This window comes from Rhinopithecus bieti, unplaced genomic scaffold (genome assembly GCF_001698545.2).
Source record: "Rhinopithecus bieti isolate Rb0 unplaced genomic scaffold, ASM169854v2 scaffold_76214, whole genome shotgun sequence".
Taxonomy (NCBI): domain Eukaryota; kingdom Metazoa; phylum Chordata; class Mammalia; order Primates; family Cercopithecidae; genus Rhinopithecus; species Rhinopithecus bieti.
Genome location: NW_016828275.1, coordinates 212,559 through 280,553, shown reverse-complemented (window position 1 = coordinate 280,553; position 67,995 = coordinate 212,559). Strand labels below are relative to the sequence as shown.

The 67,995-nt window shown below is 39.0% G+C and overlaps 1 long non-coding RNA gene across 1 annotated transcript; it reads left to right on the top strand.

Annotated features, from left to right (window-relative positions):
- Nucleotides 1-8,271: 8,271 nt before the first annotated feature.
- LOC108523700 (uncharacterized) lies at nucleotides 8,272-38,396 on the top strand. Its single transcript, XR_001883869.1, has 4 exons — nucleotides 8,272-8,326; nucleotides 20,861-21,396; nucleotides 35,498-35,567; nucleotides 38,287-38,396. It is a non-coding gene; the product is annotated as an uncharacterized LOC108523700 (long non-coding RNA).
- Nucleotides 38,397-67,995: the final 29,599 nt, after the last annotated feature.

Sequence of the window (67,995 nt, the reverse complement as noted above, 5' to 3'; positions counted from 1 at the left end):
TTTTTTTTTTGAGATGGAATTTTGCTCTTCTTGCCCAGGTTGGAGTGCAATGGCACAACCTTTGCTCACTGCAACCTCTGCGCCCCAGGTTCAAGCAATTCTCCTGTCTCAGCCTCCCAAGTAGCTGGGATTACAGGTGCATGCCAACATGTCCGGCTATTTTTTGTATTTTTAGTAGAGACGGGGTTTTGCCACGTCGGCCAGGCTGGTCTTGAACTCCTGACCTCAGGTGATCCACCCGCCTTGGCCTCCCAAAGTGCTAGGATTACAGATGTGAGCCACCATGCCCAGCCAAGAGTTTGATCTTAAGAAATAAGGAAATATACAAACTATAGAAAAGGTAGTTCTAGAACTCATTGTATAGGCTGCCAGTAAGGTACCTAACATGCAATATACATGAAGTAAATATTTGTAAATGAATGGATGAATAAATGAAGGTAGAATTAGGAATTTGATAAAGACATTCTTCCCTTTGAAACAATATAATTTTTGTAACTAAGACACATACATGAAATCTATAAGAATCTAAAGGCAACGTAGACTTATTTGTAAAGTTTACGCATCCATACATAGAAGTATTTTTGGCTGACAAGTCTCACATTTATTCCTGTCTATGGCACACATGCAGAGATTCCTGATTATTTTTTTAAATAATAGAAAATGTTCTTCTTTTAACATCATAAAAAGCATGAGAAAATTAATCACAAAGTTAACTCTCCCCTACCCACAGTAAAAGTTAGTTAATGGTTAAACCTCCTGAGCACTTTTGAGAAGTGGTTTCTTCAAAAGTCCTTAAAGATATGGGCATTGTCAGAAAACTGCTTCCTTTTCAACTACACAAGTGACTTTTCTCCTGTTCTCTGCTTTCCAGGTCTCAGCGTAAAGTGGTTCCAAGTGGTAGAGACCTCTCGAGCTGTGATTCACCTGAGCCCTGCAGACTAAGTGTAATTGATGGGCAGAGAGTAAACAAAACAGCAGGCCCAGGCCCAGCTGACGAAAACCCAGTTCTCCCTGCCCAGCAATCAAATGCCAGCTAAATCCACTTGCATTATTCATAGGCAGGATTACAGTTGCTATAATTAGTGATGTCTAGATATGAAACATAAAAGAAACCCTTCTGATCGCTGCAAATATTTTGGGTAAAAGAAAAAACTCTTCCCATCAGAATGTTCATTTAGTGGAGCTGATTACTTGTAGAAGATGAAGAAAAATGTCTGAAAAAAATCTTGACTTTCTTCCCTGTGGAGGAAGCTAAGATCTCCCATGGTCATGAAGGAAATGGGTTGCATGGCTCTCTACCTTCTTAGGTCTTTCCTGAAATGTCACCTTTTCTGTGACATCTTTTCCGGCTTTTCTACTTAAAATTTTACTCATCCTTTCCCACCCTTCCTCTCCAACATAAAATATAAATGTATTCCCTATCTCCTTTCTCCGCCTTATTTTTCTTCAAAGCACTTATCACCATCTTGCACACTATACGTTTCCCTCATTTGTGCTGTTTGTTGTCCGTTTCACTCCACTGCAACGCGAGCTCCAGGAAGGCAGAGAGTTCTGTCTTCTTTGTTTGCTGCTATAACCTTAACAGGGCCTGGCACATGGTAGTTGCTCGATCAATAGTCATAGAATAATGGTTGAATAAATTCTCAAGGAAAAAGACAATTGCCACGAATAATGCAGCCTTGGAGATGATGACTACCTTCAATTACCCAGTTCCTTTAATCACAAAGAAAACTAAGGCAGAGGGGAGAATGCACCAATCTGGGAAAAAGGCAAGTTTGGGGCTGTTCCTATCTGGAGGTGTCATCTGAGCAGGTTGCTTGGCCTCTCTGGATTTCAGTTTCTCATCTTTACCATGGGGACTAGAGTGTAAGATCTCCCCAACTCCAGTATCCGGCAATGCATTTGTTTATTACTTCATGATCTGTGAGGGACTCAAAGCCCAGAGTCTTGGTGCAGATACAGACAGTTTTATTTATTATGGCACTTTGTTCCTATCATACATTTTATGGTATTGGTGACACAAGTTAGATTACAAAAGACAGACCAATAAAAAGTTTAAGATAGAGTAATAGTTTAAACAGAGTAAATAGTTTAAAATAGAGCAAAACATAAAATATAGAAAAATAATATAATGAAATTGAACAAGCAAAGAAAAATAAATAAATGTGGGGTGTGGACTATTAGACTGTATAAAGAAACTGCATGGAAAGGACTATATAGTCAAGATAGATGAATTTCTAACACTGTGTGCCGATCACAATTGCATAATGAATCATGATTTACCACACAATTTTTCCAAATAGACTTGGTGCATTGAATTGTTCTAACAGGTCATGTTTTTAAATGACTTCTGAATCTTCAATAATAATACAAAAAACTTAACATGTGGACCTTGAGATTACTGCCTAGCCATAAAACAAGGTGATTTCACTTCCTAAAAATGAGTTATTTTTTTGTGAGCCACTGCAAGGCACATGAAACACTATTCTCATTGCTTCTCTTTCTTTATACACTTTTTTGCTCTTCTCCAATCATAAGTCATTGCACCGATGGAATTTCCACTTGCATATAAAATAACTGGGCCATAGACATATTTACTGTCACTTTTTATAAAAAAACTATATATTCCAGCCATGACAAGAGACCAGCTGGCTAATTTAGAGTGCCTGCTGAACATTTGAGGAAAAGTAATCATTTTATTTTTCACTGGCATACTTAGAAGGCACATACTGAATATGAATGATTATAAATACGAGAATTGTACAGATGTGTGTGTGGGGGGGTATCCAAACATTTTCATAAGAAATGCACGGCAATTCTTTTCACAACTCTGTGGCAGTTTGGAGTAAAGCAGTGTAGAAATGCTTATTTTTTAAGCAACAAATAAAGATTGGCCAAAATTGAGTATGTGATGTTTGAAATTTTTAAAGGACAGTTTTACTGTTAATCCATTGTATTGTTACAAAATAAATTTTTATTTATTATGACATATGGTTTCTAAATATAATAATCTAATTATTAATAAACCCAGTTCCTCTATTATTCTGAAATCCAATGCATGAAATTTCATTATTGTAACACTCACACATGAGTGCTTAATTCCAGAATCTAATTTAAAATTTAAGAATCCTGGATTGTATCTCTGAGTATGAAATCATAGAATGATTCATTAATTAAAAAAGGAAAATATTAAAAGTTTAATTTAGATTTATTTCGTTCTTTTCAATTTATATTTTTAAAAATTATAAATAAATGCAATTTCAATGATATGTGTGTATAATATGCAAATAAAGACATACACACACATTGGAGAATCCATGATCAAGAACATACAACAACAGGCCGGGTGTGGTGGCTCATGCCTGTAATCCTAGCACTTTGGGAGGCTGAGGTAGGTGGCCTTGACTCCTGAGTCACTTGAGGTCAGGAGTTCAAGACCAGCCTGATCACCCTGATGAAACTCCATCTCTACTAAAAGAAAAAAGAAAAATTAGCCGGGCATGGTGGCAGGTGCCTGTAATCCAAGCTGCTCAGGAGGCTCAGGCAGGGGAATCCCTGGAACCCAGGAGGTGGAGGTTGTAGTGAGCTGAGATTGTGCCACTGCTCTCCAGCCTGGGCAGCAGAGCAAGACTCCTTCTAAAAAAAATTTGAACAAAAATTTATTTTCAAATAAAAGATATACACATAGCCAATAAGCACATGAAAATATGCTTAATATCATTAATCATCAAGGAAGTACAAATTAAAATCATGATGATATACTAATGTACATCCTTAAAATAGCTAGAATTTTTTAAAAGGTCAATCATACTAAGTGTTGGTGTAGATACGTATGTACGTCCACAAAAAGACATGTACACAAATATTCACAGCAATTTCATTCACAATAGCCCCCAAACTGAAAATAACCCAAATATCCAACAGGTAAATTGATAAATAAATTGTGATACACACATACAATTCTATTCAACAACAAAACATTACATTGATATTACTGACACACGCCACAGCATGGGTGAATCTCAAAAGCATGATGTGAGAGAAAGAAGCCAGGTACAAAAAGCACAAAAGAGATTCATTCTTTCTGTTCCTGCCTGTCTTTGTCTTTGTCCCCCTCTGTCTCTGTCTCTCTGTTTCTCCCTCTCTGTGTCTCTTTCTCTCCCTCAGTGGTTGCTAAAATCTTAGAGAGATGAGGAACGAACTGAGAAGGCACATGAAGAAACTTCTGGGGATGCTGGTAAGTTTGATATCTTGTCTGCATGGTGATATCATGAATGTATACAACAGTCAAAATGATCAAACTGTACACTCTAAAGGGATACAATGGATGGTGTTAAATTGTAGCTCAAGAAGGGTGAATAAAAACATAAAAGAGGAAACAACAAAACTTTAAAAAACATATACAAACTTTAATTAGGAAGTATGAATGAATCCTAGGGCCTTTATAATGGTCATAAAATAGCTCATATGGTAATGGACATGTGCTCAAGTTTGGCTGCCTGCAGTATGACTTTGGTTGGGCAATGTTCTCCTTTTCTCTGTATCTCAGTTGGTATCTATTAAAAAGGAGTATGCTACCAGTACTTACTTCATAAAGTTGTTGTGAGAATTAATGAGAAAATGCATGTGAAGTATTTCTCAACAATTAAATACTATTATCTTAAGTAACTGCTGAGAGAATCAAAACACATATTTAATGCTAAGGAAAACTTACAGTTATAAAGATATTGAATAAAATTCAGCTTACAGTGGTTAAGAAAATATGGTATAATCAAAGATACTTGATTTAGATTTAAAATGGTTAAAATGTCCCAGTAAAAATCATTTCATCCCTGTCGTTCTTATAACATCCTTACTCTTTCATCAATTTCTAATTTGGTCATTGCAAAACTTACTTAATTTCTTTCTCTCCAACTCAGAAGTTTCACGAAACAAAATATACCAGAAGTAGCCATTGGATCACACAGTACCAGACACCTAGAAGATGCTCAGTAAATAGGCATTAATCAGATGAACGAAGGATGGCTAATTAATGGGGCACCTAGAAGATGCTTAGTAAATAGGCACTAATTGAATGGATGGGGTATGGTTAATTCATGGGCTGCGGTATGACTGAGCATGGAAGTGTGTGGTATATTGCAATGACTTACATTTTTATTTTCATTTCTAAGCTGTGAACCCCATTCATCACTAGAAACCTTACCAAAAATCTTGATAGGTAAAACAGGCAGACCAAGCTCTGCACTGCATGCCACTGTTAGGCAATCAGGAGCCTAGGGGAACCAGAGTGCTGCCATTTTAAAAATCAACTCCATTTTCAAATTGGCAAGGTACATTTCTTACCAGTCACGATCCATAGACCTAAGATGCTTATAGTTGAAGAAGCAGCCTAAAGATACTTACAAGTACACGCTCTTATATTAATGGAGAATCCAGATGTCCCAATACGCATAAAGATATAAGCTTTCAAGATAATAACAGTTATGTTTTGATATACTACCACAGTAAAATGTCAAGGATAGACTGGCACCAGGTACGGTGGCTGACGCCTGTAATCCCAGCACTTTGGGAGTCTGAGGTGGGTGGATCACCTGATGTCAGGAGTTCAGGACCAGCCCGGTCAACATGGTGAAACCCCGTCTCTACTGAAAATACAAAAAAATCAGCCAGGCGTGGTGGTGCACCTCTCTAGTCCCAGCTACTCGGGAGGCTGAGGCATAAGAATTGCTTGAACCCAGGAGGCGGAGGTTGCAGTGAGCCCATATCGCACCACTGCACTCCAGCCTGGACAACAGAGCTAGACACTGTCTCAAATAAATGAATAAATAATAAATGAAATGAAATAAAATGTCAACAATAGTTTTCTTTAAATCAGTAGAATAATATAGTTTGTCATGTCATCTTCTCACTCTTACATAGTCACAGCTTAGTTTAGTCTTTACATAGAGAAGACCTCTATATAAGAAAAACTTAAAGATGGTGCATTCCTCTGCTTGTTTTCTCAGGATGCCCTACTCTGTAATGCAGTAGTTTTCAATAAACTGTCTCTTCCCACTACCAGGCATTCCTCCTCTTCCTTTCTGAGGGCATTCTACTTCATAGAGCAGTTTTTAATAAACTTGCTTCTTTCACTGCCCTTTGTGACTCACCTTGAATGCCCTCCTGCGTGAGATCCAAGAACACTCTCTGGGGGTCTGGATTGAGAGTTAACACTGCCTCCCTCCTCCACCCCAGTGACAGCCATGAAAAAATCTTCTCAATACTTGGTGGACAGGACCTGCAAGGAGTCATGGAGTGACGGGAATTTCACAAGGGAAAGTGGAAAGACTGATTGGAGTGGGAAATACACATACAGGATGCTGGGCAAAGCCTGGGCGGAAGTGGAGGGGCTTCGTTTAAAGTGCTTTTCAAACATACTCCTTGACTTCCTGTTTCTCTCTGCAGTCTGTTTTCTACCTTCCAAAGCCTGGAGCTTCCCAGAACCATTTCTCCTCTGGGTCCTTTCGTGACCATCCCAGGAAAAGGAAATTTCTCCTGACCTCGCACCTTCATGGCACCTACTGCACTTCATCAAAGCTAGAAATACCATAAATTGTAAGACACACCATTATTTTATGCACCATTAAGAGAAAATGTTGCCAGTTAAAATATGACGGTATTTTTTTTTAATCACTTGGAATTCCTATTCTAACTTACTGAGTGAGCTGCTCTAGGATTATTTAGACATGGAAGATGTGTAACTGGTGATCATGAATTTGACTTCTTTAATACCTTTAGCATTGACAACGTATTTCAAGAGCACCAAGGTTTAATTAACATAACCTGGTAATTTCATTTGTTTTTCCCTGACTGAATCACACGTGGCTGGAAGTTAGATGGCTTTATTCAGTCAGCAGGAAGTTCAGTGGAATTTCAGTGCTTTAATGTTACATCCTGCACAATGAATGAACTGGTAACACCAGTTTCCTGGCACTTTGATATTTCCTTTATCTAGTGGCAGATTGTATTTTACAAATACAGCTGCAACAACATCTCCTAGACCATATGTTCTAGAAACTTGCTACTTTCCAATCAAGAGGTGAAGTTAATTCCCCTCCTCCAGAATCTGGACGGCTTCTGAATCTCTTGGAAACCAACAGAATGCAGAAGAAGTGACTATGCGACACTGGAAGCTGGGTCATAAAAGATTTGGCTTCCACGTTGCTCATGGGTCACCAGCTCTAGCTCTTGAAGTCTTTGGCTTCCATGTAAACAGTTCAGCTAATCTGGGTCTGCCAAGTTATTTCAAAGCCCAAAGTTGCCCATGCAGAGAGATCACAGGAAGAGGCTTTGTGGCTACAGAAAGATGCCTGACCTGCTTCCAGCTGCTTCAGCTCCCCACTGTCCCATCTCCAGACACATCAGACTGCAACTGGATGACAGACATTAAGCCGGAACTTTGCAGGCAAGCCCTTTCTTAGTTCCTGACCCATGGAGAATGTGAGAGATGATAAAATTATTAGGATTGTTTTCGAGTGATTTGTTGTGTAGCAAGAGATGACTGGAATACACCTATTTCCAGGAATTTGGCAATTTCTCCTCCCTTTAGGTGCACTGTTTGATCTGTGCTAGTCAATCCTTTCCAATTGTCTCAGGAACAGTCATAACTGGCTGCATCTACTTGTTGGCACAGGTTATGCAAAGCACTTGGGTTGCTGCTTCACAAAAACATATGGACTTGTGATCACATTTACTTCATTGATATAAATATTTCCTCTATTAACAAATCATACATGCCTCGCAGCACTATTTCCATTCCTTTATGTATGTAATAACTTTTTTCAATGAGAAACCATGGAGTACTTTTCTTAGAAGATATTTTAAATGGCACTATAACTCATGGTATCCACAGTGAGCATAACTCATATGCAGAGAGGATGATTGGGTCAAGGCCAAATTCTAGAATATGCAGTCACAACTACATTATGATGACTACCTCGCCATCAGTGGAAAAAGATGCCACCCATTTAAAGACACATCCCAAATCTGAGGCATTAACATATGAGATTTTAGAATTAGAGTGAAGGAAGTATGACCCTCTCTGTTCCTCTCTCATGGCAGGTATCATAGAGGATTTTTGCCTCCTACTCTAGGTATTTGTGTATACCAATGTCAAAAGTGTGACTTGAAACATTCTGTTTATCTCCCAGTTTCAACTTCATGCTTCTAGCACTGCCTTCTATGGGGAATCCTTCCATCATCCAGAGAGGTTCCACTTTGTGACCTCAAATCCTAAGATCTGGTGTTTAGACTTTTGGAGGCAATTTTCGTTCACTTCTAACTGGCTGTGAGTTTCATTCCCTACAGTGACTGTTCCAAACCTTCCCTGCTCTTCTTAATTTCCCAAGATCATTCCTACCAACTAGAGAATTGAATAGTAAGATGCCAGAGGGGTAAGAACCAAGATTTGATGGAAAACAATGTTGAATTTGTAGACTTTTACTAAGCAACTTAATATCTTTCTGGAAGGGCTGTAGTAAGGAGTAGGTAAAAGTTATATGCAAAATGTTTGACATCAGAGTGCCTAAGGATAGTAACGTTAGTCTTAGTTTTAGTTATAAACCTACTATTTTGCAGAAAGGATAAAGATAATTTCTTTCAATTGCTCTACATTTCATCTAAAAAATTTATCTGTATCTAAATTTACCCCACCTATCTTCATTGCCTCTTGTCTTATAAAGAATATCCCTGTTCTCCTGAGAGTGTGATCTTAACACCACAGTGGCTTAGTTTTTTCATAGACAGATTAGAGATAATGGAACTACCCATTTCCAGGGTTGTTCATTAGAATTTAATGAGTAGATACATCTTAAAACTTTAGGTCATTTCCTGACACAGGTTAAGTACTAAATGTTAACAAGTAGTCTTAGCATCTTGAATTTCTCATACTGTCTTACAGTAGTCAACAGGCCCTACTTAGATAAATATAAGTTGTTTGAGGTGGAGCGTGAGAGTGGATATGGTGCGCTCAGGTTTGAGTGTGTGCAGTATTAGAAAGAAGAACAAGAAAGAGTTGGAAATGAAACCAAAATGAGTTCTGTCATTAAACTGGGACAGATCATTTCTTCAGGTTATTGGTTTCATCATTGTTTTTCCTTAGTCTTCATTTTTGGAAAACCTCATGGAAACTGTACCTTGAATAAACAAGTTAACAAACATTTATCAATTAACTGAATATAATTTGCTTTCACATGAGAGTCGACGGAAAAGCAGAGTTCATACATAGAATTTCACTTTAAACAACTTTCAAGGGGATATTTTTTTCAATTTGCAGAACAAATTCCATGAATAATAGGATTTGGTCCAGGCTCCTAACCATCTTTCATCCTTGGGTGTATCCATCGGCCTAGGAACACCTAACACCACGTGGTGGTTAATCCTATAGCAAACCATCGACACTTTCAGCTTGGAATGTTCATGTATCACTTAGTTTTCAAGGTACCATATTCACTTCTAAGGATAAAACAAAATCCAAATGTTAGATTTAATTTTTTCCAAATATTGATAAACTTTACAAAAAGGTTTAAAAAATCTTTATTAATTCATTAAGCTTACTTCATTCATTTTTCCTGTTCCTTTGGACTTGACTAATGTGGGTTTAAACCCATTGTTGCTCTCTTATGGGAGTTATTTTACCTTACTGGGCAACTGTTTTCTTCACATATCAGATACTATTTAAGAGGCAGTTTTGAAGATTAAATGAGATAAGGTTGAAAGCAGATAAAAGGATACCTGGAACATAATAAGTGATTTAACAAAGCTTAATTTAATGGCAAACTCCCCTGATTCCTCTTGACATTTTTTTCTTTTCATATAGGGGCTGGCCTATAAGGAGAATTTAATTTTGTCAGCTGGGCATTTTATCTTCTTAGTATCCCAGCTTTAAGAGATTAAAAGGGTTTTTAAACGTTGACATTGCTGGAATTTTATTTACAGTTCATATCTGTTTAATCTTTAATACTCCAAGGATGTGTGGAAATATTTTTTTCCTCTCTTTCTTTTTAGAACAGAATTTCCCTCAGGTTATCCTCCATTAAAAGATACACTTTAGATAATCTTTTCTGGAGACAGGACAGAAACCATATCCATGCAGATATTAACTAGATGGACAAACTCATTGAGATTGCTGTAAAGTACATTCTAAATTTATATACTAAACTCCTGGAGTATCTAAGTCATTGTTAGTCATTGTTCATATTTATTTTAAATAAAATATCCTTTTGGATTTGTGTATGAAAGATCAGTAACTGTATTAACAAAATACAATTGAAGGCCTCCGAGATGACAGTGGAGAGATCATCTCCATGTAGTGAAGACCAAGCGTATTGTGGACCATGGTCCCAATTGTTATCTCCACAATTCACCAGTGCCCTGACCATCTCTCCTTAATCACACTTGACATCTTTCTGCTGACTTCCATGGCGTGAGGCTCTATAATCAAAATGCTAGCTCAGAACAGGTGGCAGTCCTTTCCTTAATAACTTGTGACCTAGCTCAGACATTTACATGAGACCTTGTTAGAGGCCTTGTTAGGGTGATAGAAAAACATAAGGCGATAAAATTACACACACATACACACACACACCCACACCCACCCCAGGGTAAGTGCTCAGCTCTTTCATCTCTTTCACACAAGGCCCATTTTCTCTGTTTCAGTTTAATTCATGTGCATCTACCTCTTCTCTACTGTTGACACCAGAAAACTGCCTTCCATATGCCCTTGTGGAACTCAGTATATTTTGTTCAACAAACGTTCAGTGACTACCTACTATGTGTCCAGAATAAATGAAGAATACAATTTATGCCCTTTATCTTCTTGAGTCACATTTTCTCCTGTCTTACGCTATTCTTTGGTTCAGAAATTTGCTAATCCCGTGGTTCATATGTTTCAGAACATTAATTTACATTTATTACATTCATATAGACAATATTTAGCATTAACAATTCAGCTATTAGTACATGCTTCTGTATACAACAAAGGCAAATAACTTGTCTCTAAATAGAGAAAGTGTGATTTAACTAAGGTGTTTTGAATCCACACTTGGGCACAGCACTAGGTAGGTGGCCTAAGGCACACAAAAAGCACTGATTTCAAACCCTGGCCTTGCCATTAAGCAGCCAAGGAGATTGGAGTAAGTTATGTAGTTTCACTAGACTTCAGTTTCTTTACATGTAACATGACTGGTTTGCCAGATGATCTTTCTGGACTTTAGCTCTAAAAAATTAGATTCTACTATTCATCTTACGTTTTGGTATTGCACCGAAAATATAAGATAAGAGACTGATATGGTTTGGCTCTGTCCCCACCAAAATCTCATCTTGAATTGTAGCTCCTGTAATTTCCATGTGTCATGGGAGGGACCTGGTGGGAGGTAATTGAATCATGGGGCCACATCTTTCCCATGCTGTTCTCATGATAGCGAATAAGTCTTATGAGAGCTGATGGTTTTATAAAGGGGAGTTCCCTTACACAAGCTCTTTCTGCCTGTCACCATGTAAGATGTGATCTTGCTCTTCCTTTGCCTTCTGCCATGATTGTGAGGCTTCCCCAACCTTGTGGAACTGCGAGTCAATTAAACCTCTTTCCTTTATAAATTACCCAGTCTTGGGTATGTCTTTATTAGCAGCGTGAGAACAGGCTAATACAGAGATACTTCACGAGTCAAAGTTTTCAGAAAGGTGATTGGCTGCTGAGCTAGTCAGTTACATTCGTTAGTCCCATCCCATGTGCTTTAAATAGGACTCAGCACCCAGTGGGGATTAGCATGTGTCTTAGTTTGAGGATTTGAACTCAAGGCATTTGTTAAGAAAGTGCTCTCAGGAAAAACTGGGAAGCAAGTCTGACATTGAATAAAGAATGGAAGACGCCAACCCAAGGTGCAGATCTCACAGGTGAGCTCTATGGTGTAAAATGTGGCTCAGGATTTGTCTTGCTTGCTAGGGAAGCAAGGCTTCATACTCATGTACCAGAAGGTGGTTAGCTAAGGCCTGCCCTGGGGAGAATGTAAATCCAAGGCACTTCTGGCTCTTTGAGCAAACAAGCAGGTCCCTGAGGAGTGTCATGGGTAGAGCCATTGGAAGCAAAATGGGTATAAGGAATGAGGAACAAAAATAGAAAAATGAATCTAGGTATCTGAGCAGAGATTTGACCATGTCCACTGCAGGCCCTATGAGTTAGAATGCTTTCAGATACATATAACAGAAAACCTACTTCAAACTGTTCTAATCAAGAAAAGGAATCGGCTGGCTCCATTCAGAGATAGTGTAGGTTTCAGACATGGTATATTCATGGGTTTAGCACTCTTTTTCTGCTGTCCTCCAGGGTCTGGTCTCCTCTCAATATTGGGTCTAGTGACAATCAGCATTATATATCTTTTTTCATATTTTCTTTTCCAACTGCTAAAAAAATTCAAAGTTTTACTTTAATTGGAATATATTAGGTCAAATACCCTCTCCTGAATCAATACCTGTGGCAAGATATGTGTATTCCTATGACTGACAGAAGCTAGGATGGAGCCAATGAAGAGTGTACCCAAAGGGAGAGAGGTGAAATGATTTGAGGAACAAGAAAAAAGATGACTGCAATCTTTTGCTAATCAATTTCCATCCATATCCTCCTCCCTATATCAAGCTCCCCATATCCCAACCTCTAAATAAAAGCTGTAGTTCACCACTAGGCTGCATGCTGGGATCATCTGCTGCCTGAGCTCAGCTCCCAGGGATTCTTATTTAATTAACCTGGGATGCAGCCTGGCCATAGAAATTTTTTAAATTTCCCAGGTGGTTCAATTGTGCAATCCAAGTTGAGAAACACTGTCTAACGGGAGACAACCAAATCATTTTCCAGTTATCTCAAGTGCAGGATTTCTGAGTGAAATTCTTCCTTAAAAATCAAATTCTGATATAACTCCTTATGGCCAATAACAAGTCAATAATTGGTACATTACCCATCATTTACACTCTCCAACATACATACAATGGTGGAGAGAGAATGACAAGCTACAATACAAATTTCCATTTTAAAAAACAATAAGAAACAACACAGAGTGGCCATTGGGCCATAGCACATTTCATATCCTGCTGGACAGGAACATGGAGTGATCCTTGTTTAGCAGGAGGAGTGAATGATTTAGCTGGCCGGACTTGTAGACCTTAGTTCTACTCTCTGGGAGGATCTTCTTTATCCTTTGTAGTGTAGGGTTACCTCAAGGATGGACATTGGGTAGAACTCTTTTTCTGGGTCTTCATCACCCTCGGGGTCAATATATGTGATTTTAAGAGCTTGGAGATTGCCCTAGGGATGAACAATAGCCAAACTTTTGGCTTGGGGAGTCTTTAGGAATTTTAGTTGCTGGGAGAGAACGAAGGATTAGGTTCTTCTCAGATATCAGCTTTATCTCCTGTGATGGATCCTACCTCCCTTAGGCTCCAATTTACCTCACCTTGGGGCAGAAAATATGATATTTTTCCAACCTGTCTGTCTACAGATAACCCAGCTTTTACCCATTTAGGAAGAAAAACCATTTGTTGAGAGCATCTGTCTCAGAAAAGTTATATTGTCTTTCTTCTTTTCTTTGTTTGGTTTGTTTCAGGCCAAATTTGTCTTTCTGTTGAAGGACTTCAGTGAAAGCTATATTTATTTTCCTATGAAATCACCAAATGCTACAATCTTGTCGGCACTTGAACTTCCTTATAAGGTACAACAGGAAATCACAATTAGCCAGTTATTTTGTGACTTCATAAAAAAATTTACCAAATTCTGATCATAGAGAATTTTTCCCTATTGCTCTGCTGACCTAGATGCAGTTTATTTATTTCAACATTTTAGGATCTGTTATGTGCAGAACATTCCTCTTAGTACCAAATTCTGTATCTGATAGGGTGCTTTTGTTTGTAAGTAATACAACACCACTACTATCAGGCTAAGTCATGAAGGACCTTAAATGGCTCATGTAACTGAAACTAAAAAGTTGAGGAGGTGGGTGCACTTCAGCTAGAGGCCTGGTTCTTCCATGCCCCTACATTTCTCTCTTCTCCTTCATCCTTTATGGATCAGCCTCATCTTCAAGCTGGCCTTCTCTTGGAATCATCAAATTGCTGCAGCTAGAACCCAAAATACACACCTCTCTCCAGAACACACGTGGTGTGATTAGAGGGGTCGCATTTCTGTCTTTAACATTGAACAAGAATTCAGGGTTTCATTCTAATTAAATAAAATTACATCACACAATCACCTCTGGGCAGTCACTACGGCAAGAAGTAGGAGACTATCATGATCATTGACTCAGGCTCGCTACCCAGTAGCCTAAGTTGGGTCACCCCAAGAAACACTTATCAATACCTGGGATGGCCACCAAGGATATATTAGAGAAACATAAAAAAAAAAGCCATTTGCTCATGTTTTAGGTGTGGATGTAAAGACACGGAACATCAATGAAGAACTTTTCCATTTTCAAGTGAAAAATGTATGAATGTGATGAGGTAATCATTTGGTGAATTTAGTGAATTTTTTATTTGTTTGCTTTAAACAAGTATTGGTATTAAAATCTGTAAATCTGTTTTTTTTTTTCTTTGAGTTCTTCTGATCCCAGCAGGTAAACAAATAATACTTTAAACTTAAAAGCAATGAATGCACATAATTTCTGAGCTCCTAAGTGCTTAATCAGCTCATTGTTATTTCATTATTGCATCCACGTTAACGTTATAAAAATATCACATGGCAAAATTCTGGAAATGAAATGGTTAACTCTGGGGAACACAAGTGTGTTAGCAACTCTGGTTCACAGGAGCAATTCTGTGTTACTGTTTCCAGCATTCCTCCTCTTTGTGTTTTTTCTTGTTGCTAAATGCTAATAGCCTCAACATGATAATCTACATAAAGCACTCCCATAATCATATTAAAATTAAGGAAAACATATATAAAACATCTTATTTCTGCTTAGTGACAGTGAGCAGGGGAAAATAGGCAGAAGAACTTTTGTGACAGTTTATATTCCAACAAATAATCACATTTTATCTTCTTAATAGGTTTAAAGTGTACTCCCAAAGCCGATTATACATTTTATGCATTTAATGATAATCACACTTTCCTCTTATCTGATGTGAATATCTTCAATTTAAATATAAGTTTAATTGATGCCTATCATTTAATAATCATACTATGATTCAGGCCAATTATAACAATTCTTTCATATAAAACTATAGTTGTTAGAGGAATGTCGAGTAGGAAAATGTTTAAATCCTGACATAAAAATGTCTGTGATAAAAAAGGGAGCTTTGAATTTCATGGCCCTTTAATATTGCCTCTGAAGTAATGAAAAAGTCATTTTCCACCACTTGCTTCAAGGACTTCACTAATAACATCTTCCACAAAGGACTGATCTTTTTTTAAGCAGGATATTGTGACGTTATTCTAAACCATTTAAAATTATATAAAAAACTTTTACTAGAATCTCTCAGTCTTCCTTTTTTATTCACTCTAATGAAATACTTGTTAAACAGGTTACTTCATCTTAACCTTATGGAAATGCCTATGACAGAGAATCTGTTATTTAAGTCAGTTTCAGAATTAAAGGATAAGAATTTGGGGGTGGTGATGAGGAAGGAGGTCATAAATAATCTAAAGAATTAGGAAAAAGGCTTTTCTTTTGGTCTTGATTTAACTCATCTAGGTTGCAAAAAATACTGTGCTTTGATAGCCTGATACTAATCCCTGGGGGACAGTGCTTCCCATGCAAACCTCCTCTTGGGTACGAGTGACTGTCTACTTAGAAAGAACCTGGCTGGCAAGGAAATCACTAGGTCTGGCAAGGAAATCACTAGGTCTTGAATGGGTCAATGGAGTCAGCAGGGAATCTTTGCTGAAGTCTATGTGTCAAGCTCTGCAGTCTACTCTGAGGGCCCTGAATAATGTCAGTCACACCAAAAAGGAGAATTTTGGAAACTCCTAGAATAAGGTTGTCTAATTTAAAAATGGCTCAAGGTGAAGTTCCCCTGGAGCACAGAAATCCAAGGAGAAAATGAGTTTCTACTTTCACTTCATATGGGACCTCTGGCTAGGAAACTGCAAACGGTAATTATGCAAAATGCACATCAGAATGTTACAGACAATCTGCACAGAGGGAAAGGTGATGCAGTAAGAACCCCAGGCACTGGCTTTGTGCAGCTCAGTTTTCCTGGGATGACTAGTATGGGGGTGGTGAGTTAGGAAGTGACCAGTGAGGAATCAGAGGGCAGCTCCACCAGTTAGTGCTATAAATAAAACGAATGAATGAACTAAGCAAAAATCTATCTCTAAAGAAAGATCTTCCTATCACAATGTCAGAGGGTGCAGATGCTTTTACCTGCATCACACTTTTCCACTTTCCTTTCCTTTCCATGGGAATGACATGAGTACTGAGGTAAGAACCATTATCAGAATTTCAGAGTAGTGCCTGGCACATTTTTAGGTTAGCTATTTGTATTAGTCAATTTTCACACTGCTATGAAGAATGACCTGAGACTGGATAATTTACAAAGGAAAAGGTTTACCTGATCCACAGTTCCACATGGCTAGGGAGGCCTCAGAAAACTTATAATCGTGGTGGAAGGTGAATCGGAAGGCAAGGCATATCTTACATGGTGGCAGGAGAGAGAGAGATAGTACAGGGGAAATTGCCACTTTTAAACCATCAGATCTCATGAGACTTCCCTCACTATCACAAGAACAGCAGTGGGGCAACCGCCCCGTGATCCAATCACTTCCTACCAGGTGCCTCCCTCAACACATGGGGATTACAATTTCAGATGAGATTTGGTTGGGGACACAGAGCCATACCATGCCATTCCACCCCGGCCCCTCTCAAATCTCATGTCTTTTTTATATTTAAAAACCAATTATTCCTTCCAAACAGTCTCCCAAAGTCTCAACTCATTCCAGCATTAACTCAAAAGTGCAAGTCCAAAGTCTCATCTAAGACAAGGCAAATCCCTTCTGCCTATGAGCCTGGTAAAATCATAAACAAGTGGCCGGGCATGGTGGCTCACGCCTGTAATCCCAGCACTTTGGGAGGCCGAGGCAGGTGGGGCATGAGGTCAGGAGATCGAGACCATCCTGGCTAACACGGTGAAACCCTATCTCTACTAAAAATACAAAAAATTAGCCGGCCATGGCAGCGGGCACCTGTAGTCCCAGCTACTCGTCAGGCTGAGGCAGGAGAATGGCATGAACCTGGGAAGTGGAGCTTGCAGTGAGCCGACATCAGCCACTGCACTCCAGCCTGGGGGACAGAGCGAGACTCCGTCTCAAAAAACAAAAAACAACAACAAAAAAATCAAAAACAAGTTAGTTACATCCAAGATACAATGGGGCTATAGGCATTGGGTAAATATTCCCATTCCAAATGTGAGAAATTGGCCAAAACAAAGGGGCCACAAGCCCTGTGCAAGTTCAAAACTTGGCAGGGCACTCATTAAATATTAAAGCTTCTTTAAATCCCACTTCTGACTTAAAAGAAAAATTAATACAAATTTAAAAAAAAAACCCTTAAAGCTCCAAAATAATCTCCTTTGATTCCATGTCTCACATCCAGGGCATGCTGATGTAAAGGGTGGGCTCCCAAGGCCTTGGGAAGCTCTGCCCCTGTGGCTCTGCAGGGTACAGACACTGTGGCTACTTTCATAGGGTGGTATTGAGTGCCTGCAGCTTTTCCAGGCACATAGTGCAAGCTGTTGGTGGATCTACCATTCTGGGTTCTGGAGGATGGTGGCCCTCCTCTCACAGCTCCACTAGACAGTTTCCCAGTGGGAACTCTGTGTGGGGGCTCCAACCCCACATTTCCCCTCTGCATTGTCCTAGTAAAGGTTCTTCACGAGGGCTCCACCCCTGCAGCAGACTTCTGCCTGGACAGTCAGGCATTTTCATACATCTACTGACATCTAGGTGGAGGTTTCCAAAGCTCAACTCTTATCTTCTGCACACCCACAGACCCAATACCAAGTGGAAGCCACCAAGGCTTGAGGCTTGCACCCTCTGAAGCAATAGGCCAAGTTGTACCTTGGCCCCTTTTAGCCACAGCCAGAGCTGCAGTGGCTTGGACACAGGGCACCAAGTACCAAAACTGGACAGAGTTTAGTTCCCAGTAAGTTCCTCATTTCCATCTGAGACAACCTCAGCCTGGACTTCATTGTCCATATTACTATCAGCATTTTGATCAAAACCATTCAAAAAGGCTCTAGGAAGTTCCAAACTTTCCCACATCTTCTTGTCTTCTTCGGAGCCCACCAAACAGTTCCAACCTCTGCCCATTACCCAATTCCAAAGTTGCATCCACATTTTCAGGTTATCTTTATAGCAGTGCCCTCCTCCCAGTACCAATTTTTATGTACTTGTCCATTTTCACACTGCTCTAAAGAATGACCTGAGGCTGGGAAATTTTAAAAGGAAAGAGGTTTAATTGACTCACAGTTTTTCATTGCTGAGGAGGTCTCAGGAAACTTATAATCATGACAGAGGGCGAAAGGGAAGCAAGGTACGTTATACATGGCAGCAGGAGAGAGAGAGAGCAGGGGAAACTGCCATGTTTAAATCATCAGATCTCATGAGAACTCCCTTAATATCATAAGAACAGCATGAGAGAAACCACCCCCATGATCCTATTACCTCCTGCCAGTTCCCTCCCTTGACATGTGGGGATTCCAATTTGAGATGAGATTTGGGTGGGGACACAGAGCCAAACTATATCACTATATCTTCAACATCACTATATAAACTATATCTTCTATATCACCATAGAAGAAGAACTATGTATTCTATTTCTTATAACTTGATTCTATCCCCTTAGAAATGCTCATGGTGTCTTAGAAAGAATGCCCAAATGGAGGAGAATAATATTTATATCAATGAAAGTGTTAAAGAACAGCTGCCTTACATATTTCATGGCATCATTTCATTGGAATCATTATATTCCACATGACTGCTTGGGTCAGACCATGAGATATAATATAATATGGACACTTGTGTTCTAGAAATAACCACAACTACACCATTCTAGGAGCAAAATATCAGAGATGATTCAAATTCCTTCTAAGTTAGAAGTTTATTTTAAATGTTATTCTCTTCTGCTTAAATTTCAGTTGATTCCTTCTTATCTTCATTTCACTAGATTTAAAAAAAAACTATCCCATCTATAAAATAACTTTGATGTTTTCTATTGGAAACGAGGGAGAGGACTACATATGAGTTAGCAGGTGGGATCATACAAAAGACAAGATGGCTTATCTCACAGAACACAAGATCATAAAATTTTAGGGTTGAAATGGATATCAGAGAGCATCTAACCTAAGTACTTCATTTAAAAATGTGAAAAAAGAAGCCATATAGGTTATTTGCTTAGTGAATTAGAAATGTGGTACTAATATAACACAATTGCTAAAATGATGGACACTGTTTCAGAAACTATTATGCATAAAAGACATTAAATTGGTAATATTGGATGATGACTTCCTGTTGAATTATAACTAGAATTAGAATCATAATGTTTCTATAATTGTAGGTACTCTACTCACAAAAATATGAAGGATCTAATCTTAGTAGTAATTACCACATTTAATTTAAAAGGGAGATTCTTAATATATTTTCCAAATTGGAGAATTTATTTGATGTAAGTTGTATTCAAGATATAGTTTTTTAAAATCAAGACTAGGTGTAGCCCTAAGGCTAATATTGTTATCCCCAAACTTTTCACATATTGGAACTAAAAAAAATACATTTAGCTGTCTTGCTTTATCTAAGAACAAGGAGAATATAAATGGTATAGGAAACCTAAATTTACTTCTGTAATATATGAGGCTCTCTAATTAAAAATGCTCTGTATGTTGTTATTGGCTAAATTTTCATTACTGGGCACTGAGGTGGTAGGTGGGGAACTTACAAAGAACTCTGTATGTATTTTAATTAAGACACATGATGCACAATTTAAGAAGCACAGTTTACTTTATTTATACTATAATGGTACCTTCCATATTCTGAAAGAGAAAAAAAATGGACATTCTGCTTCCTTTCAAACTTGTTTGGACACAGAGTTTTGAATGAAGGAGATAACTGATTAAAGCTGTTTGGCAATCAATGTAGCTGAGGACAAAAAGGAAATAAAAGACTAGACAAAATAACATCATAAAGTATGTAGAAAAAGAATCATAGCCTTGACTGGCATTCTATATAATCAATGTAGTATTTCACACTATCTAGCTCTGACTTCTCCACAGTGGTGAATTGGAAGTTATGTTTGTTAAAGCAAATAGGAATTGTCTGGCAAAATCCTGAAACAACAATGAAATATTTAGAGGTAATGTTTTGATGTGACATCCTGGAAGCTGGCTGTGTATTTGTAGGTGATATATAACTCTTGCTTTCATAAATTTTCAACTTTCTTTTCTGGCACATTCTGCGGAATTTTTTTTTTTTTTTCTTTTTTCTTTTTTTTTTTTTGAGATGGAGTCTCACTCTGTTACCAGGCTGGAGTGCAGTGGCACGATCTTGGCTCACTGGGACTACAGGCATGCACCACCACTCCTGGCTTATTTTGTGTATTTTAGTAGAGATGGAGTTTCACCATGTTGGCCAGGATGGTCTCAGTCTCCTGACCTTGTGATCCACCCACCTCAGCCTCTCAAAGTGCTGGGATTACAGGCATGAGCCACTGTGCCTGGTCGAAAATATTCTAATAAATAGATTACTAGGGGAAAAATTTATCCCTTGACTAAATAATAATACAGTCTTTTTAAGTGTGTGTATATAACCCCAAACCTAAAATCCTCATTGCATTGGAATAACCCTCTACAGGTCAAGCAGGAAGTGGCATGTTGCTGAGATCGGCAGACATTCCAGTCCATGTAATCTTCAGCTCTCCTGCCGTCCCTGACAAGGGCTTCCACTGTGTCAGGAAGAGCACATAAATTAGAAGCTACTTTTCTATATCCTGCAACAGGGAATTGCAATCTGAGTATCTTTTTAAATCCATGGGAACATCAAGGAGGTTTAAATCAAGATACATTCTTCAAAGGCTACACCGAGAACTCCACACGCATAGCCTCCAATAAAGTCCCCAGGGTTCTCCACTGAAAGAGATGGAACAGTGATAAAGAAAAACATCTCACCAGACTACTAATGCAGGCAATTAAGGCTATGAAATTTGAATCTGTAAATGAAAATGAATGCTGAATAAAGGAACATCCAAAGAAACAGCCATCAAATATTTCAGGAGAAACTAGGAGAGTGAGTGTGGTCCCAAAACCATGAGGAGCCTGGGAAACTTGGATTCAATGCACCATATTTTATTAGCCCCTCAGGCAAAGAGTACACCAGGCACCACAAACAAGGTAAGTTTAATTTTTAACTGTGCATCTGGGGTATCTACTCCTGCTGTTATTTCGACTGTAATATTTTCCCTCCTTCCTCCCTCCCTGCCCTCGCCTCCTCCTCCTTCTTTCCTTCCCTCCTCCTCCTTCCTCCTTCCCTCCTCCCTTCTTCCTTACATCTTCTTCCTTCCTTCCTCTTCCCTTCCTTCCTTCCTTACCTTCTTCACTATCCTCCTCCCTCACGAATCCTATCCTTCCTTCCTTCTTCCTTCCTTCCTTCCTTACCTTCACTTCCTCTCCTTCCTTCCTTCCTTCCTTCCTTCCTTCCTTCTTTTCCCTCCCTCCCTCCCTCCCTCTTTGTCTCTTTCTCTCTTTCTTTCCTTTTTCTTTTTTGAGATGGAGTCTCACTCTGTCACCAGGCTGGAGTGCAGTGGCACAATCTCAGCTCACTGCAACCTCCACCTCCCAGGTTCAAATGATTCTCCTGCCTCAGCCTCCCAAGTACCTGGGACTACAGGCACGCGCCACCACGCCCAGCTGATTTTTATTATTTTTATTAGAGATGCGGTTTCACCATATTAGCCAGGATGGTCTTGATCTCTTGACATCGTGATCCATCTGCCTTGGCCTCCCAAAGTGTTGGAGTTACAGGCATGAGCCATCATGCCAGGCCTTCTTTCCTTCTTTGTATTCCTCCCCTCTCTATTTCTCATTCTATTCCTTCCCAACAGGTGTTACCAACCCCCCAGCTATGGACTGGTACCAGTCCATGGTCTGTCAGGATCCAGGCCACACAGCAGGAGGTGAGTGGTGGACAAGTGAATGAAACTTCATATGCATTTACAGCTGTTCCCCATCGCTTGCATTACTACCTGAGCTCTGCCTCCTGTCAGATCAGCTGCGGGATTAGATTCTCCTAGGAGTGTGAACCCTATTGTGAACTGTCCATGTGAGGGATCTAGGGTGCATGCTCCTTATGAGAATCTAATGCCTGATGATATGTCACTGTCTCGCATCAACCCCAGATGGGACTGTCTAGTTGCAGGAAAACAAGCTCAGGGTTCCTACATTATGGTTAGTTGTATAATTATTTCATTATATGTTACAATGTAATAATAACAGAAATAAAGTACACAATAAATGTAATATGCTTGAGTCATCTGGAAACCATCCCCCTCACTCCTGGTCCATGGAAAAACTGTCTTCCACAAAACTGGTCCCTGGTGCCAAAAAGGTTGGGGATCACTGCTTTCCATTTTACTCTCCCTCCCTCCCACTGTCCTTTGCTCTCTTCCTTCCTTCCACTCCTCCTCTTGCCTCTCCTTGACAAAAGTTCATCATCAGAAGAGAATATCTGATGTTAGAAAAAACAAAAAGGGTGAGGAACCAATGACGATTATTTAAAAAAAAAAAAAAAAAAGAGTCCTTCATTGCCACAGAATTACTCTGGGTTAAGCCCATCCGATTTCTACAGTAAATAATTTCAGGAGCATGTAAAGAACAAAATCAGCAGCATCTAGCTCAAGTTCCTTATTTGATGGACACTAAGGACCAGGGAGATGAAATTGGTCTGCCACAGTTACACTGTAAAACTAATGAGGAAATTTCCTGACAAATTTTTAGTAGGCTTTAAAAAGGTGTGCAAGAACATTTACTTGACAATCGAAACAGAGTTTAGAGAAATATTTCACAAGTAACAGCCACTGTCACCATCAAATTACATCTTAATGCCTAGAATGAAAAAAGCAAGGAACAAAATACATAAACATGGCATATTTCTTGAGGCCTTATGTGAGAAGGCCAGGGGAACTGGCTTTATATTTGGCATTAAAACAACAACAAGAACAAGAGAAAGTTTAACACTTTTCAGTCTATGCAAGGATAGTGTGAGTTGTGGTGAGCAGGTTTTGTCTTTCTCTCAAGCATAGGCTATAGAATGTGGCTTAGACAGCTTGGATTAGGAACGCTGAATTCTGCTGCACGATTTCAAGCCCTAAAGCACACAACTGCTAAGTGAAGCTGTGACACTTCTTTTTCTAACAGGCTTTAAGATGATATCTTTCAGGGTTACTTTACATGTAACGTGACTGTGAGCTAGCATTACCCTTCAAGACTTCTAAGAGGCTACAGTTATCTAGTTTAGGGTCTGACTTTAAAGCTTGCACACTTGTGATTATGGTGTATTAAATTTGACGATTTGGAGAGAAGTAAGCATTCTCCGAGTGTTGAATCTAATGACACCAATTTAGATTTACAAAGCAACTTCATGATTGTTTTGCCTTATATTCAGTGTCTCCAGATGGTAGAAAGGCTTTGCTATTTTTGATTTTCCCATTTAGAGGGGAAGGCAAAGAGTTATAAGGCAGGATGATGACAGTCAAGTGACCACTGAGTCCCAGGCAGGAGTGGTCTTTAAAGAAACTCTGGCCCTGGAACATACATACTTTTCACAGTATTATCTGCTTTGCTGCTTAAGGAATCAGCACTCTGACAACATCCCTTAATTATAAAAATAAATTATATAGTAAAACAAGACTTTTCATTTATATATTCCACAAAATGGCTTCTCTTTTCCTTAATTTTATAATTGTATTTTACAGTGTTTTCTGTTACAGGGACCACCCAACTCAGAATTTTGGGGGGTGCTTGCTGGAAAGGTAGATTCTTTGGCTCCACTCATGGTATATCAGATTAGAATTATGAGAGATGGCACCCCAAAATCTGCAATTTAAACAAATCTCACAGGTGATTCTTCTGCATCCTTCTAATTTTTGAGTATTACCTAAATCAATTCTATAAGCTTACTCTGAAAATTACAACTATTTAATTTCTTCCAAAGAACAACAAAAGTATAGACTTCAATTCTACAATAAAAACATATAATTGCACAAATACTATGGCAAGATAACAATCCTGCACACATACTCCTTGAATCTAAACTAAAAGTTGAAATTATTAAAAAAATGCAGAAGCATTTTATCTAAACTCTTGTTATCAGTGGGTAGACTCTCTCTTTGCTTCTTCTTTTAAAAAATTTCAACAGCTTTGGGGAACAGTTGGTGTTTGTTTGCACTGACAAGCTCTTTAGTGGTGAGCTCTGACATTTTGGTTCACCTGTCACCCAGTGTACACTGTACCCAATGTGTAGTCTTTCATCCCTCACCCCCTTCCCACTCTTCCTCCCAAGCCCCAAAGTTTATTATATCGTTCTTATGCCTTTGTGTCCTTATAGCTTGGCTCCACTTATAAGTGAGAACATATGATTTTTGGGTTTCCATTCCTGAGTTACTTCGCTTAGAACAATGGTCTCTGGCCTGGTGCGGTGGTTCACGCCTGTAATCCCAGCACTTTGGGAGGCCGAGGCAGGTGGATCATGAGGTCAGGAGTTCGAGACCAGCCTGGCCAATATGGTGAAACCCTGTCTTTACTAAAAATACAAAAATTAGCCAGCTGTGGCGGTGCTTGCCTGTAGTCCCAGCTACTTGGGAGGCTGAGGCAGAAGAATCGCTTGAATCCAGGAGGCAGAGGTTGCAATGAGCCAAGATCATGCCACTACACTGCAGCCTGGGCGACAAAGCGAGACTCCATCTCAGGAGGAAAAAAAAAAAGAACAATGGTCTCCAACTCCAGGTTGCTGCAAATGCCATTATTTTGTTGCTTTTTATGCTGCTTTTTTATAGGTCACATAGATATTTATGAGTCTGGTTACAATTTCATACCAAATTAAGAGTAATCATTGGCCTCCTTCTTCTGACTCAGTTTTTATGAGATTGATACCCTCTAAATTTAATATTTTTGATATTGTTAGGCTGAAATCCACAAGGAAAGTCAACATAAAATCTTTTTGAAAGGTCCTCATTGTAACCAAATAAATAACATAAACCACCGGAAAAATCCATACAATGTTTAAGAAAAGATAAGCTTTGATAAGATCAGGAATGATTCAAGGGGCTGCACATCCAAGTTTCCCAACTTCTACTCGGAAAATTAGCTTTCATGCAATTGCCACCCCCATGCAATTTTCAACTATTAACTTCAAAATTTGAGGCTCTCTTCAGCATACTAGCCCTTTCTTCTTTTGCAGTAGAATATACAACCTCAATAGCCTCAAAGACAGAAGTTTGCAAATAGGAGTATTATGAATGGGTTTTAATTCCCAGCTGATGAAGTTGTACATGGTGCAATTGACAGATGTTAGCTTGTGAAGGAGTTACATATGCTTAAAATGTCTTTCCATTCATGGTGAGAAAGAAATAGCCATTTCAAATCTATACTAGCTGGTATGTTCCCCCCGGCCAAAAGCTCTTTATGTAGAAATGTCATTTTACACAGCATAATCACAACAGCAGGAAGAGCTAGGCAGTGGGGTCTAACCCTAGGACAGCAAGATATCTAATGAACAAAAATCCTGTCTCCTATTAAGGGGAAACAAATTTAAAACCATGCTGTGTGGCCAACCTCCAGTTTACTTTATAAGATCAATATTTCAATGTTATCTGCTAGAAATCATATCCCTGGACTCTCATGTGACCAGATCCAAGCAGAATTAGTGTCAGAAAAGCTATAGTCTTGCTAGAGCACATTAGTGACAGAGGTCTCACTGTGAATTACCACCAGTGGATCTGTGGACAAACGATCAGTCGAGGAGATAACAATAGGAAAATAGTCTGTTTATTTACTGTGACATGGCTATTTAGTTCAAATTAATGATGAAACTACCAAAGACTGCTAGTCAGCGTGTGATGGTTAGGGTTTTGTCAAAGCAAAGATGTGTCTGTAATTTGAGAAACTGCAGTAACTCTCAGATACTAAATTTTTGTAAAGTGAAAGGAACAGGGAAGCCTGGATATTTTGTAAGATCTTTAAGCAGGCATAATACTGAGAGTGCTATAGCATACCTTTCATCAATTTAAACCAGGGAAAGAGCCAGACAAAAAAAAACTCATGAAAAACGTTTCATTAGAAATTAATCAAAGGATCAGCTCTGAGTATGTCACCTTTAAAAAGCCAGCCTCCATCACTACATTTCTGTGGGCCACCGTCAAAGGTAAACTCACACAACTCCTCAGGGAGCCATGTGGGCAGGAACTATCAAGCCTCAAAAACACGCATGCCCTATGAACTCACAATTTAAATTCTGAGAATTTATTCTGAGCAAATAATTAAAGATATTAAGTAAAGATGAAGTATAGAGGCATTCACAGAGGCGCAGTTTGTAAGAGAAAAGAGTTGGAAGCAACATGAATGTACTGAAAACAAAATGCTGGTCAAACTCTGATACAACCATTCAATGGGTAATACACGTTTGTTAAAGACAATGGTGCACACAGAATCATCAGAAAATATTATTTAATTATGATTTACATTGTCTCATGCTAGAGATATATATATTTAACAAAAAAGTGAGTCTAACCAAATATTATCATTGGTGGAAATCAAGTGTATGTCTGTATGTGAAACTGAGTTTTGGTGAATTTCCCAGACTGAGGGTTTGTCTTAAGAAAACACCTAAAATGAAAATTGGCTCTGAGAGTTTCAACGCAGTAGAAGTTGCACAGGGACAGAAGGTATGCCACATGCCCAGGAGCATTATGTTCACAAACTCCACTTACAATGGCATTAAATCGCAGGCCCTGGATTAACACCTCCCTCCTAACCCCTTCTTATTGCCAATTCCTTGGTTGTAGAAAGACACTAAAGCAGGGGTTGGGAGAAGTGAGACCTGGCCCTGGTATTGCTACTATTTTTTCAATGTGACATGACCATGTTAGGTAAGGTGGCATTTTAGCTGTACATTTTAAGTTCTTTTTAAATGAAATAATACATAAACCATAAGTATATAAGATTGACTAAAATATATACAGGCAACTTGTAAAAGTTTCTTTCTAACAGTATGGTGGGCCAGATATCTTGACTAACCCTCCTGTTGAAAATAACTAAAAATTCAAAATAAAATGCTAAAAATAGTTTATGACTGAAAGGTCAAAACCAAGTTAAAGCAAGAATTTAAAAGGTAAGCCAAGCACTGAAGATGACCTTGGTTTCAATGGCATATACCATCAGAATGAAACTTAGCATCCATTTTCACAAACTAATGAAATGTACAGAGCAGAACATAAAGAAAGCCAGAGTTCATCCAAGACCTCCCATATGAGATCTTGCAATAGGAGGCATTTGAATTGTCTCCCTGCATAGTGTAGGATGAACCAGAAATTACACTCCCCTTGTGAGACTGAATGAAAAAACAATCACAAAACAGCAGCAAGAGCACAAGTATTAGGAAAGAAACGAGGGTAAAATAAGTTCTGCAAGTTTTCAGATATTAGAATTGTCAAGCACAGAATATTAAATAATTATGTTTAATAGGTTAAAAAACTCCCAGCAAGTTTGATGACATGAATAAAAAGAACAAGAGACTTTTTTTTTTAAAAAAAGAGCAAATATTTGAAAAGGAAACAAACAAATAGAACTTCGAGACACTGTATAAAGTGTCTTTGGGATTAAAATTCAGTTAATAAGAGTTTTATACATAACTTGGAGATGATTAATTAATTTGAAACTAGAACTGTAGAAATTCTCCAGAATAAAATGGAGACAAAGAGATGAGAAATCTAAAAAACAAGTAACATAGATAACACAGTGAGAAGGTAAAAAGCATATCATACTGGCAATCCAGAAAGAGAAGAAAAAATGGGGCAGAAGCAACATTTGAAGAATTAATGACTAATTTCCTTATTTTTATACTGAATATGTATTTGTAATATTTATATACCATTTTGTGCCATGTATACTAGGTAGTATAAATAAAGTTAAACGTAAATACACGATAGAAAATTACACAATACCAAAGACAAACAACGTTCTAAAGACAATGGAGTCGGGGAGTGACGAATCAAATAACCTGCAAATAAAAACATGATTGAGAGTGGTTAAATAAGCAGGAGGCCATTGGCCCAAGACTGTCTCTGTACTTGACGTTTCTGTATAAGAAACTGCAACCTAAGGCATTACTGAAACAAACTGGAATCTAACTTAGGAGTCTAATTTATGTAACAAAAAACCAGATCTCAGCCAATCATAAACAGCTGTGCTTCAGCCAATCACAGACAGCCAACTCATCAGACCATGTCCAAGTAAGGCAAACGTCTTGTTTAACCAGTCAGATGGCTTCTCTGCTTGGCTTCCATGTTCAGCCTATGGAAGCTCACTGCTTATGCTCCTGGGTGGAGGTCTTTGAACCTCTTCTGGTTCTGAGTGCTACCTGATTCATGAATCATTTTTTTTGGTCAAATAAATTCTGTTAAGTTTAATTCATCAAGTTTTTCTTTTCCCAGAGTTTACTTCTTAAAGTAATGTCGTGAGCCCTTGTTCAACAGAGCCATAGTTTCTTTTAGTGAGGCATGGCATTAGAATCTAAGATCAGAGTGCTAGGTGTGTTCATAGTTACTAGGATGTCTTTGTTTCTAGGCCTTTTTATTGAATAGAGCTAGAAAATATCTGCATATATATACACACACAGGCAAATATATACCTATGTGGACACATACATGTATGCATATGCTCATATTACATGCATTACCTACACAAGTATGCTTATGGTAGAAATTATGAATTTACACTGATTGCTACAACTCCAATCCATACCACAGGGTTCTTTCTTTTTTTGAGACAGGGTCCCACTCTGTCATGCAGGCTGGAGTGCAGTGGTGTGATCTTAGCTCACTGCAGCCTTGACCTCCTGGGTTCAAGCAATCCTCCTGTCTCAGCCCCACAAATTACTGGCACTACAGGTGCACATCACCATGCCTGGCTAGTTTTTGTATTTTTAGTAGAGACAGGTTTTCACTGTGTTGCTGGGGCTACTCTCGAACACCTGAGCTCAAGAAATCTGCCCACTTTGGCCTCCCCAAATGCTAGGATTACAGGCGTGAGCCACTGCGTCTGGCCTCACAGGGTTCTTTGTTGTTCACCCTCATTACATATTTGTATGTCCCTTCTTTCATAATGACAAACCTGGCTGCCCACAAAATTGACACACTTACTTGCCGGTTGGATCCCATAATATAAATTGTTTCAGAATTGCTTTATCTATGCCACCATAGAAAACAAAATAAACTAAAAAGAATGACAGATTTGTTTGAAGCTCTTGTGCCACAACTTTTCCTATGCGGAGAATACACAATCATGTACTGTTTTAACGAGTTACTTAGTTCTTTTAAATTTTCTCTCAGTGTGGTTATGGTATTCATTTGAAATAAGTTAGGTTCATTTTTTGTTTCTATTTTTTTTTTTTTTTTTAAGACGGAGTCTTGCTCTGTCACCCAAGCTGGAGTGCAGTGCTGCAATCTCAACTCACTGTAAGCTCCACCTCCCAGGTTCATACCATTCTCCTGCCTCAGCCTCCTGAGTAGCTGGGACTACAGGCGCCTGCCACCATGCTGGCTAATTTTTTGTATTTTTTAAGTAGAGACGGAGTTTCACCGTGTTAGCCAGGATGATCTTGATCTCCTGACCTCGTGATCCACCCACCTCGACCTCCCAAAGTGCTGAGATTACAGGCATGAGCCACCACGCCCAGCCTCTATTTGCTTTTCACTTTAGTTTTTCCTCCCTTCCCAACCTAGTTGATTTTGTTCTTTTGAGTATATAAAGCATTAACATGCCACCAAAAGTAAAAACTGTACAAAAAAGGTATATTAAGAGAAATGTCCCTTCTCTCCAAGTTTTTTCCAGTCCAATTCTCACTATCACTTGTAGGTGAGAAACTTTTTTGAAATAAAACATTGATGATTTATCTTTCCTGTGTTGTTTTTGAAATTAAAAGCAGATACCTGTTTTTCGTTTTTTTTTTTTTTTCTAATTTCCTCTTCTTATATAAGAGGTAGCATACGATAGATGGTATTTTGAATTTTGCATTTATGGAAATGTTCCTCTTCTAAAAAGAACTTCACGGGTTATAGAAGAAATTGTGATAAAATTTAGAGAATGTTTAGAACAAAATTATAATGATGATGTTGAATATCAAAACATATCCAATATCCCCCAAAACTGACTCGAGAATAAATAGAAAGGCCATATCTAGTGAGCATTCAGGATCATTAAATAAAGAAAATGCCAGGTAGTACTTATTACCCCTAAGTCCTACCAAGTTTGTTTTAAAGTTACAAAGTCACCCACCTTATACTAAAGAGTAGGAAGAGATGGAATATTTATCAAACTAATTTTTTTTCTGGTGGGGGGTGGGGAAGAAGCTAACATGATCTTCATGTCAAAACCCAAATTGAGGATAGTACAACAAACAAATCACAGTGCAGTCTTTCTCATGATCGTATGTGTTGGAAACCGTTAACTGTCTCCCGCCTGTAAGTTTCCCTTTGTTTCTGTTAGTGATGGGCATTCACACAGAACTTCATACAACCTGGGTTCATGGACACCTGGCCGCAGAAAATATTTTTCTGTTTGACTTTCAGGTATCTGCAGCCATGAAGTTAGCTTTGGGTGAATGAGATATGAATGGGTGTGGGGAGGGCAATTTCCTGGTCGTCTTTTTATAAAGACTGTTCAGGACTCTCTGCCATTCTCTGAACTGGCCGAGAAATAATGATGACTTGGAAGCCAAATACTGAATACAGAAAGCAGCTCTGCCAGCCACAAACCACTCCCCTACTCCAGACTCTTACCTGTACCAGAGAGAAAAGTAAATGTCTTATGTGTGCTATATATGTTGGTTCTCTTTGTTATAGTAGCTTAGTTTCTAGCCTAATTAATACATAATAGATGTAAAAATCTTAAATATATTAGCAAACTAAATCCAGCAAAGAATATAAATGATGACCATGTTAGGTTTATCACAGACGTGCAAAGGTAGTTTAACATAGGACGATCTATTAATATATTTTATCATATTAGCAGATCACAACAGAAAAATAACATGATGATCCCAATAATTTCATTAAAAAGTGTTGGGTAACATTCAAATTTTAGCAAAATGAGGTTAGAGAAGATGGGAAAAAGTATGACTATCAGAATAAATTAAATATTATACTCAATGTGATATATTAGAAATAGTCCCTTTAAGATGAAGAACATCAAAAAGTACCCACATTAACTTCCATTTAGTGTGGAACTGGAAGTGGATACAACACAGGAAGATAAGAAAGAAGTAAAAGAATTAGCAGGGAAGAAATAAAATTATAATTATTAGCTGATTATAAGATCATCTATATCAAAATATCCCAGAATTTACAGAAAAAGTATTACAATTATTAAGAAAGTGAATGGCCTGGATAATTTGGGTTCCTTAGAGTTGTTTGGATGTAAATATAAATTGCATTTCTTCTACACATTGTGAAATTTAGTTTTAAAAGATACTATTATAATAGTATCAAAATAAAAATTTCCTAAGAATAAATCCAGCTACTTTTGTACTTTATGGAAAATCTTAAAACTTTATTTGAAAACGTTAAAGACTCCCCTCTCCCCCAAAATTGATATGTTCAGAAATAGTGTAACACAAAATTATAATAAGGCTAATTTTTAACAAATGGATCTATCTATCAATTCCAATCCAAATCCTGGCAGATTTTGTCTGTTTGATTGTTTGTTTGTGGAACAAAATAAACTGATTCTAAAATGTATATGGAGAAACAAAAGGACAAGAAAAAACATATATCTTAAAAAGAGAAAACAAAGAGTGGGGAACTCAGTTTACCAGAAATCGGGGATTATGATGAAACATATAGATTAAGATTGTGTGGTTTGGGAGCATAAACCGGGGAGACATGACTTATTGCTGCTGACCAATGGGCACAGCACAACTTTTGTCTTTTTTCATTTTTAGAAAAATTTAATTTATAGTTTAGATTAAGGGGGTATATGTGCAGGTTGGTTACATGCATATATTGCTTGTTGTTGAGGTTTGGGGTACAATTGATCTGGTCATCCAGGTACTAAGCATAGCACCCAATGGACACTTTTCAAACCTGGCCTTTCTCCCTCCTTCCTTGCTGTAGTAGTCCTGAGGGTCTACTGTCCCCATCTTTATGTCCAGTACCCAATATTTAGCTCCCACTTATAAGTGAGAACATGCATTATTTGGTTTTCTGTTCCTGCATTAATTTGCTTAGGATTATGGCCTCCAGCTGCATCCATGTTGCTGGGAAGGACAAGATTTCATTCTTTTTATGGCTGCATAGTATTCCATGGTGCATGGGTACCACATTTTCTTTAGCCAGTTCACTATTGATGAGCACCTAGGCTGATTCCATGTCTTTGCTGTTGTGAATAGCGCTGCAGTGAACATATGAGCATATGTGTCTTTTTGGCAGAATGATTTATTTTCCTCTGGGTATATACTCAGTAATGGGATTGCTGTGTCAAATGGTAGCACTATTTTTAGTACTTCAAGAGATGTTCAAACTGCTTTCCACGCTGGCTGAACCAATTTACATTCCCACTAACAGTGTATGTGTTTCCTTTTCTTTATAGCCTCACCAACATCTGTTATTCTTTGACTTTTTAATAATAGCCATTCCTACTGGTGTGAGGTGGTATCCCATTGTGGTTTTGATTTGCATTTCACTCATGATTTGTGATGGTGAGCATTTGCTCATAAGTTTCTTGGATGCTTGTGTGTCTTTTGAGAAATGTCTGTTCATGGCTTTGCCCACTTTTTAATGGGGTTATTTGGTTTTTGCTTGTTAATTTGTTTAAGTTCTTTGCAGATCCTAGATAGTAGACCATTGTTGGATGCATAATCTGCAAATACTTCTCCAATTCTGTAGATTATCTGTTTACTCTGTTGATAGTTTCTTTTTCTGTGCAGAAGCTCTTTAGTTTAATTAGGCCCCACTTGTCAATTTTCCCTTTTTTTTTTTTTTTTTTTTTTTTTTTGAGGTGGAGTCTCACTCTGTCACCCATGCTGGAGTGTAATGGCACAATCTCAGCTCACTGCAACCTCAGCCTCCCAGGTTCAAGTGATTCTCCCACCTCAGCCTCCCGAGTAGCTGGGATTACAGGCATGCACCACCACACCCAGGTGATTTTTATATTTTTAGTAGAGATAGTGTTTCACTGTGTTGGCCAGGCCGGTCTTGAACTCCTGATCTCAGGTGATCTGCCCACCTTGGCCTTCCAAAATGCTGGGATTACAGGCGTGAGCCACCGGACTCAATGTTCATTTTTGTTGCAATTGCTTTTGGAGACTTAGTCATACATTCTTTATTAAGACCAATGTCCTGAAGGGGCATTTCCTAGGTTTTCTTCTAGGATTTTTATAATGTTCGGTCTTAAGTTTAAGTCTTTAATCCGTCTTGAGTTAATTTTTGTGTATGGTGATACGTAGTCATCTAGTTTCATTCTTCTGCATATGGCTAGCCAGTAATCCCAGCACCCACTTACCGAATAGGGAGTCCTTTCCTCATTGCTTATTTTTGTTAAATTCATCAAAGATCAGATACTGGTGGATGTGTGGCTTTATTTCTGGGTTTGCAACGTTTCAATAAATAATCTGGGACTAACTTTTAAATGAGTCATTTGAAAAATTGAATTAGATATTTACCTTACACCATAAATCAATCAATTTCAGGTATATTAAAGACTTAGAGTAAAATACAAAATTATAAAACTCTTAGGAGATGACATAAGAAATGATCCTTTTGATCTGGACTGAAAACTTTTTGTTCAATACATAAATACCTCTGAAGAAACACTGGAAGACATTGAAAGTGTAACAGTTTAGAATTCCATTCCAGCAAGTAACCAGAAAAAAAGGAGATACTTCACATGGGGCAAAAAATATGTTCAAAATCTAATTTGGGTGAATTATAGTGTTTGGAGAAAGCATTAAAGATAAATCAGCTAACATGGGCTTCTCATGCGGAGGCCTCCTTCTCACACCCCAGTACAATTGGCTACCCTTTGTGACAACAGCCAGATAGGAAGGCAAAGCAAGAAAAAGTGCAATCCACACTCATCAAAAAAAATATGGGTCATTGAATTATCTTGCATAAGTAATAAAATAAATATTAAAGGTTAATATTGAGTCACAGAGGGCTTACCTTCCTATCAATATTAACGAATGTAGTACATTAGCACCTGAAAGCTACACTTAACATTTTCATCTGTAAGACAGATAAAAAGAAGTGATTCCTAGAGCATATAAAAATGATTTATAGCCAGGGACATCTGCCATGAACTACCCCCAAAATTATTTGGTTATAGGACAATGAATCATGGAAGCACCATTAAAAGCTGAGGCTAGAGAATGTAAGAATTTTCCCTCCAGGCCAGTGCTCACTAGCTGGTGACTCCACAGTCATTGCCATAAATATTTTTAACCCCTGTGCTTCCTCATATGAACCACCTGCTCATAGGAGAACTATAAAATCCAGATAACTATAAATAATTTCTTCTCCTTTTTCTTTTTCCTTCTTTATCTCTTTATCTCCTTGTATCTTTCCCTCCTCCCTTTCTTTACTCCCTCTCCCTTCTCTTTACTCCCCTCTTCTCCCTCTTCCTCCTTTTCCTCCTCCTTCACTTTACCCTGTCTTTCTTTTCCTTATTTTGTAGAAACAAAATGACTTGTAACTGAAGGTATAACTTTTTTTTCTTAATGAGGGAAGTAGTAAAATCTTTCAATATGAGGCATATATGAAACTGATCTTGATAAATACAAAATGTAACTCCAATGTGTTTCTAATATCAGATGTTTATAATATTCTCAGGAGTCTAGGACAATTTTTCCCTGCATGCTGGAAAGAGAAGAAAGTCTTATTTCCCCTATCTAAATAATTTCAGGTACATAGTAGATCAATAAAGCAGAGCTGGCATAAAACAATGATTATTTTATAAGGACAAGTCCTTGTGAAAGAAACATAAAAGTCTAGACTTGTAGCTGTGACTTCTTTTATAATGACAGCAGATATGAAACATGAATTGCTTTCTTTCCTACAAAAACAGCTTTGCAATACTGGGTGGGAGAAGACTGAGAATATAATTTTAATAACTGCCTGAGAGCACACTGACCTCTACTTTTAAGCTTCTAGTTTACATACTCAATTCAAGTTAAAGAATGTGGATATTGCTCCAAGATTTCTGTCTATCATCCCCTCTTCTCTTTCAGCTCCATTGTCTCCTACCACTTTGCCCCAGCAACTTCATGGCATTATAGTGAGGATACCCTGTCTGACTAGGTGAGCGATTTCTGAAGATTCAGGCCAAGGTCACCAGCTGGTATTAAGGTTAAAGTGGCTTCTCAGTGCTAGAGAGTCACTAAGGTTAATTGGGATGTTATATATGCTCATATTCACTCTCACTCTGTGCATTTAAATTTATACATCACCAAAAAAAAAAAAAAAAAAAAAAAAAAAAAAAAAAAAAAAAAAAAGTCTTTTTTCTTTCTTTCTTTTAAGTTCTAGGATACATGTGGAGAACATGTAGGTTTGTTACATAGGCATACATGTGCCATGGTGGTTTGCTGCACCTATCAACCCATCATCTAGGTTTTAAGCCCTGAATGCATTAGGTATTTATCCTAATGCTCTCCCTCCCCTTGTCTCCAACCTCCCGACAGGCCCCAGTGTGTGATGTTCCCCTCTCTGTGTCCCTGTGTTCTCATTGTTCAACTCCCACTTATGAGTGAGAACATGCGATGTTTGGTTTTCTGTTCCTGTGTTAGTTTGCTGAGAATGATGGTTTCCAGCTTCATCCATGTCCCTGCAAAGGACATGAACTAATTCTTCTTTATGGCTGCATAGTATTCCATGGTGTATATGTGCCACATTTTCTTTATCCAGTCTATCACTGATGGACATTTGGGTTGGTTCCAAGTCTTTGCTATTGTAAATAGTGCCGCAATAAACATAGGATTTATAATCCTTTGGGTATATATCCAGTAATGGGATTGCTGGGTCAAGTGGTATGTCTGGTTCTAGATCCTGGAAGAATTGCCACACTGTCTTCCACGATGGTTGAACTAATTTACACTCCCAACAACAGTGTAAAAGTGTTCCTATTTCTCCACAACCTCACCAGCATCTGTTGTTTCCTGACTTTTTAATAATCGCCATTCTCACTGGTGTGAGGTGGTATTTCATTGTGGTTTTGATTTGCATTTCTCTCATGACCAGTGATGGTGAGCCTTTTTTCATATGTTCGCTGGGGGTATAAATGTCTTATTTTGAGAAGTGTCTGTTCATATCCTTCACCCACTTTTTGATGGGGTTGTTTTTTCTTGTAAATTTGTTTAAGTTCTTTGTAGATTCTAGATATTAGACCTTTGTCAGACTGATAGATTGTAAAAATTTTCTCGTATTCTTTAGGTTGCCCTTTCACTCTGATGATAGTTTCTTTTGCTATGCAGACGCTCTTCAGTTTAAGTAGATCCTATTTGTCAATTTTGGCTTTTGTTGCAATTGCTTTTGGTGTTTTAGTCATGAAGTCTTTACCCATGTCCTATTTCTAAGGCAGTTAGGCAGGAGGAATTCTTTCTTACTTAGGAGAGGGTGAGTCTTCTGTTCTCTTTAGTCCTTCCACTGATTGGATGAGGCCCACCCTCATTAGGGAGGGCCATCTGTTTTACTAAGTCTGCTGATTCAAATGCTAAGCTCATCCAATACCATTCTCATAGAAACACCTGGAACGATGTCTAGCCATATATTTGGGTGCCCTGTTGCTCAGTCAAGAAGATACATAAAATTAACCATTACAGGGGCTATGAGCTGGGGAACCAGCAACCTTTAAAGGCAGATAATGACATCCAGCTGACAGCCAGGATGGAAAGAGGTACCTATGGCCACATGGAACTGATTTGTACCAATAGCCTGAATGAACCTAGAAGCAGATCCTCCCCTGCCACACACACAAGCTTCCATGTAAGAGCCTAGGGTGGCCAACACCTTGATTCTGGACTCATGAGACCCAGAGCAGAGGACCCATCCGCACCCACCCAGACTTCTGACCTGCAAAACTGTAAAATAACAAATTTGTGTTGTTTTAAGTCACTTTGTTTCTGGTAGTTTGTTATGGGAAATCAATGTACTATTTTTCTCCTTATAATTTTCCATCTCTCTTTCTTCCATTTAAACAGGAAGTTGGTTCTGTGTTTTATGGAGCTATGAGGGTAGGTGAAGAGTATGTCCAGAATTTGTCTGCTGATTTTAAATAAATTTATATTTCAATATAAATATTAATAAAATATAAGATATATTTAAATATACAATAAAATAAAACCATAAAATATTACAATTTGATATGTATATTTTGATGAAATATAAGGCCATAGGGAAAAGGAATTTTTGAGTTTAGACAGAGTGTCTAGATGAGAAGAAATCAGAGGCAGGAAAGGGAAACTGTTTTCTGTAACCCCGAGATCTCACTGGAGTTGTGGGCAGGAGACTGGTAGAGAGAAGCAAAGGGACCACCAGAGGGTCCTGAGGAATTGACCGACAGAAAGGACACATTGCCTAGAACGAGCTTGGCGACTGGGCCTGATGAAAGATCTCCACTGGGAGCATCGCTTGAAAGTCCAAGAGTGCTGTGAAGCCTGTGCCGCTGTTCCTATGCTCTTCCTACACTGCACACACCTCCATGTTCACCTGGAGGGCATGAAGGGATGAGCTTGACAGTACTCTGGGCTGGGAAAGATGTGGTCAACAACCCCACCACTTTCCAATAGCAAAGCCATGGTTCTCTGCCTCCACCCAGTTTCCCCTTACATTCGAGGGTTTGTGGGGTGTCTTATACATGTTCTCCCATGCACAGGCCTTTCAGTCATCCCTTGCATGGCCAATCTCCTGGGCTCCACTCTGTGGGTTGTGATGATGCTTCTGGTGCTACCAACCGACAGTTCTGCTCTGCATCCCCAGTTGTAACAGTCCGAGTTCTCCACTCAGCACTCTGCATCTGTTTCAGGCACCTCAGCAGAGAAGAGTTCCTCAGTTCTACCCTGGGAGCTACACGGTGACACATTCTACAAAGTGACACCACCTCCTGGCCTTCTTCAACTCACAGAAATATCTCCAAAAAGCAGGTGGCCACATACTTTAACACCTAAATCCGAGCACTTTTGATAATGAAGGGAAGGAGCTATTGATAATGATGCCAGGACAACAGGCATCTAAGTCAAGGTTATCCCAGGCAAATCAGGTGATATGGTTTGGTCTGTGTCCCCACCCAAATCTCATCTCAAACTGTAATCCCCATGTCAGGGGAGGGATCTGATGTGAGGTGACTATATCATGGGGGCCATTTCCCATGCTGTTCTTGTGTGAGTGAGTAAGCTGTCACTAGATCTGATGATTTAAAAGCGTGTGGCAGTTCCCCGCTCGCTCACACTCTCTCCTGCAACCATGAGAAGGCGGCCCTGGCTTTCTCTTTGCCTTCTGCCATGATTGTAAGTTTCCTGATGTCTCCTAGTCATGCTTTCTGTTAAGTCTGCAGAACTGTGATTCAATTAAGCCTCTTTTCCTTATAAAGTACCCAGTCTCAGGTAGCTCTTGATAGCAGTGTGAATATGGACTAATACCTCATGGGTGTTGTCACTCAGGAAAAAGGCTCTTTTCTTGGTTTAACATTGTTGGCCACAGCCTCTGCTGTCTGGTGCACTGTGGTAGGGGTCCTATGATGCCTTGGATGGGTGTCGGGAAGCGGGGAGGAAGATGCACTCACTGATTTGCTGGATTCAAGATCTCCCCTCCGCTTTCTGCTCACTCTTGCTGACAACCCATGCTGGGCTGCCTTGTTTTCCCTTGTTTCAGGTTGGGGTCTTCCCTGAAGGTTTCTTGTCCCTCAAGCAGATATGTTTATGCCAGACTCTCTTTATGTCCTCCAGGCAGACCGGGCAGGTGTGGATTCAAAGGTACACAGAGCTCATACTGCCAAACCGTGCATTTGCACAATGCTGAGTTACGGTCACACAACCAGAAAGGAATTGAGTCAGAACTAGAATCCAAGTCTTTTGAATTCCATTCCTTTGCTTTTACATCAATACCGTGAAGTTTCAGGTAGCTACAGGATAGACTTCTGGGCGTAATACCTACCACGCTCCGCTGAGCAGAACTAGGTTCTTCAAGTTTCCTCACCAGACACTTTACTACTCTCACATCCCAGGGGATCTCATGACTGGGCCCACGTATCTTTCCAAAAGTCATGCTTCCTCTATTTAGAAGAACAAAATGCAGCCACTATAGAAATTACTGTGAAGAAGTAAAGAAGAAAACCCACCTAAGCTAAAATGTTTTTAATGAGAAACTAATTTAGTAGCCCTCTAGTTTGAATATTCATGCCTTTGGTCACAGGGGAGGCAGAATTTTCTCAATGGCAGGTGGAAGGCAAAGGTTTGGAACCTGGGCCTTAAGTCCCTTTTGTGTCTGCCATTGTACCTCCATGGAGCCTTGCTTGATTCTCACTACACAGCCTGAAGACACTGTCTGTGCACTCTCCAGAAGTGTCATACATTTAGATTTTATTGTTATAAAATGATCAGGTGTAATTTTGTAAGGTGAGGTCAGAAAATATTGCAGCCTGTCCCACTCCTCCCACCCCCTTTTAAAGCTAGTTTATTAAGTTGAAAAAAGGAAGAAATGTGCCTTCAAACAAACAGACTAAATTAGACTTTTCACAACCCTTGTCATTTAAAAGATGGTTTGTTGAAACTTCAGAGAGGTTAAACGTATGCCACAATTTGAGGGTGGAAAAAAAAAACACCACGGGCTTTCCAGGGTTGCAATTACAACCCTACTTAGTTGCCATGGTGACCACACAGCATATGGATTTTGTCAGATAAAGACATCAGGGGTGGTGAGAAGGGACAGTGTATTTTTTGAATCACTGCATGCCAAGTGTCAACTCTTTGGCAGTTCTCTTTCAAAAAAATTTTGCAAGAATTTTTTTTTAAGAAAAATATGTATCTGGATTGGGAGAGTGGGCTGGGGAGAAGAGCCAGGGCTTGGAAGAATAAAAAGGGGAATCGAGGGGACGATTCCTAGAAGTGTTTAAAGAAAAGCTGAATTTGCCGGGCACGGTGGCTCAAGCCTGTAATCCCAGCACTTTGGGAGGCCGAGACGGGCGGATCACGAGGTCAGGAGATCAAGACCATCCTGGCTAACACGGTGAAACCCCGTCTCTACTAAAAATACAAAAAACTAGCCGGGCGAGGTGGCGGCGCCTGTAGTCCCAGCTAACCGGGAGGCTGAGGCAGGAGAATGGCGTGAACCCGGGAGGCGGAGCTTGCAGTGAGCTGAGATCTGGCCACTGCACTCCAGCCTGGGTGACAGAGCGAGACTCCGTCTCAAAAAAAAAAAAAAAAAGAAAAGAAAATCTGAATTTAAAATAAATTGAACATCAATGCCAAACTGTGTAATAAAGAGTCCTTAGGGTTTTAGTGTTAGAGGTACCTACTATCTAACAAATATGTTCCAATAAATGGTGGCCAATCTGTTCCAGTTTCTCCTCTCTTATTTTTATATGCTGTGTCATTTTAATGCTCCTCCCCCTGTTTTAACTGTATGTTATTTTTGTTAATGAATTGTCAATCTCCTGGGCCAGTGATAAAAACTACACTGTAGAATAAGAATGTCTCTGTGCTGAAGACACAGGCCACTAAGATGGAAAATGATCCTATATATTTCTACCTGTAACAAAAAGCAAAAAACAACAACAACAACAAAACCACTTAATATCGTATCGACTCTAATAAAACTTAGAATCTTCAATTTACAGTTATCATTCAGAATGTATCTAGTCATAATGATTCCATCTGCTCCGCCAGCGGACAAGTGAAATGAAAGGATTGTGCTCCATCTCTGTCCTCCACCTTGGGGGGTATGTGAGCCTTGGAGTTGCTTAGCCTGGGTTCATACTAGCTGTGTGAGACTGAGAGATGACAGAAACTCTTCACAGCAACCGTGAGCTTCTGACATTATGGATGTTACATTTTAGTGCAGGAAGAGGAACAATCAACACTGAACAAATAATATAGAAGATATTTTCAGAGTGTTTTGAGGACTTGGAAATAAAGAAACATGATCCTGTAATGGAGGGTCACTTGTGGGGGAGGACGGAAGTGGAATGGCGGGTCAGGTACCTATACCGAGATGGAGCATCCGAGGAGACCACTCGAGGAGGCGATATGTAAGTTAGAATCCGAGAGATGGAACACAGAGAGCCAAGCCATGATCTGGGGAAAGACCAGAGGCAAAAACAACACGAATACCCTAAGCAGACAGGAGTTTGGCTGAAGCAGAATGAGGATCAGCAGAGGGTACGAGAAGAGGTTGCAGAAAGGAGTAGGTCATGAAGGGCCTGGTGGTCCAGGACATTGAGTTTTGGTTTCACTCTATTTCCTCAGGAAAAATTACAGAATTATATCAAAATGCTCCAGAATTTGTGAAAATCTGAAGGATGAGATGCCCTGGGAGGACTGCCTGTGGAAAAGAACAGATGGGGTTGGATACACGCAGGATATCATGCAGAAGTCCCAGCCAGCGCCTGGGGCTGACTTCACTGGTGATCCCCATTCCTGGCCCTCCACATCCCTCCAGGTAAAGTGAGTGGGCAACGATTCGGCAACGGTTTGCAAGCCTTGATGATCGTCATGATACCTTGGCGAGTTTATTAAAAAGGCAGGTTCCCAAACTCCATCCAAGGCTTCCTGAATCAGTATCACAATTATGAGGGCCAGAGAACCTCTCTTTCTGTTCTATCTTCCTGGATGAGTCAGATCATCGGTCATGTTGGGACTCCTGGTGCAGGCTCTAGGAGCAGGCAAAGTCGATTGATGCCACTGAGGCTCGGGACACAAGATTAACAATTGCTTTCTATCTTCACAAATAGGGAGTCAGGAGGGTCTACAGGTACTCCTGAACAATGCATTCAACAATGGAGGCAAGACTGGGGCTCTAAATTCCACTCTGTTCTTTCTCCTCCCTTTGTGTGTACAATAGCACCCCCCTGGTGAGGGCTTTATGAGGCTTGGTTCTCCTTAGAATCCCAAATTGCCAATCTTAACTTGCTTAGTGCTTCTCACTCCTAAAATGAAGATGATTTGTAGGAATTGCAAACTTGTCTTGTATGAAAATAGTGTGTCTGTCTCTTTAAATAGAAAGGCATTAGGGAATATTAGCCAAGGCTAATTATGCAGATCACTTATAGCTAATAATAAAAATTTGCCTTAGGCTTTGTGGGAGTATCACTTTTCGGGACTAAGGGTTGGTTTTCCTTCCCTTGTTGTTTTACATATTTCCAAATTAGTTTAAATGTGATAATCTGCAACACTGGTAACTATAAATGCTTAACTAAATAGAAATGTGTCAATCTTGAGACAGGCTCCTTATAAGACAAGTACGACAAAATCACTGACCCAAGCAATCTCCTTACACTGTACCCGTTAGCTGTGGAGCGCTTATTTACAGAAGGGAAAAAACAAAAACGAAACAAAAAATCCTCCCAATCTCATTCAGCCTTCTGCCTCTTTCTTGAAGCCAGTGTGGGCATCAGAAAATGTCCATTGTATAGACATCTATTTGAAGCTAGACCCTGATCAACATCCAATTTAATACAGGTCAGTGAACGAGCGTTAAAAAGCAAGGTCTCTCGTCTGCTTCAAATCTATACTGTATTAAAAACAATAATTTAAAGGGGAAAGGCTCTGTGCCCGGGCCACAAGCTCAGTGCCACACAGCGCTCTGGCCATTCTTCAGAGCTGAAATCCTTGGCACCAAGTTTTCCTGAGGTCATCTTCATCAGACAGGCCGTTGCTCGGTCTCATCCTGCCAGACAATTTATTATATCGATTTGGGGAATAAGGTTAATTGAAATGAACTTTTGGTTTGAAAGGTAGCTTTCGTGCAAGCCTCAACAATTAAAATGGAATTCTTCTCCTTTAAATGACTTGGGCTCATTTGACTGCCTGGACAGCGGCTGTTTAGAACAGAGGCAGGCATAATTTTACAATGTGAAATGCTCATTTACTTTTCTCCTGTTGCTATAACAACTCACTTTTGAACCAGACGTGGTGATAGAAAGCCTTGGCTTTGCAATGAATTTCACATTGGTTTTGTTTAGATTTTTCAATCCCTTCGCTTGGAACTGCAGCTGGAAGTGCAGGAATAGATTTTATTCTTTCCTTTTTTAGAAACCTTGCTTAGGACCGAAGCTTTGTGTTTCCAGCTTGTCTCAAGGGTTGAAAAAAAATGTTACACCCCATGTGCAGTTTATGATTTTTCTGACATAAATCATGTTTCAAACTCAGATTGTGCTCTTCTTTCCCTTAAAGGTAACACCAGGGTTTTTGGCGCTTCTGGCGGAGAAATATGACTGTCAATTCATTCTGCTTTTGAATCTTCTTCTGTCCAAATGTTACCAGCAAGACCTGTGTCTCTGCAGGATTTGGGGATCTGTAAACCTCAAAATCCTGTTAAGCCTCACACTGCATAGCAACATGCTTTGTTTCTTAATGACTCCAAGGGAAAGGCAAGTAGATATGGCAAACATAAAACAGACAAATATTTTCAGAAAAACACAAAAGATGAATCACACCCAAGAAGACTCCAGTTCTGCTTCCTTCCCCTTCTTAAAATCCTCCACCAATAACAGGAGCTCATGCGGGCCTAACATTTACTCCCATGCTTTTGGGAGCACTAGGTGATTTGAACACAGGCAGAATTAAGAATTGAACTGAAAAACAGGCTCAAATGTTTGAGATGAAACCAATGCTTTCCAGTCAATATCTATATTTTCCTTTTTGGGAAGATAAACCAAAGAATCATTTTCACGGCTTGATAAAATTGTTTAAAATCATGGAATTCTGGAGGCTAAGAAATAAGATGTGAAAAACAATGCCAAGAAATATAAGCCTCTCTTTCCCACACCCCATCTCTAGTAAGATAGGAAGTGGCCATCTGCCAGTTCTGGCCCTGTGGACCTGGTCACCTCCTTTCATCCACAGGTCTTATGAGGAGGAAGAGCCAAATTGTTCATCAGTAGCTTCTATTCTTTAAATATTAAGATGAAATTCACAGACATTGACAAGGTAAATACATTTAAGATCCTAAGGCGTCCTATGAGTGTCAACAAGATGGTGCAACACGTACAAGCATCAGCATTTTCATCCTCTTTGGATACGTTGTTTTTCTCTTGAATTACCCACGTGATTCTGTGAGGCATACATACAAACGTGGTTAGAAGGTATGCTCTGTGGCAGAAACATACACAACACATTTGTTTCTGGTGGCAATACAAAAAATATGACCTATTTTGGAACATAATTACGATGACCTTTACGTAGAGATATTCATTTTCAATGCTGGTGAATCCATTAAAATTAATCTCCAAGCACAGAATCAAAAGAAAAAAATGTAGTAATGAGCCTGATTCTTCTCCCTCTTTCTCTCTCTCTCTTTCGCAATAGAGAGAGAAGAATATCAAACATTATCCAAGAAGCTCAGGCAACTGTGAAAATTCACATTTCTGCTAGAGCAGAGGAGAGCCTGGTACAACTCAGCCTCTTCGCCAGGCAGCCTGTTTGGAGTCTTTGCTGGATAATCAGCCATTCGTAAGTGTAAATTTGGAGTCCTCCAAACTCACAATTTCTATTAGGTTGGTGCAAAAGTAATTTCAGTCTTTGCCATTAAAAGTTAACTTTGTAAATGAAGTATGGAAGAAGGAGAATCAATACTCGAGGACCTCTAGGTGCTAGGGTGCTGATTTCATTTAAAATAAAACAATCCAAGCAGTTTTATAACCATAAGTGTGAAAAACAGATCAAATAAACTCAGGGAGGCCTTACAAACTTGTTATTTGGCAAACTTTTGGGCTCATATCAGGGTTTTTTCCACAACATATTCATAGTTCCTAATTTTCATATCTGCTTGATAAGTAATTTAAAACTATTTTTAATATTTTAGAGTTATGGAGGGGAAGATAAGATATTCTTTACTAACATCAGCAAAAATTTTCACTTTTTTCATCAATAACCTCGTTGTAATTTATGACTTATATCTTAACTGCTTCCAAAAAGGACTAAAGAAGCCATTTTTTTTTCCTTCTTCATGACACACATGTTGCTTTCTCATTAAAGTCATCTGGACACATTCAAAGTTAAGAGTGACACAGTTTGTGGGAGAATACTATTCAATAATCTTATTAATATTTAAATAGCAACCAAAGAGAACACAGTAGGAGCTGGCACTGAGCTCTCGAGGCCTTCTTTAATGACTGGGATGAATGAGGCGAGCATGGCCTCCTCTGCATGACTTGGGCAAACTTTCATATCCCATTGACAACTGGAGAAGTGGTCACAAGCAACTTGTCTGTATCACAGAGCCATGAGTGGTGGGCCTAGATCACGACCCTAGACACATGGATCTAACCACTAGGAAACACTGCCTCATAAATATCTTTGTTCAGAGAGAAGCCAGTAAAAACAGAACATTTTGAGAGGGAAAATAGCAAGAACAAATAACAGATGTAAAAGAAGTACACCTATCAAAGTGCAGAAATTCTGAAAATGACCTTGAGTTAATCACATAACGTTACAAATATTCCAAAAGATTATACACAGCTAACAGCAAGGAAAGTGCTGGACTGAAGTGAGACCATAACAGAACTTCATCCATTCACTCAATGATAAAGAAAAACAAAAATAAAGCAATATTTTGAGTGGTCATTACATTCCGGGAACCATGCTAATTATTTTGGGAACAAAGACTAGTAAACTGCAGTCTTTGCTCTCAGGTAGAAGTCTCATTAGCAGGGGTATATATTAATAGAAACAAAGCCATCCTGCTTTACTAAGGGCTAAAATAAAGCACATTGGCAGAGGAGTTAGGGAGGGCACCTCAAGAGGTGATATGTGAACCAGGTCTTGTATGAAAGAGAGGAGTGTTCCAGATATAGATATGAAGAGGGACTGGAGACAGAAAATAATCCGAGTTGGAAGTATGTCTATTATATGTGTGGTTATTTGGTCGTGAAATATTAATATCTCAATAGTGACCAAAGGGAACAGTAAGAGCTAGCACCGAGCTCTTTGAGGCCTTCTTTAATGACCTATAATGTCATGCTCAAGATAGGAGGCTATGTTACCTCATTGCAGGATTTTTTTAGCAGGAGGGTAGTGACGTGATAGGGTTTGTGTTTTAGCAAGTGTTCCTGTGCTAGTGTGGAAAATGGAGTAGGGATGGGGAGAGAAAGAGGCTTGTCAGGAGATAATGGCATCAACCCCAGGAGCAGCTTTTGAGTCCTCAGTTTAGGCAGGTGACCGTTCTGAAAGCCTGTTCAAGCATACTAGTTTGCATTACAATTTGCCAACTGAGTAGACGTCTACATGACTGTATGGCAGAAAGATAAAGTTGCCAAAGCAACAGATTTAAGCTGCAATGCTTGTGAGTTTCCCGATCGATCGTATGCACGGTGTAGGTGCAGAGAGGAGAACCATGCATTCCTTCCTTCCTTTCTACTGTATTCTCTGAGCCTGCTCCTTCATCTGTAAAATGATGGTAACCATAGCACCTCTCTCATGGTGTGGTTATGAGAAAAGAACAGGATAATTCCTGTGACATGCTTAGCCAGGGGAAGACAAACCTTAGTCACTCAATAAATGCTAGTTCTGATTATGTTATCTGCACATTTATCTCACTTGGTTTGTGCGTGTGTTGGCTAGGAGGGTGTCTATGGGTCTGTGTGAATGTCTTGCGTGGTGGGTGTGCATGTGTGTTCATCTGTCTGTGAGTGTGTTTAATGGGTATATGTGTGTGTGCACACTGTGTGTGTGCTGGACCTCCACAATGCCCCTTTCTAAGCTCTGCTGCATTTTTTTTGTTTTCAAAAATTCCCTAGAGGACCCTTTATTGGCTTATTTCAGAGAGTGAAAAGAGCATGAGATCTTTACTGTAAGACCAAGTTTATTTATTTATTTATTGACGTGAAAATTATATTTCAGTGCTCATAAATGAAGTTTTATTAGAAAGGAGCCAGAGACACTCATTTACATATGGCTACTTCAGAGCTTCAACAACATAGTTGAGTAGTTGTGACAGAGACCATATGGCCTGGATAGCCTAAAATATTTACTATTTGATATGAACTCTTGGCCATTTTCAGGAAAAGTTTGCCAATTCCTGATATAAGCAACCAGGAGTGGTGACACAAATTTGCAAATTGATGCAAAACTGGTCAAAATCCACCTTGCCATAAAATGTAATGTTGAAATCATACCTTCCACAGAAGGAAAATCAATGGCATCTCCATCAGAAAAAAATCACGCAAGACTAAAGCTTTAAAAAATAAAATAAAGAACTGGAAAAAGTTAAGAATACCATATGTATTAGTCTGTTTTCATGCTGCTGATAAAGACATACCCAAGACTGGGAAGAAAAGGGGGTTTAATTGGACTTACAGTTCCACATGACTGGGGAGGCCTCAGAATCATGGGGAGAGGCAAAAGGCAATTCTTACATGGTGGCAGCAAGAGAAAATGAGGAAGATGCAAAAGCGGAAACCCCTGATACAACCATCCGATCTCATGAGACTTACTCACTACCATGAGAACAGCATGGGGGAAACCACCGCCATGATTGAAATTATCTCCCATCAGGTCCCTCCCACAACACATGGGAATTATGGGAGTACAATTCAAGATGAGATTTGGGTGGGGGCACAGAGCCAAACCATATCACCAGACCCTTGGGGTGCTGAAGAACCATTTTGTCTTTCACTTGGATCCTCTTTTGTTCTCCATAGTCCTGATTACAAAAGTTTGATGCACATTCTTGCCATCATCCTTGAAAATGACTGCTACAGGCATACTTTCTATATTTAAGAAAATAATCTCAGTCAACCACCCACAAAGAAAAGAATGTAACACTCAAAGGATGCTGTGAAAGAAAATAAAACTTTAAGTCCTTTATAGGGAAGTTTCATGACAATGCTAAACTTCCTAGAACTTTTAAAAGGTATTTCTAGAAGTAGTAGTGAAATTACTCTGTTATTCAATTCATTGATCACAATATCTCTCCCTCCTGTTTGAAATGTAGGAGAGTGAAATCCCCTGAGCATCTTATTCCTTAATGGAATAAGGTATACAATAGCAACCTCGGATGTACCTCTTGAATACTGCAGGGTGTTATGCAGAAATGAGAAATAGAGACACACACAGGAATGTATTCAGCAGAAGACTTAATAGAAGAATCGGAAAACAATAGCCATCTTCAAAGTTCTAACAACATAAAAATAAGCAACAGGACTCAGTGCTACCAGCACACAACTAAGGCAGCACCAGGGGGAAGCACTCTAGCCAATGCAGTTGGACATTTACGAAGAAGCCCAAAGCCCTTGATCAGAGTGCTGACATTTCTTTAGTGAAAGGCACTTGGCTTTGGAAATGATTCTCCCAGGCAGAAAGGACAATCCGTGTTTGATTGGAACCAGCATGCAGAAAGGCCAGTGTTTCACCACAAGCCAGTCTCTCTGTGTTGGTTTATGCTAGGATCTAACAGCTGCTGAAGTTCAAGGACGCCTTCTGAGCAGTACCTGAGGTGGTATTCGGTATAGTCAGCATGCCTCCTACAAATCACTGCTGAACAAAACTAGAGATCACAGACAAAAAAGAAATCCCCAAAACAAAACACACAGAGACCAAAGAATAAACACAATCATCAGTCGAGTTCAAGGTAGAGTACAGGAGAGAGAAAAAGAGAAATTTTAACGAAGCCCGTTAGTTCAGGGCAAGGCATCAGGTTTCCCCTTTACCTGCCCAGTGGCTGCAGGAGGCTGAGGGCCCTGGATGTTCTGAATGCTTGCTCCAAACGCACAAGAGAGGTCTAATCTTCCCCGTGGAGCCAGCATGCTCAGCAAGCGACCAAAGCAAACTCAGATGAAGACATTCTGCCAGCTACCTCTCCAGCCATCATTTCCAAATCAAACACTTCTTTCTTGTGCGTGCTTCTCCAGAGAGCAGTGCAGCCAGCAGACAGAGACCAGGATTCCTTTCACAGCCACTGCTGGATACTGGGAGAAGTCGGCCTCACAGAGAATCTAAGTTATCCTATGCTGACTGTGTCAATGTGCTTTTCTTAGTCCGTATCACTTAAATAACCTCTACTGACATCAAGACGTCTAATTTGTAGTCAATCAGCCACTTCCCTGGTTGTAGATGAAATGGGTATACACATTCCCACTTGCTACAGGTTGGATCACATAGAAATAAGCATCCTCCTCTCATCTATGGGTCAGGGACAGGGCAAAAAGTTCTCATCATTCAATCCATTGCCTAAAGACTCAAACATCATTCTTTGTTCTCAGCTTCTGCCATTTGAGCATGAAGGTCAGATCTACCCCAAGGCTCTTCTGTTGACTTCCAAGCAGTCACTTGAAAGAAGCCTCATCTTAATTAAGTCAAAACCCCTAGTTGTCGCTGACCATGCTATGCCTAAAGCACACTGTTAGGCTAGCTTGTCCTTTAGTGTAAATTGCCTTGAAAGGGGAAGCTGTTTAGAGGTCCAGAGAATACCCTTTATTGTCTCTAAGATTGACTCAAGATTGTTTTGGAATTGATCAGAATGAGAACACAAAGTTGTAAGAATCATATGATGTTCCATTTGGAGAAAGCTGGAAAGCTTTCAAAAGTGTTGATCTGCAGAAGAAAACATCTTGGGGTGCAAATATTTAAATATAACACTTTTTTTCTAAGTGATTTATAGTTCTTAACCATTCCATGAATTATTATTTCCATTTTATAAATAAAGAACTTGAGGCCAACTAAACTTTTTTCTATATTGGCACTACTAGGTTGGGAATGTGTCTGTCACCACTGTGGGGAAGACTGGCAGCTGCCACTTCAATCTGGTGGCAGGCTCTGGAAGACTCAGCCTTTGGGCCTCCAGTTCCACTCTTGGTTGGCTAAATAATTATTCAACGAATCTTCTTCTTTTTCTGTCCTGAACATTCCCTTCTAACAGTATAGGTTTTCAGGGAAATCTGATCCTCAGTCCAAAAGAGCACCCTTTTGGAGGAGAATCAAGACACCACGATTTGAGCCACCGGAATGGCAGCCAATTGACAATTTCTAGAGATTTTGTGAGCTGCTTGACATCAGATTGGTAGTTGAAAATTGGCTACCTTGAAAATATTTACACCACAGATATCAGCAAATGCTAAAAATTGGATCTTCTTTCCTATCCCAGGATCCAGCTGTTCAACAGTTAATAGCATACCACTGAACAGGGATAGAGCAAATGAGATAAGAAAGGCCAAAAATGGAGAGTCTCCATCCCTAGATACTCAGAACCACGTCTATCTGAGGAAAACCCAGAAGATTCCTTTACAAACCAATAAACAAACAAAGCAGATGTGACCAGATTGGTCCATTTTTAATTCTTGGTATCATTGTACATTTTAGGCTTATTTTAAAAAAATTTATAAAAGTAGTAAATGAATATATTCTCATTGCAAAAATCATCGAAATAATATAGACGTATATGGAGGAAGAAAAAATCCCTTTCCATTACCTTCCTATTTACACTGCACTTCCCAGAGAGTTCCTTATCAGTTGTGTGTACCCTTTCAGTTTTTATTCTATGCACCCTACACATGCATGCACATACACACATCCACATATTTATATGCACTCCTCTGCATTTTGTACTCTTATAAAATCTAGTCTGGTGAAGGTATTCAAAGAAGCTGTTCCAATCTACAAACACCAAACCTCTTCCCATTAACTGAAGCTCATTCTCATTTGAGCAGAGATGATTTCTGCTCACTGTACATTTTACTCTATTACCATTAATGCTTGAGGACATGCTTGAAAAATTCTGAAATATGTGACAAACTGATACATTTTTGGTTCCACCATAAAATGCCCACTTCCATGCTATGTATAGACCTCTCCATCATTCCAAACATAAATTAGCAACAAATAACTTGAAGAAAATATAATGATAGAGATAATAGGCTTCATACGTAAAAATCAATTATTCTGAAACATTTGGGGTCTACTTTATATAAATAGCTCATAAAATTGGTTTTGTTTATTGATGTTTCAGGAAAACAACTATGCATTTGAAATGCCGATGATATTGTTGAAAAATATTATTAATTACCTAGTATAAAATAGGATCATTATCTCACATGATATAATTCATGGAAAGTATTTTAAAAACTGTAAAGTGCTACACAAATAGTAGCTATTGATGGCCTGCATAAAAGAGATAGTTGTTCTCTCTTTTTTTGCATATGTTATTAAATGGGCTGTATATCAAGCCTGCATTCCTTATGCTTTGCCATGTTTCACATGATTTTCTCCACGTAAATGTTTATTCCTAACTCAGCAAGCAATTGTTATGCATTATGCATAAGACTTCAACTTTCAATATTCAGATAACTTAGAATTTCTATATATAATTTAAATTCCCTTCATATAAATAACTCTCCATATATTTCAGTTAAATACGCTAATTCTCAGGTTATTCAGGATAGGAAGGGTGGGCTTGGCAAGAACAATCCAAAAGAGCTGATAATGCCCAGCACATCGACATTTTTCAGGATGTACCACATCTGTCCAGTGTGGATCTGAATAATCAAGCATTATGTTAAGACTGACTGCTTCCCCTGTGGCCATGTGAAGTCCCCTGGCAGACACACATTTTCCATTTCCTCCTCGGCATTCTGCGTTTGGCTTAGCAGAATCCACTAAACACTATTAAATGAATAACTGTGAAGGTAATAAAAACAATAACCAAACCATTAAATGCACCAAAGTCCATTCAAACATGTAGGGTCACTTGACATTTCTTTTATGCAAAGGCCATTTCCTAAATGTCCCAGTGACTGCTGAGCATTTGTTTCACATCCTCATGCTGCCAGTGGCATCTACATTTAATGTCAAAATACCCACCTACTCTTCAAATAGAGTGACCGCTGTAGCTCCAAATCTTACAGCCTTAGGAGATAGATGCAAGCATTGATTTGATAGACTGAAGTTTATGCTTTACCCCTTTTGAAATAAGCTCATTCTTTGGGAGCAAGCACTTAAGGGATTCCCAAAATATTTGCACACATTTCTGTCAGATAGCATCACCGTCACCATATGATTTAAACAAGCATGTATTCATCACACTTAAACCAGATGTCGTCTGAGTAGATGAGAAATGAATCATTTGCTCCTGACAGCTTGTTTATTTCTGGCAACATTTTCCAGCAGGGATTGTATAAATGCACAAAACAATTTTCTCATATCTAGATATGAGGATGAAAGTCCAAATACTACAGGAATAAGCTTTCCTCCAAGGAGGTGTTCCTTCAAAACAGACTTTCTTTCCCCTACGACAAAGGGATGTGTGACTTCCATTCTTGGGGATGGAATCTCTTTGTGGCCACCTCCAACACAAAGAATCACTTCCATTAATTAAAGAGTAGCTTCCACCAACCAAAATGTGCTAGGAATGGTGGGCTCAGCATTTTGTTAACTTATCTAATTTAATCCTCCCAACAACTTTAGAAGAGGTATCTCCTCTCCATTTTACAGCTGAGGACACAACGCTATAGAGAGAAGCTGAATAAATTGCTCACGGATTTCCAGGGATTAAGTATGAGACAAATCAGTGGTTCACACCAGGCCTTTTGACTTCAAAGCCTGTGCTACACTGCTGGGAGCCTCAGATTCTGGGCTGATAACCTTTTGGAGCCTCCTGTTCCTTATTTGTCGGATTAGGGAGTTGGGCAATGGAATAACTAGAGTCTTTCCAGTTTTAGAATTCTAAAAAAATGTGAGCACTTCTCACCATATAAAACAGTTTATATCACATTTTTGGTCAGTTTGCACACATTCGTAACCTACATACTGCAAATATGCAGGAGGTTAGCCTGTCAATAAATAAAATATATCCTGGTGGTTTTCCAGTTTGATTACAATTCTTTTGTATTACAAGATTACCATTCTTTGATTACAAGAAAATGGACGGTGAGAGCCTTTGTAGAGCAAAGCCTTGGGAATCAAAAACATTTGTAAATTTCATTTTCTAGGCAAGTTAGGCCAAATGATCAGGGGAACACTATGTGGTTCTAAGTGCCACAGAGAATTATCACTAGGGTTATTTTACAGTTCCTGAGGCAACTGAATGGCTTAAAATAATGACCCTTCTAATAATGAGGATAAAACATGAAGAGAGATGGTGAACAAATGATTGGTGAGGACTGCCACTCTGCAATATGAAGGTCTTCTTGATAAATCCTATAGATTCAGGCTAGCTCCCAGGTCAGAAGGTCATGATTCAATAGCCAGAAGAACTGCGGTGTCAACTTTAAATGATATCCCTCCCTGCTACAGACCTGGGAAGAGGTGGCATTTAAAGAAAAATATAAAATATCACCGATGCCCTATATGCTTATATCATCACCTGCTTCTTTCCTTTGAGGGTGAGGATATAAAGATCAGAGCACCTAATCCATATAGTGTTGGCTTGCAAATGAAAGGCCTTCCAAGAGCCACACAAAGATAAGGAAAATATGTGTCCCTTTTGGAAGCTGTTGCAATTGAGTTTATTTCGTCCCCATGATGTGCCATTGATTTTAGAGCGCTCTTCTTTTTTCCCATTCAACTAAGAATGCCCTCCTCCTCAATTCTGAAGATATCTCCTTATGGGATAAACTGCTGTTGATCAGAAAAAGTTTTCAAAAAGTTAATATAATGTCATAGGGTGCATATGAACAGAGGCTGTGAAAGTAGCATTTCTGTCAGGGTGGTAAGATTATAGGAGAATGTGTTTCATGTTTTGTATTTCCATTGATATGGCAATAATATTGTTTTAATCATATATGCAGATACTGAGGCAGGAAAAGCTAATTTGATTAATATAAGTTGATTGGTAACAACATAACTCCCACACATGGCTCGCCACAAGCAAAAACTAAGTCCCTATTCTGTGTGCTCTCTGGGATCACCCATGGGAAGGATCTGAATTTCTGACTGTCTTAAATGTGACAGCAGTCTTTTAGCATGTAGACGAGTACAGTAATTTGGCAGCAAACTCAAAACTCATGCTCACCAGACTGGTAGATCGGAAATAAATCACAGATGTCACACATGTTCTCCTAGAAGGGAGAGAATTGATAAGGTGCCAAATCCCATCACACCCACGCCGTTCTTGTTCCAATTGATAGAACCTCTCACCCTTGAAATTCTGACAAGTACTATTAGGGAAAGAGACTCTAACTCATATCTCTTCCTGACTCTTTATCCATCTTTCCAAAGAGTGTCTATCTGAGCTCAGTCTCAGACTCATTTAATTATGACATCTGAATCAATACTCCATGCTAGCCCCAGACTGCACTGGCTTGCTTGGCAGTTTCCAATATCCGTGACAGCCCTTCTAAAAATGTTCACCTTGTCATTTGAAAAGAAGGTACCTGCCTTGCCATTGGGTTTCTTATTTTTAATTTGGAAATCAGTCATTACTTATAGGCTTTGCAAGATTTAACATATGTTTTCAAAAGCATATATGGCATTTTCTGAACTCAGATTCTCTTTTGGCCTCTGAAATGCTAAGCCAGAGACCACAGAAATGGAAATGAAACCAACAACAATTTAAATAAATTACAAGCTGACAACAATCTGCCTCAGAGATGTTTTAAATGAAATGTATTAACTGCAAAAATACCAGAATGCCTTAGACTATCTTAAGAGACTCCATTTTGATACTGTGGTAGATTTTTAGATATCTACATGTAAAGGAACATAACATGAGTGAGGTTTAGAAAAAAAAAGGGTTCCTCAAAAATGGTTTGTTCTTAGTCTGTTCTGTCTGCTATAAAAAATACCATAAACTTCCCGAGTCCAAGTGATCTCATTGTTCAGTTCCCACCTGTGAGTGAGAACATGCGGTGTCGGGAAGGGGAACATCACACATCGGGGCCTATCATGGGGAGGGGGGAGGGAGGAGGGATTGCATTAGGAGTTATACCTGATATAAATGATGAATTGATGGGTGCTGACGAGTTGATGGGTGCAGCACACCAACATGGCACAAGTATACATATGTAACAAACCTGCATGTTATGCACATGTACCCTAGAACTTAAAGTATAATAAAAAAAATTTAAAAAAAATAAAATAAAATAAAAAATCAGTTAAAAGAGACTCATGCAAATAGAAAAAAAAATACCATAAACTATGTAGCTCATGAACAGTAGATTTATTTCTCATAGTTCTGGAGGCTGGGAAGTCCAAAATCAAGGCAGATTCAGTATCTGGTGAACTCTCGCTTACTGGTTCATAAACAGTCATCGTTTTCACTATGTCTTTACGTGGCAAAAGGGGCAAGGAGGTCTCCTTTATAAGAGCATTAATCCCATTAGTAAAAGCTCTATCTTCATGACCTAAACACCTTTCAAAGATCCCATCTCCCAATACCATCACTTTGGGGATTAGGATTTCAATATATGAATTTCAAATTATGAATAAGATCAATTTATCTACTCATATTTATTGCAACAATTAGGTCCAAATCTAGCATATTATGCTGAGGTCAGAGTGTTTGTACATTCTGTGTTCAAACAACAGCTACGGTTATGCACTTAGAGCATAGGTACTGGCCTAGAATCAGAACACTTAAGAGTTGTCCTTGATCATCAAATCTGCAAGCTTATTGCAATTCACCTGGAGTCTCAATTTCCTTGGCCATCAGATATTCAGAGGGAGAGAGAGCCTAGGATGTTGAACCTTTAAGTTGGAAAAGTCTGTGAATATAAGAACATCTCAACTGTGCATGCTTAGGCCTTAAAATGTTCATCAAGGAATTTTGGTCCTTTCTATATGTCCAGGCCTCTATGTGGCTCCAAGTTACAGGCCTATATATGCATATAAGGTAAAGTCCTGTGTGTGTCTCTAAGGCATAGGCCCCTAGAAGTCTATGTACATGGTTATAGGTCTATATATATCTATCAAGGATCAGCTTCTAAGGGCCTAAAAGCTGCAAGCCAATATGTGCCCATAAAGTGTAGGCCTATGTATGTCTATAATGTTTAGATCTAGGTGTGTCTATAAGTTATGAAGCAATGTTTGTCTATAAGGTTTAGGTTCATATAAGTCTCAAATGTCTAGATAATGTCCCAAAGGGAGTCAAGGAATTAGTTAAATTATGTTGATAAGATTTTATCTAGTTTTTGCACTAAAGATAAACTCTACAATTATACTATGGGGAATAAAAAAGACAGGAACAAACAATCATGCACATACTCACATATACATATATAAAATTATTTCTTGGCAATATAAGGAAGAAGTCTGTATGAAATACAGATTTCATCATACGTAAGTTCTTTTCATTGTTGGGAATTGAAAAGGAGAACATATAAAATCTTTTTAATGAAGCTCTGTAAGCTGTTAAATCAAAATGAATGGTTTGGTGACTGTTTTAAATGCTCCTACCAAAAAGAAAAAAAGACTCTTTATATCTTTCCCCTGTTAGCACTTAGTCTTACGGCTACTGGCAGGACTTACATTCTTTAAGCTTAGCCTTGTCCTAAAGGAGAAATAGCCATTATGATTTGTTGCCTTTGGGAATGATACATGATTGATGAGGGCTCAAATGTTCCAATGAGGGAAATATGAGGCCAAATACAGTTTGACAGATGTTCCAAACAATAATATTAATAGTTTACATTTATTATTGTCACTATCTTTTCAAGTGCTTTGATTAGATTCCCAGTGTACATTATGTACAAAATATTGTTGCTTGTTCATATTACTATGGTCATCTCAATGAGGCAATCAAAATCCACATAAAAAATTCTTCACAAAACATACAAAATATCCCAAAAGTGTTTTTGTGGATTGCTGCTTTTTATAGCTTTTAGTAACTAGGTTCTAACAGTGCAGGGCGTGTCACTAAATAAACATTTATGAATGACCACACAATAGAACTTCATCTCATTTACTATATGAGCACATAATAATCTTTTATGAATCCTAACAATATCTTTTGAAACACATNGGATTGCATTGGGAGTTATACCTGATATAAATGATGAATTGATGGGTGCTGACGAGTTGATGGGTGCAGCACACCAACATGGCACAAGTATACATATGTAACAAACCTGCATGTTATGCACATGTACCCTAGAACTTAAAGTATAATAAAAAAAATTTAAAAAAAATAAAATAAAAATAAAAATCAGTTAAAAGAGACTCATGCAAATAGAAAAAAAAATACCATAAACTATGTAGCTCATGAACAGTAGATTTATTTCTCATAGTTCTGGAGGCTGGGAAGTCCAAAATCAAGGCAGATTCAGTATCTGGTGAACTCTCGCTTACTGGTTCATAAACAGTCATCGTTTTCACTATGTCTTTACGTGGCAAAAGGGGCAAGGAGGTCTCCTTTATAAGAGCATTAATCCCATTAGTAAAAGCTCTATCTTCATGACCTAAACACCTTTCAAAGATCCCATCTCCCAATACCATCACTTTGGGGATTAGGATTTCAATATATGAATTTCAAATTATGAATAAGATCAATTTATCTACTCATATTTATTGCAACAATTAGGTCCAAATCTAGCATATTATGCTGAGGTCAGAGTGTTTGTACATTCTGTGTTCAAACAACAGCTACGGTTATGCACTTAGAGCATAGGTACTGGCCTAGAATCAGAACACTTAAGAGTTGTCCTTGATCATCAAATCTGCAAGCTTATTGCAATTCACCTGGAGTCTCAATTTCCTTGGCCATCAGATATTCAGAGGGAGAGAGAGCCTAGGATGTTGAACCTTTAAGTTGGAAAAGTCTGTGAATATAAGAACATCTCAACTGTGCATGCTTAGGCCTTAAAATGTTCATCAAGGAATTTTGGTCCTTTCTATATGTCCAGGCCTCTATGTGGCTCCAAGTTACAGGCCTATATATGCATATAAGGTAAAGTCCTGTGTGTGTCTCTAAGGCATAGGCCCCTAGAAGTCTATGTACATGGTTATAGGTCTATATATATCTATCAAGGATCAGCTTCTAAGGGCCTAAAAGCTGCAAGCCAATATGTGCCCATAAAGTGTAGGCCTATGTATGTCTATAATGTTTAGATCTAGGTGTGTCTATAAGTTATGAAGCAATGTTTGTCTATAAGGTTTAGGTTCATATAAGTCTCAAATGTCTAGATAATGTCCCAAAGGGAGTCAAGGAATTAGTTAAATTATGTTGATAAGATTTTATCTAGTTTTGCACTAAAGATAAACTCTACAATTATACTATGGGGAATAAAAAAGACAGGAACAAACAATCATGCACATACTCACATATACATATATAAAATTATTTCTTGGCAATATAAGGAAGAAGTCTGTATGAAATACAGATTTCATCATACGTAAGTTCTTTTCATTGTTGGGAATTGAAAAGGAGAACATATAAAATCTTTTAATGAAGCTCTGTAAGCTGTTAAATCAAAATGAATGGTTTGGTGACTGTTTTAAATGCTCCTACCAAAAGAAAAAAAGACTCTTTATATCTTTCCCCTGTTAGCACTTAGTCTTACGGCTACTGGCAGGACTTACATTCTTTAAGCTTAGCCTTGTCCTAAAGGAGAAATAGCCATTATGATTTGTTGCCTTTGGGAATGATACATGATTGATGAGGGCTCAAATGTTCCAATGAGGGAAATATGAGGCCAAATACAGTTTGACAGATGTTCCAAACAATAATATTAATAGTTTACATTTATTATTGTCACTATCTTTTCAAGTGCTTTGATTAGATTCCCAGTGTACATTATGTACAAAATATTGTTGCTTGTTCATATTACTATGGTCATCTCAATGAGGCAATCAAAATCCACATAAAAAATTCTTCACAAAACATACAAAATATCCCAAAAGTGTTTTGTGGATTGCTGCTTTTATAGCTTTTAGTAACTAGGTTCTAACAGTGCAGGGCGTGTCACTAAATAAACATTTATGAATGACCACACAATAGAACTTCATCTCATTTACTATATGAGCACATAATAATCTTTTATGAATCCTAACAATATCTTTTGAAACACATCTTGAAAACCTACACTGTTTTTGGCTTATAGAAATTGCTGAGAAAAGATGAGAGAGGAACTCTATTTTTCTGCTTTTAAACTAATTTCCCATAATTTGCAGATCACCCAGCTTTCAAATTTTCACATAAGGAAAGAACTACAGTTATCCAGCTCTGGCTTCTTAAACCCGTGGTTTAGACTTTGCTTTATCCTAACTGCAGATATGTTCTAGGACCATAAAATATATTGGTAGATCCTCTTTTCATAGCCTGATTGCTTAGAAATAGTTTGTCTACCACTTCTCAAAAGAAGACATTTGTGTGGCTAACACATGAAAAAAAAGCTCATCATCACTGGTCATTAGAGAAATGCAAATCAAAACCACAATGAGATACCATCTCACACCAGTTAGAATGGCAATCATTAAAAAGTCAGGAAACAACAGATGCTGAAGAGGATGTGGAGAAATAGGAACACTTTTATGCTGCTGGTGGGAGTGTAAATTAGTTCCACCATTGTGGAAAACAGTGTGGCGATTCCTCAAGGATCTACAACCAGAAATGCCATTTGACCCAGCAATTCCAATACTGGGTATATACCCAAGGGATTGTAAATCTTTCTACTATAAAGACACATGCATACATGTATTTATTGCAGTACTGTTCACAATAGCAAANAAAGTCAGGAAACAACAGATGCTGAAGAGGATGTGGAGAAATAGGAACACTTTTATGCTGCTGGTGGGAGTGTAAATTAGTTCCACCATTGTGGAAAACAGTGTGGCGATTCCTCAAGGATCTACAACCAGAAATGCCATTTGACCCAGCAATTCCAATACTGGGTATATACCCAAGGGATTGTAAATCTTTCTACTATAAAGACACATGCATACATGTATTTATTGCAGTACTGTTCACAATAGCAAAGACTTGGAACCAACCCAAATATCCATCAATGATAGACTGGATAAAGAAAATGTGGCACATATACACCATGGAATACTATGCAGCCATAAAAAAGGATGAGTTCATGTCCTTTGCAGGGACATGGATGAAGCTGGAAACCATCATCAGCAAACTAACACAGGAACAGAAAACCAAACATTGCATGTTCTCACTCATAAGTGGGAGTTGAACAATGAGAACACATGGACATGGGGAGGGGAACATCACACACCAGGGCCTGTCAGGGGCTGGGGGGTGCTGAGGGGGATAGCATTAGGAGAAATATCTAATGTAGATGATGGGTTGATGGTGCAGCAAACCACCATAGCACGTGTATATCTATGTAACAAGCCTGCACGTTCTGCACATGTATCCCAGAACTTAAAGTATAATACAAAAATAAAATTAAATTTTTAAAAACGAAATAGTTTGTCTACTCAAAGCTCCATATGGAAGGATGTTTTCAATCAGACATGTCAGCAGTGGAAGTCATTTAAGACAAATTTCCCCTGGGTTGAGACCATTTTCTGATGCCAAAGACTATGAAGAAAATGTAACCTGAGTTCTCTGAATGAACTTTTTACCACTAGCACGTGTGGATGCAAGACAGTGCAGAGCAGAGGGAAGAGGCGGTGTAGTTCAGCATGAGTCCTTACTTAAGAGCATCATTCTAATTATTGTCCAAATCGAGATATCTAGTTTTTTCCAAAAAAAAGTTCACCGACCAGGTCAACCTGTATAAACTGGGACTGTTGGAGGCAAACTGAGATATACAGTCACACTCTCATTCCTGGCTGGGCAATCTTGTATGCATTATGCACTGTCTCTGGGCCTCAGTTGTCTTACATGAAAAAGGAGATTAACTGTATCTGCCTGACCTATCTTGGAGGATTATGGGAAACTTAATGCAGTAATGTTTATCAAAGCACTTTGGTAACCTAGAAAAACTATATAATAAAAAGATAAGCATCACTACTATTGATACTAACATGTGATTAGACAAGTCATAAGAGCCTGAAAAATCCAAAAGAATGGAAAAAAGGGATTTGTGGGATATGTTTATTTCTATATCATGTATTATTTATTAAGGATTTTATGTAAATACCCTTTATATAGTTGTTGTATGGAAAAAATCTGCTACTTCTCAATTTCTTTTATTCTCATAGGATGGCCAAACCATGGATAATCCTCAATAGCAAATAATTGGAAAAGACATTTACATTCTAAACACATTATGGTGTGTTTAGGTAATTATTTTCCAGATTGAATATTCTATAGATTCACTTCCAAACATAACCTTTTAGAGGTTTAAGTTAACTGGATAATCATCAGTTCAGGTGGAAAAGATCTGGCTTCTCTTGATTGCAAGCTTAATTCATGCTAATAGTGAACCTGGGCTGCCAAAAAAACATCCAGGCTTCAGGTTCTTTGGTGGAAGTCCAGGCAGGGAAGGCCGGACATGGTGGCTCACACCTGTAATTCCAGCACTTTGGGAGGCTGACACGGGCAGATCACCTGAAGCTGGGAGTTTCAGACCAACCTGGCCAACATGACAAAACCCTGTATCTACTAAAAATACAAAAATTAGCTGGGCATGGTGGCACATGCCAGTAATTCCAGCTACTTGGGAGGCTGAGGCAGGAGAATTGCTTGAACCCAGGAGGCAGATTGCAGTGAGCCGAGATTGCACCACCGCACTCCAGCCTGGGTGACAAAGCAAGACTCTGTCTAAAAAAAAAAAAAAAAAAAAAAAAAAAAATGCAGGGGAAAGAAGGTCCTCTGTATTCAACACTGGTCAGTTGACACTTGGAGTAAATGGTCCAGGACATCTGGAACCATTCCAGACAAGAGTGATGAAGGCAGCAAGGGTCTGGAAACTATATCATGTCTGCAGAGGTAGAAAAAATTGGGGATATGTCAACTACGAAAGGAGACAACACACCTGAAGTGCTGTCATGTGGAAAAGAGATTTAGAGTTCCAAAAGGTGAGATAAGAACTAACAGATTGAAGTTACAGGGACAAAGGTTTGCATCAACGTGTCCAACTTCTTTCTAACATTTGGACTTGTTCACAAATGGAATAGGATACCTCCAAAGGGAGTGAGCTCCTTGTCACTTACATTGTTCAAGCAGCAGCTGGAATCTTCCATAGCAGACAGAGGGCAACTGACTAGATCAGAGCTTTCTAAATTGTGTTCTGCAGAATCTGAGAAGGAACCACAAATACCTTGGGGGTCACATAGATTAAGACGGTCGGATGCTGCTCAATACTATGAGGGCTCCAAGCCCCCACCCCTGACTAACCAGAGCAGTTCCACTGCTGTTTGTCATTGAGGTTTTTTGTTGCTGTTTTGTTTCTGCTTCTTTGTCTATGTATTGTCTTATGCCTGCATAGTATTTATTTTGGAAAAAAATAGTAGGAGAGAGGTTCTTCTGAAAGATCTGTTTTAAAATCACTGACATCAAAGCTTCTTTACAGGCCCAGCATGGTGGCTCATGCCTGCAATCCCAGCACTTTGGGAAGATAGATCACCTGAGGTCAGGAGTTCGAGACCAGCCTAGCCTACATGGCAAAACCCTGTCTCTACTAAAAATACAAAAAAAGTATCCGGGAGGGCACCTGTAATCCCAGCTACTCGGGAGGCTGAGGCAGGAGAATCGCTTCAGCCCGAGAGGTGGAGGTTGCAGTGAGCTGAGATCACGCCACTGCACTCCAGGCTGGGCGACAGAGCGAGACTGTCTAAAACAAAACAAAAACCAAAAAAAGCCTAAAACTTCTTTACAAGTCCAAAGTTCTGTAAGTTTATAAAAGTAAGTCAAGGGAGGGGTCCAACTATGCACATCCTCACCTTCTTTCAGAGTTTCCTGTAGCCCAGCTATCAGATTAGTAGCCTCTCAAACACCGACTCCAAAAAAGAATGCAACTGGAATGTCTGATCTTCAAATGTTACCTTCTACATGTGAAAAATAGAAGTAAGTCAAAGGGTGTAGGATACCTAAATATTTGATTAAGAAAATTAGCCAATAACGACAAAGTAAATTTTGCTGAGGATAAAATGTAATTCAGATAATCAACATGTGGTTATTTGTTTGTGTGTTTTTTTTTTTTTTTTTTTTTGAGGCAGAGTCTCGCTCTTTCGCCCGGGCTGGAGTGCAGTGGCCAGATCTCAGCTCACGGCAAGCTCCGCCTCCCGGGTTTATGCCATTCTCCTGCCTCAGCCTCCCGAGTAGCTGGGACTACAGGCCCCTGCCACCTCGCCCGGCTAGTTTTTGTATTTTTAGTAGAGACGAGGTTTCACCGTGTTAGCCAGGATGGTCTCGATCTCCTGACCTCGTGATCCGCCCGTCTCGGCCTCCCAAAGTGCTGGGATTACAGGCTTGAGCCACCGCGCGCGGCCGGTTGTGTTTGTTTTTTAATCTACTTCTAGAAATCTACTTTTCAGAGAAGTCTAAAAATATGAAGACTAAATTAAATAACTGAAATGAAATTTACCTATAAGTTTTCATTTTTGCTGTGTACAATTTTGAAATTTCTTTAATATTTACTTTCAGGGAGCTTGACTAGCTGAGCATCCTTCTTTATTTGACTGATCACTATTTCCTGATGCTCCATCCTGAGAATATTTCATTTATAGACAATGTTATAAGGTCTTAGTGATTCTTAGCAAAATTTTTTAAATTATTATTATACTTTAAGTTCTGTGACCCATGTGCCGAACGTGCAGGTTTGTAACATAAGTATACACGTGCCATGGTGGTTAGCTGCACCCATCAATCCATCATCTACATTAAGTATTTATCCTAATGCTATCCCCCTCAACCTCTCAGCCCCCAACAGGCCCTGGTGTGTGATGATCCCCTCCCTGTGTCTGTGTGTTCTCACTGTTCAACTCCCACTTATGAGTGAGAACATGCAGTGTTTGGTTTTCTGTTCCTGTGTTAGTTTGCTGAGAATGATGGTTTCCAGCTTCATTCATGTCTCTGCAAAGGACTTGAACTCATCCTTTTTGATGGCTGCATAGTATTCCATGGTGTATATGTGCCACATTTTCTTTATCCAGTATATCATTGATGGATATTTGGGTTGGTTCCAAGTCTTTGCTATTGTGAACAGTACTGCAATAAATATACTTGTGCATGTGTCTTTATAGTAGAATAATTTATAATCCCTTGGTTATATACCCAGTAATGGGATTGCTGGGTCCAATGGTATTTCTGGTTGTAGATCCTTGAGGAATCACCACACTTAGCAAATGTTTTCAAACAACCAGGTTCTGAGACTCTGGGACTCAAATTAAAAAGTGGAAATGGAATATGAATCAACCTGTAGGACTACTGAATATATTTAGAAAAATGAGGGTAATAATTTGAACATAAAATTTACCTCCATTTCAGTAGAGTGTCTACAATATTAATTTAAAAAAGAAAATAATAAGTATTGGATATGGAGAAATTGGAGCCCTCGTACATTGTTGGTGAGAATGTAAAATGGTACAGCTGCCGTGGAAAATAGTGTAGCAGTTCCTCAAAAAATTAAACGTGGAATTACCACATGATCCAGAAATTCCACTCTTAGATCTATACCCCAAAGAACTGAAAACAGAGACTCAAACAAATTCATCATACATGTATGATCATATTAGCCAAATATGATCACATAGCCAAATAAGGGATATATTATATTCACATAGTCAAAATAAGGGAACAACCCAAGTGTCCGCTAGTGGATGAACTGATCAACACAGTCCACTGGTCTATCACAGTGGAATATTACTCAACCATAAAAGGAATGAAGTAATGATACATACTCTAACCTGGATGAGCCTTGAAAACATTATGCCAAGTGAAAGAAGTTAAACACCATAGGTCATATGTTGTTTGATTTCATTGATATAAAATATCCAGAATAAGTAATTCCATACAGATAGAAATCAGATAATGGTTGCCAGGGACTGGGGGGAGGAAGAAATTGATAGTGACTGCTTAAGGGGTATAGGGTTCCTTTTGGGGTTATGAAAATATTTTGGAACAAGATAGAGGGGGTTGTTGTATAACATTATGAATGTACCTAATGCTACCAAATTTTTCACTTTAAAATGATTAATTTTATGTTTTATGAATTTTACGTCAATTAAAAATATGTATAGAGGAAATTAATTTTGTGAATCCCCTTTTGGGATAAAACATCAAATGTACCTACTTCTCAAGAGCACACTAAAACGTAGCATTATAATTTTGTTTTAAGTTTTATCGCCGGGCACAGTGGCTCACGCCTGTAATTCCAGCACTTTGGGAGACTGAGTTGGGTGGATCACGAGGTCAGGAATTTGAGACCAGACTGGCCAATATGGTGAAACCCTGTCTCTACTAAAAATACAAAAGTTAGCTGGGCATAGTGGTGGGCGCCTGTAATCTCAGCTACTCTGGAGGCTAAGGCAGAATTGGTTGAACCTGGGAGGCGGAGGTTGCAGTAAGCCGAGATCGTGCCATTGCACTCCAGCTTGGGCAACAAGAGGGAAACTGCATCTCAAAAAAAAAAAAAAAAAAAAAAAAAAAAAAAATTACCACAGCTTCCATGCTCAGTGATGACTTCTGTTGACTGGCTTTTAGATCATTCAGAAAGACTGCCATCCTCCACTGACATCCACCCATCAGTGGTTCAGCCATTCACTCAGTCAGAAAGTTATTGAGTGCCCACCCATAAAGCCCATGGAAACAGGCAGACTACCCACTTTCAAGGAGGTTTCAGTCTAGATGGGAAGATCAGGTTGGACGGACTGCTCAAGTTGTTATGTGTTCCTTCAGTATAGATCCAAAGTGTCTCATCACTTTAGAGGAGACTATTGAAAGACAGAGAAATATGGGAAGGCTTCACTGAGATGGCAGAGTCAGAGGCCAATCTCTAAAAACAGATGGGACCACTGGAACACTTTATGCACTCTTGTCTGACAGCATTTATCACACTGGATGATAGCTGTTAACATGTCTGTCTACCCTCATAGAATGTGAGACACTTGAGGCCAATAATCATGTCCTTGTATTCCAAGTGCCTCACAAGAGAGATTTTTCTGAGTTCTTAGAGAAAAATCTATCTTGCAAGCTTTCTTGCACATAGAATTTAGTGGGAAATTGCTATAAGAAGATGAACGAAGACTTAGGTCAAAATATTATGTGTTTAAATGAACCAGTGGGTTATCTCCCTGACTCCACAGTAGGTGTTTCTAAGAAAGTACCACTCTGAAGCTGGAGGCCAAGGCAGAGTGAAGAGAAAAGGGCAGGGTTTACCATGAAACCAAAGCAGCTTAAGCTTTGGGACCCTGTGCTTGCACTGAGCTCTCTCCAAGGCCCTGTTGAGAACCGCATATGCCTGATTTTGTATTCTTTTTCTTAAAGAGGGTCTCTCAAATTGTATCAACTTGAGACCCCACAAAATCTAGAACCCGACAAAATCTAGTACCACCTTGGATGGTTCGAGATTTAGGCCCCGCAAAATCTAGAACCACCCTAGATAAAAAGAATCCAGTTGATTTGATTCAGAGAAAATCAAGGTCTTTTGGGACTAGTAGAGTCTGTACTGCTTAAGAAGATGCATTCTGAAGTCACATTGCTTGGGTGTGACTTTGGGTATGCTACTTCACCTCTTTAGTTCAAGGAACAATAGCACCCACTTCATCAACATGTATTCTTCTATTCAACTTTATTTACTGAGCACAAATTAGGTGTCTGACCCTGCACAGTAACCCAACAAATGACATCTCCACCACAGCTGGAGAAACTGTTGGTTGGGAAGCATCCTTTTTATTTACATTTTGAGATGACGGTGTGAAACATAAAAACTGGATTTTAATTAGCTAGACTTGTATATTATTAAGGAGAAGAAAATGCGGATCACAAGTCTGCATATGTTTGAGACATGGCAGTGCACAAACAGCCTTGCACAGCTTGACTTCTCAGTAGGAGACCTCAAGCTGGAGCTTTAAAAGCCTCACATATTTCTCGTGACCTTCATATTAGGAGCATATTTCAGGTGAAATTCCAGAAGGGGGTCTTGATACACGAGGCAGTAGTTTTTCAGTAGGTAATTCAGAAGAAGACAACCTTTGCCTCCTTGGTTTCTTGTTATGGCCAAGAATGTCTATTGCTGGCAGCCAGGCATTTTTCACAGATGAGGCCCGGCACCTGCAGAATTCATTGCCTCTGGTGGCTCAGCAGAACCAGAGCTTAGCAAGTTGTAAGGCCTCATACATGGTGCTTTTGTTTCCATACCTTTTAATTAAGTTTTTGTCTAGAGCTTCTAAATGAATTTTTATATTGCAGTGAGGCAACTTCTCAGGCACTAAACAGCCTCACTGCTGTGTGGAAGCAGCACAGGAACTGCAGACGTCAATAATATTGGCCTTGAATGTACACATTTTCAGACTGTATGAGGAAGAAGTCAAGTTCAATGACAAGAGGAATTCTGTAGCTCCGTACAGTTAAGAGATGGGTCGCATTTGTGAACTGGTATGCCTACCTGTATGAATGGAAATTATTTTCTCAGTTCTGTTCAAAATATTTGTTGAATATTTCCTGCTTTTCTTTCTTTCTTTTTTTTTTTTTAAATCTGAGATTTAATCCATAACACAGACTGCAACAGAAATATCAACTAATTCAGGCTAAAAAT